At 37.9% G+C, this 72,089-nt stretch overlaps 1 protein-coding gene across 1 annotated transcript; it reads left to right on the plus strand.

The window, feature by feature from the left end:
* The first annotated feature begins 36,513 nt into the window (after positions 1-36,513).
* On the plus strand, positions 36,514-46,986 carry LOC149077039 (uncharacterized). Its single transcript, XM_089242323.1, has 2 exons — positions 36,514-36,675; positions 43,285-46,986. Exons 1-2 carry the CDS (start codon positions 36,514-36,516, stop codon positions 46,984-46,986), a joined length of 3,864 nt encoding a protein of 1,287 aa, XP_089098449.1.
* The last annotated feature ends 25,103 nt before the right edge of the window (positions 46,987-72,089 follow it).

Genomic DNA, 72,089 nt, shown 5'->3' on the forward strand with positions numbered 1-72,089 from the left:
TATACGTGCATAATACCCAAGTGTCGTTGGTAAATTTGGTAAATAATTGAAATTTATCGCCTTTATCTGTGGTTTTTGTGATTATGCATAATTCCGTGGTGGAATTGGTGAATTTGATAAATGTGAAAAAAAAATCGAAATGAGAGTCCGTGTGTGATGAATATAAATGATAACAAATTTTACCATCATTCCCCGTTATAATGGTAACAAATTTTTCGACCGTACCCCGATATAATGATACAATACACGCATGAATTATGTATTCGTTGGGCAATTTGCCTGCTGTAGCACTTGTATTTTAATTTGTATTTGTATAGTATATCATATAGTAGGATTTATCATGTTCACCAACGAGGCGACGCTTGAGTATTATGCATAATAGCTAGTAAAAGTGATAATTTTGTAATAGTTATTACATTTACCAGCGACGCTTGGGTACTATGCATGCATAATCGCCGGTTAAAGTGATAAATTTAGCAGGAATTTATCAAACTCCCCTAAATGCTCGCTGCTTACGCGTAGTAACCAGATCTATCACATTTTCCGTAACATACATATATAATTAAAAAGTAATTTATATATATTTATCCATGAAATTCAATTGGTTTCAACTGTATACAAAATTAAAATGTGAACTTAGGCTGAAAATATATAACTAGTTTTAATTCAAATATTTCCGAACGAACACAGGGAATATTCAGACATTGATATGTTACTGGAAATGCACTAATCAGCAAAGGAAATTAAACAAACATTTAATATGGTTTTGCGGTAAGTTGCTCTTGAGTTTCACAAATGCGCATTGCACATCCATTCATTTAGTCATTCGTATTCATTTGGCGCTGAATAGCTCAAAGAGCTCTTAAAGTAAACTAGGGGCATATATAAACAGGACTTTGTTTCATTCCTTGAGGTTCTATAGACTTTGCGTGAATAGGTATGCCACCACCACCAACACCGTCGCCACCAGCGTGAGTATTCAGTCGACTCAACACAAACAACATAACATAATCTCCCATACATTTCCGCATACGTGCTGTTGAATGACGAATGTACGCTAAATCCGTTCGATTCCGTTTTACAATTTAACGAGCCCTTTTCCAAAGACAAACATTTGAACATAAGGTTACGAATGCTAGCGTTGCATGTATGGGGGAAGCTCAATAATTTCTGTTTGTGCACATCAGAAGTTTAAAATTTTTCATCACACAATCGATACAAATTCAAGCGACGTAAACTTCTGAGATGATTTCTACCGGCTCTTTATCCTCCATTACATTTATGAACACATTGTTTCACGTTGTGATATGGCTATGAACATGTAGAACTATTGCCGTTCCAATCACTTGTAATGGCAACCATGAAGAAATTCTGTACCATTCATTGAAGCATTTTATACATACATTTTCGTAAGAACCTCGTTCAAATAAATTCAGATTTCTTTGTTATACGGATGTTGATAAATCATAGATTACAGAAACGCACAGAGTAATAATCCCATTCTTGCAGTGCATTAAATGCAAGTTGAGTTGTATGAGAGTAGTTGGTTAGTTTGGTCAGTAAGCATGAACTATTTTACTGTGCTGGGACATGATGGACCCCAAGTAAAGGTCGAGGTACAGTACACTGCATTTCATTTGTAATGAAATTTTTGCTTACAGGACAAATACAAAACACAAGTACAGAAAAATCGCAGCGCAAATCCCCTGGATGGCAAAACTTGTGTGTAAGCCACGATTTTAACCCTTAAACTGCTCCCATTGCTTTGAGATAATGGTTGTCTGCTCAATCATAATCTGATGAGTAGTTTTAGTGCTTTCTTGAGATGAAATTCGTAAGATGAAACGTATAGATAGCATATGGATATAGTTTTTTTCTTTTTAATTATGTGTTTCTCTATACGCTGATAGTTTGGTAACACTGTATTTGAACCCATTTTCCATTCTATTGAATCTATGTAACGTCTATCTTTAAAACAGAAAAATGAACAAAAAGTTTTTCATACTTTTACAGCATGAGAAGAACCACATCTCTGACTATTTGCGCAGTTGAAGGAAAAAATAAACATAAGGATTATGAAACCATTTAATATTTACACATCTCCGTCAGTAGAGTCGGGAATTTGTAGAACGGGTCTGACCACCCACAGAATTCATTCAGAAATCAAAATTTCCTACAAGATACACAAAACGAGCACCCTGATCTCCGGTCCACTCAAGCCTTCCGGGGTACACTTTCAGATCGCCCGAGTGGCTCGAGGCACATTTTCAGATGACTCAAGTGGTCCGCGACACGTTTACAAACTGATGAATTTTGCCCGCACTCTAAAAAATTTTGAGTGTCCTTGTTGTATAACATTTAATTCCATGTTATTTGTAACACGGGTACTACAAAATGGATGAGAGTGAAACATGAAAAAAATTGAGTTTTTCTAAATTTATCAATTTTATTTCCGTTGGGTTGTTGCCACTAAACATTATAATGAATTTGTGAATTGATTTATTTTTTTCGTATCTGTGCTTTCATTAACCATTGGTGATCCTATGTCGAGTCCACCTCGACGATACCTGAAGATACATAGAACTCGCATAGGGATGAACATTCAGGCGCTATAAAGTACGAACTGTACCAGCGAAGTGCCGAAAAAAAAACTCGTGAACCACGAAGATTCCACGAAGAACCATTCTACGGGGAACAGAACGTCTGAACCCGTTTAGGGGTAAAAAATACTGTTAAAGCTAGAAACAAACGGCTCAAACCATTTGAAAAGGCTTCAAATTTTTTTAAATATTTCCATCTATTCTACTTCCATTCTTTTTAACACCCATGTTACAAATTACATTGCAAGGAATGCTATATATGCTTGATATCCTCCGCGTCACTAAAGGTATGTACGCGTGTAGAAATTTTTGTAGAAATATACTATTACCTAAACCTACATGCACATCGTAGACATTCTTCTGAAGAAATTTGTAGTAATTATAAAAAAAAATAAACCTTTGAAATATTCTCTTGCAAATTCTTCGAGCTGTTTGTGTGTATCTTTAACACAATTTTTTTTTAAATACAAATACAAATACAACACCACAACAGGCAAAATGCTCAACTAGGTGACTAAGAATTATGGCGGCTATTTTGTTTTCAAAACAGGTAGACTTCTGGAGCACACTGTACATAAAAAAATCCTAATTTATCGAAATCCGTATATCCGTGGATGTCTGGTATAGTAAGCCGATGTCGTCGGCAATATTCGATAAAATCGAGTTTTCGAGTTTCGAACTTTACTTTCCCAAGCTTATGTAATTCTTGTTCTTTGCTATCTATAGAAAGACTATACTTGGCAGTCGAAAACAAAACTGAAGATAAAAAGTTGGGTTTTTTTTTCCCCTTCAAGTTTTAAGCGCGTCTGCCTGTCTGTCCACGAAGGGTATCGATATTATTAGCCTTTTCGTTAGAACACGCTGTCCTAAATTCGTTTCGGGCTATTGCCTTGTTATCCGGGGAATTTAAACTCCTGATTGAAAAGAAACCCCGTATATACGAACGATAACAAGCTTGGTAACATATATAAATAAAATAGAAAGGCTTTATATATATATCGTTTTGTAGATGTGAAGCCCGACCTAGTTTTATAGCCGTCCAGATGCTGCTGCTGCTGCTGCAGGGGATCAGTCAAGGGTAAAAGTTTAACAAGGGATTTTAGGAGAGTTTTCTACGTGCTCTTACCTGGACGTAATGTATATGCGCTACCAATGAATAGTCAGTCATTCAAAATTTTTCTTATCTCGGAAATGTTATTTCTTTCTGTTTATCAGTAAATCAACGAGAGGGAAACGGAAGAAAAATTATTGTGAAGATGAGAGAATTTTCCTTGAACAAAGATTTAAGTATATATAATGTGCCGAAAATGTTTCACACAAACTTTTCTGAAAAGATTCAAGAACGTAATGTATTATTTAAAAATATTTTTTTTGAATGCATTCAAGTTATTATCTCAATATTAGTATGCGTGTAGTAGACCATGATTCTTAGAGTTGAATAATGATCTTTTTCCGAAGGGAAATAAAGTGAAACCTCGTTACAACGATACTTCATACTGCACCAAATATTCCTCTACAACATAGTCTCCCAAACTTTTTGTTCCATCGCCCCCTTCATCAGAATTTTTTCCCTCTCATCGCCCCCCAACTCAAGTAAATCCCTTAGGATCATATGTTAAATCAGTAGGTTCTATCGCCCCCTTGGACCATTCAATCGCCCACCAGGGGGCGATATTGCCCACTTTGGGAAACACTGCTCTACAACGATATTTTTTCTTCGAATTGTATTTGTAATTGCCTATAGTCTAATGTTAAAGAAGACAGGAATTCGAACCCCCCAACCCTCCCCGTCGCCACAGTGGTGGTCGGCCGAAGGTGGTTTTCTGTGGTTCCCAAATTCTACGCGCGAATGGACGAGCTGATCTCCGCGTTCAAAAGTTTAGCCACATAGAGCAACAGACCTACAACGGTAAAATTATTCGATCATCACACTTCACTCATAGTTAGAAAAATTGATGGCAGATGGCAACACTATACATAACAAGCATTACACAGAAACAATCTTCACGTTACGTTCACAAATACAACAAATACAAATACAAATACAACGCCACAACAGGCAAATTGCCCAACGAGGTGGCTGACTTAAGAACATCATGGATCCCCGAGCCATTTTTTGGAGGCCCTACCTACTACTGCTACACCACACATGCACCCCGCCCCCCCCGTGGAACCCCCAACGAATCGGTACATGCGGGAATGTGCGTGTACGTGTAGTGAAACCTGACGTGAAGTTTTTTTTGTTTCTCTGTAATGCTTGTTATGTGTGGTGCTGCCATCTGTCACCAGTTTTTCTAACTATGAGTGAAGTGTTATGATTGAATGATTTATCGTTGTAGGACTGTTGCTCTCTGTGGCGAGACTTTTTAACGGGGAGATCGGCTCGCATTTGCGCCTTGAAGTTGGGAACCACAGAAAACCAACTTCAGCCGACCACCACTGTGGGGTTCGAACCCGGATACTCGCATCGCGAGTCCGTCATTATACGTACTCACGAAACGTACTCGCACATTCCGGCATGCACCAATCCGTTAGAATTCCCGCAGAGCAATTTGAACAAGGTGCATGTGTGATTTAGTAGTAGCAGTAGTCGTAGTGTAATGTTATGCTCCTCTCGATAGCAATACCCTTTTACTACGGTAAATCCTTCTATAACGATATTTTGTGAGAAGATGGTAAAACTGCTACAACGATAATTTTTATATTTCACTCAGAATCATCTTCAATATACTTTTAAATTCTTAACCAGTTTTTTTTCTTTCGAGGATGATTGACAACATGCGTATCTACCCTCCGTCAGTGTTAATGAAATTTCCATAATGCTACTTTTTGTGTAATACACAAAAGTGCTGAGCGGGAAACTACGTTACACCGTGAAACAACTAACTGAATTAATTTCATATGGTGGTACTAACAACGACAATCCAGAAGAGATGCCAACAACAACATAAATTTGGCGGTGCCAGATGATAATGCTGTTGTTGGCATCTCTTGATAGTGCTATATCGATAAAACAATATCTGCGGATAAAAAAAAAATATATTGAATATATTGTTGTAGAGGGCTTATACTGTTATGTGAAAAGAGGTAGCGTTATCATCTGTCAGATCAGACAGATCCCGGGTCGTGTCTGATCTGACAGATGATAATGCTACCTCTTTTCACATAGCAATATAACCGCTTTACAACAATATATTTTTTTATTCGCAGAGTATCATTTTATCGAGGCAGAGTATCGTTTTATCGAGGTTCCACAGCCATACTACTAAAGTGGGGATAAATAGAAATTTTTTGCTGGGTAAAATCTCAATTAAGAAGAATTCCTACAATATATACAGACAATAATCTTAATACATATGTATTATCATACTATATATTAATACATATGTATGTTGACTGTGCTGCAGAGGTACAATCAAAAGACGTGATACAACCTGTAAATCTTCGGGAATTTTCAAATTCGAACTAGAAATGAAATCTCATCCCGAAATTGTCAGCGATACTTTATTAGTTTGAATGAAACAAATAAAATTAACAACACACGTTTTGCAACTTTTATCAAAGCAGAAACATTTTGATTTTTTGGTACAACAATCGCGTAAAAATCTGAAACGAGGAAAATAGCAAAAATGTGGTTTGTCTAGTTCATCTTAACCTTTTTCTATTTCTGTGAGAGTAAATAACATTGTTATCAAGTACAAAAACCACTAGTTGTACGTTTGGTGTACGTTCTATGAATTTGGCAGGATTTGGAAGTGACGTAATCAATTTTTAAAGCGCTATAACTACTTAACCTTTGGGCGGTTTTTAAAATTTTCCGGATCCGCAATATAACTGTCACAGTAGAAATCCCTAAATCTTCTATAAATTGCCACCTATTTTTGAGACATTTCTTTCTATTGGGTGTGAGCTGATATAAATGCTTCTCCCCCCCCCCGCAACACTGAAAATAATAATAAAAATAAAACAAGAAAGAGGAAAAAACTATAGTTTCCTGTTATTTACGCTGTGCGCAAGAATACTTTACTACCTCGAAGGAAAAAGAAAAACACCGTCTCTCCCCCCCCCACCTTCTGTTATCAGACTTGAATAAAAGCTGACTCCACCCACTGGCAGTTGACTTACAGAACTGGGGGGGGGGGGGGTGAAAGGTAAACATGTTATTCTGGAAAGACTGTTATACAGCGCCAGCTGGGATCGTCAATGTCGAAATGAGAGTGTTTTTAGAACCCGAGTAATTTCAGGCTTGCTATCATAAAGCGGATCGAATTGGACGAGATATCTCGGGATTGACGCTATAAGGGTTAATTATTCGTCAAATAAAAAAAAAACTAAAAACGTTCTTCTATATTAATTTTTCACAAGAAATCACGCGTGTTATTATTGGGTGGTCGATAGTATCATCCCTGTATAGCTCGTAAAACTCGATTTGAAAAGTTTTAAATGCTCTTTTAATCCCCCCAAATAAGTAATATATTAATTTCAATCAACAATCTAGTTGATATCTATTTCCACATTGTTGTTTATCATTACGACTTTTTGAAAATAGAATTATGTTAAAATTTCTTAAATCACTGCATTGTCTCTAGTATTGGATATTCGTGTTTCGCATAATTTAATTGACACACGGTAGTATCTGTGTGATAGTGCACACACGAAAAATATAATTACTTTCCGACCATTATGTATCTAATCAACCCTCACGATATAGCATCCCCCAAACAAGTAATTCAGTCTTTTATCGAGGTCCATTACGAATCCTCGGAGAATAAGTAGTACCGAATGTAATTGTCTGTAGTTACGCAACGCGCAGCAGCTCGGCACAAAGGAAACGCAGCTGGGAACAGGAATGTCACTGCTATGTAGAATGACATGGATGTTGCTTAATCAGGGGCGGAGGTAGTAGCTATTCAGGATATGACGGAACTCGAGTGATCAATAAACACAATTGGTTTCAAGTGTTCCTCAACGGAGTTTATCATGCCTTAAAGCTAATCATCTTATTCGGAGAGGTTCGTTTTTGATACTGTATATTCGCTTGAAATGATGAATGATATATAACTGCAAATAAATGTCCACATTTCAATATGTTCTATATCTATAGTGAAACTTCGCCACGACAATACTCTGTATAGCGGTAGATTCCTCTACAACGACATTTTTGATCATTTTTTTCGCACCACGGTAATTTTTTGCACGCGAGGGCTAATTAGATCAGGATCTAAAATCTATTGCCGATTCCGAACGGTTTTTTTTTAAAACTCACTGAGAGGTTAGTGCGCTAACCCCTCGGTGTGGGAGTGTTTCTGCGGTTAAGTCACTGTTTCTGTTGTACCCCCCGAGTAAGGAAAGTTCCTGACAAGGACGAACCGCGACACCTCTAAATTGATACAATAGGCGAATATCTTATCGACCTGGTATCACGCCCACAACGATATTTTTTTCAAATCTTGTTTGGAACCTTTCAGATATTGCGGGCCAAATTAGAACTTCCCACAATGCCCGCGGGCAACCAAGTCATATCGTGGTGTATTCCCAGTTATTAAACAAGTTACCTCGAATTATTAAACACTTTTATTTATTCTGAAGTTATTTCTTTCATCAATTTTGAATTTTCATTTATTCTGAAATAAATTCTTTCACCAATTTATTTTATTAATTCTGAAATTAATTTGGCGTCAATTAAACAAAATATTTCTTTCACCGCTTCTTAATTTTTTTTTCATGGGTTAGTACTTTTAACAATTCTCAAATTAATTTTGGCAATTCTCCAAGGGCGCGGCCTGATAAGACACTCACCTAAAGTACCAAAGGATGTTTAGAGGTGTCGTGTGTTCGATACCCGGTTCGTCCTTGTCAGAAAACTTTCCTGACTCAAAGGTAAAACAGGGACGGTGACATGACCACAGAAAAAGATTGCTACTGCAGGGAATCCCACATCGAGCGATTAGCGCACCAATTTATCGATGAGTATAAAAAAAAGGTGCCGTTCGGAATCGGCAATATATTGTAGATCCCGATCTAATTAGCCCTCGTGTGCGGAAAATGACCGCTGTGCGACAATAAAGATCAAATCAGCAATTCTCCAATTAGATATTATCAGTAATTTTGTAATTATTTCTTTCGGTAATACTGCAATTATTTGTATATTATGTAAGGTTTTCCCCTCTTTCTTATTTTTCCATTCTATTCATAAGTATATGACAAGAAATGACAGACAAGTTCGGACAATGTGCTTAAATTTTAATTACTGAACTAGATTATGTATCAATGTAATTAGATTACAAGATTATGTATCAATGTAATTAGATTACAAGATTATGTATCAATGTTATTAGATTACAAGTTTATGTATCAATGTTATTAGATTACAAGATCATGCATCTAGATCACTATTATATATACTGTTGCATGAAGCTCTAGCGTTTGTGCAGATTTAGTTGTACGTTTACTTTTCGTTAGCGCCCTCTAGGGACGAAGATTACGATGCCCCTAGGTGCTACTTAGACACTGGTAAGTCAGTTTCGGGAAGAAGGGGATGCCCGTGTCGGGCAAGTCTGGCAAGTGGTCGGAGAAGCTATTTTCTTTCAAAAATAGTCCGCGCTGGCCACGGATTCTCCATAATTAAAGTTCCACTTTGAAATGACCATAAAAAAGGAAAACTACTGGACAAAATGTTATCATACTTGGCAATACAGTCGAATCCCGTTATAACGAACTCCAAGAGACCGGAGAAATCACTTCGTTATATCGAAATTTCATTATAAAGGAATTCCAAGTGTCTTCATTGTTCCTATGTAAACTTATCTAAGGGATTAGAAAAGTGTTCGTTAAAATGAGATTTTCGCTATAATGGTATTCGACTGTAGTTTACATGAGGGGGGTCATGGGATTCAATTTTCCGCAAAAAAAGTTCAAAAACTCACCCACCAGCGGGTAATGGCGCTGTATGCAATATTGTTAAATAAAATGAGATATTAAGACATCGTTCTCAAATGTTTTTAATCGTTTCTAAACGAAACTGTTTGTAGGGTTATGCAAAATCGAAATACCACCAATAAACCGACATGTCTTTAACATTCCTCCTGATATGCTAAGAGCTACTGTTGAGAGCGCAGTAATGCGATTCAACTTGCTTTCAGAAAATGGTGGACGCTACATTGAATATGCTTTGTAACACGTTTTAGAAACGATTGAAAACATTTCACACCGATGTATTCATATTTTATTTCGTTTAACAGTATTGCATACAGCGCCATTCCCCGCTGCTGGTGAGTTTTTGAACTTTATTTTTTTCTTGTGGAAAATTGAATCTCATGACCTGCAAACTATTATCAAGTTTAATAACATTTTGTCCAGTGGTTTTCCTTTTATGGTCATTTCAAAGTGAACTTTAATTATATGGACCCTGTATTTCTAAATTATTCACCAAATTTTGCTTTTCGAGGGTGTTTAATAACATTAGTATTTTACACTTTATACCGTCCGAAAATGTTTATGAAGGTGCCTTGAAGCTACTTTACGTGTAGTACACAATAGAGTTGCTTGATAAACCACTTTATAGACTAAAAAAAACTAACAATTCAAATCAACTAATCAGTTAGAATTTTGTGTTGTGAATAAAACTAACAAATGCATTATATGGTGGTACTAACACTAATCCAGGAGAGATGCCGAACACAAAGTAAATTTGGCGGTGACTGGTGATAACGCTGTCTCGATCTAACGATAACCCATCTACAACGATATTTTTTCCTTGTCCACACAGTATCATTATATTGAGGTTTCACTGAATGTAATTTTGATACCTCTAACTCATACGATGAATCTCTTTTCAATTTCAATCAATGAAAACAAAATTTTTGATATAGAATTTCAATTTTCTTATTGGCAATAGCAGAGATATGAAATTTATCTTGTATAATCGGGGGTGCTCTGTTTCGGAAACCGATATTTCTCGAATATAAAATACAAAGACTCGTTTCTATAATTTACGGATCCTAAAGGGGGATGGTTTTTTTCTACGATGTTGATCGAATTTTCCAGATTTTCTTATGTATATCTTTTTAAAATGATTAAGAAAATGTGAACTGATTCTCTCTAACGTATCTCATTATTTACAGGAATATTTGGAAGATTATGTCTGCTTGTTATTAGACATATTGTTCACTTGCACGTTCAGTCTCGGATAAAGTTTGCTTTACTCTATCTCCAATCTATCAATTTATTCCTCATTATTTTAGTTATAATTTAGAATTTTCTTAAAATACATTGTCCTGTGCCGGGTGATTAGCTAATTATCCTTGCCGAATTTCACTAGCGAACCGTTAATCTTGCAGGCATGCTCCCAATTAGAAAAGGTACCCAAATAACGTGTGAAACTCAGAGATCCGGTTTTCGAATTCAAAAATTTCAGCGAATATTGCAGTTAGAAATTTTTTGTCGGCCTCGAAAGAGACAGACTTTCCAAATGGGTTTCTCAAAACAGGATGTTCGTATAAAAATTCAGATTTTTTTTTAATGACACACTATATTTTAACCCTTAAAACTGGTGCAGGGTGATTTCTGAACACGTTTCGAAGACTTTTTGAACTGGAATCATATCTCTACGACGAATGGGTGATGAGATAAAAGCCCGCATTGGGACTTGCAGGACATCCTGTATACCCATTGTTACGCGAAAATTCTTTCGAAAAATACACATCTATTATTAATATTCTTACTTCTTTATTCGTGGAAGAGCAATCAAATGCAAAAGTCATTTCTTCACAATAACTTACATTTGATTGCGCCTAGGAATAAATGTAATTGCTACATTCTGTCATTATTTATTTTTTTCGATTTGTCCTTTTCAATTTCGCCCTATATTTTTTATTTGCGAATACTATTCGATTCAAATAATGAAGAGGGGAAAAATATTTAAAAAAGAAAATCCATTTGTGAGAGTTTTTTTCATTAGGCAACTATCAAATATCTTCATGACGATAGACTATTTTTTTAGGTATGATCGATATTATCTAGAATGAAATTCGTAAACGAAGACGAAATTCCAAATTATGAATAAAATTGGAATCTGGAAGAATCGGAGTGAAAAAAAAAATCCATTTTCAATCTGCAGGATTTTTTTTATTAATTATTTTAATAATAATAATATTTTCAGTATTCCGAAGATGTTTCTGGGGGTGAAAAAGAATTAACTGGAAACATGAATTATATACCGGAGAATTATCCAGTGAGACCCGCAAAAGTTTTATGTACAATTTAGAAATATAACGTTGTAAAATATATGTTACGGTGAATGTGTGGTAAATCGGTTATCATGAATACTTACCAGTCGTGTTGGACTAGATGCTCGTCTACCATCGTGAAGGTTGCTGTGTCGGGTTCGAATCCGAGGGAAGATATAGATATTTTCCCCTAACGAACTTGAGGTGACCACCAATAGACGGCGCCTTCATTTCCGACCCACCTCATTAATGGCAGTAAATTTCAATATAGCAATATGGCCAGAGTTGGTGTTCGGTGAAATAGTCGTCTTGGTAAGATTGATAAATTTATCATTTTTACCGGCGAATATGCATAATACCCACAAACTTCGTTGGTAAGTTTCATAAATAATTATAATATATTGCATTTATCTGTGATTATGCGTAACACCCTAGTGTAATTTGTATATTTGATAAAAATGAAAAAAAAAAATCCAAATGCGACTAGTATGTGTGATGAATATAGCCAGACTCCCGATGCAATAGTAACAAATTTTACGATCTTACCCCGATATAATGATACAATACGTGTATAAATTATCATGTTTATTATATTATATACGTAGTATATGATATAATATTACTTAATTATTTGATTTATCTTTGTTATCATTTATTTATTTGATTTATCTTATTTTACTAACGACGCTTGGGTACTATGCGTAATCACCAGTAAAAGTGATAAATTCATAGAGAGGAATTCATCAAACTTACCAAAATCCTTAATAACCTTCTTATGTATAATAACCCGATTCTCATCACATTAATCGCAACATATACCGTGCATCAGGGGGATTCCACAATTTTTCCAGAAGTTGTAACTTGTAAAATTATAAAGTAGAACGAACCGAAATAAAAAAGCATGAATTCTCATAAAAACTTTTAAAAGGTTTAAATGGGTACAGACGCAGTAATATGTAGTAGATCTCCATAGATTCAATTATTTTTGAAGTTAATATGGGGAAATATATATACAGGGTGAGTGTGGCATGTTCTGTCAAACAAAAAGGGGGTGATAGACGAGCCCGAGTGTAATATGAAACGGGGCAAATGCATCTATCATGAAGAATCCCTAATTTGTGAAGTTGCTGAGAGATATGAACAAAAACTAAGCGCATATTTGGAAAGAGTAGAAAAATTTCTATAAGCTAACACCGATTTCAGTGAAATATAAATTTTAAAATACCGAGGTGAAATCGCTGAAAGATTGGTGAAGTTCAAAATCTAATTGTCGCCAAAATTTTTAATCTTTTAATCTCTAATTCCGCAAACACCCTGTTTATCTAACTACGAGTGAAGTGTAATGATTGAATAATTGTACCGTTGTGTACGCCTGTTGCTCTCTGTGTCCATACTTCTCAACGGGAAGATCAGCTTGCATTCGTGCCAATTAAATGTAATTTTCATTTAATTTTTGATGCCTGATTTATTCGAGAAGGTTTATTAATATCCTTCCTTCACATCATTTTTCAATATACAAGCTGTACTAACATTGTAAAATAGAATTATTGAATTATTCCCCGCGACGTAAGAATGTATGACCGGAAACTCCAATCTGATCAGCTGGAGGATAAACGAAGAGGCAGAAATAACAGCCAATAACGGGTGAAAAAACTTTTTATTTAGCGATACTTTACACGAGGACAGTACGTGTACACGTCAAGTTTCACAATAAGTGGTCAAAGTTTTCCAGCTATGATAGGTCAACAAAACTTGTCCATTGAACCAGCTTTCGAAAGAGATTACAATACACCATATCGGTGATCCAGTTCGGGATAAATTTAGTATTTTGTTTGCAATATACATCACTGAAATCTGCGTTCGTCAAAGTAATATAAGTAAGTTTTGGTGACATTTTTCGATTTTTCACTCCACCAATCTCTCAGCGCTATTATCTCAAGATGAAATACAGATATCCTGCAGATAGAAGTAATGTAATCTTATGTGATTAGTTCACTTTAGAACTTATCAGAATTATCAGTTTCGTTTTAGAAACGTTTAATAATATTGCATACAGCGACATTCCCTGCTGGTGGTAAGTTTTTGAACTTATTTTGCGGAAAATTGAATCCCATGACTTCCAGTAAACTATTACCAAGTTTGATAACATTTTGTTCAGTAGTTTTCCTTTTATGGTCATTTCAAAGTGGAACTTCAATTATAAAGACCCTGTATATTATATTGTCCATTATAGACGCCGTTTACATTACTTACCAGACCCAGTTAATGATTGTACTTTTTGACAGTTTCGTGATATAACAGGCATCATTCATGAGTTTATGTATCAAGGGTATCGAATTCAAATGCCTTAAAGGGCCAGTCAACTTTTTGCATATCAGATACGTGTCGTATTCAGCAACGTTCTCTGTGCGCACAATTTTCTTATCAGCAACGTTGTCTATACGCGTGATTTTCATATCAAAAATATTCTCTGTGCGCACTAGTCGTACCAACAACGTTCTCTGAGCGTATGTTGGTCGTATCAATAATATGTTGTTCGTACGCGGGGTCGTAGGAGCAAAAAATATACTGAAAAAGAAAACTCTCTAACGGAGGCTCTTCTTTGCTAGAAATTTGAAATCATCTAAATTTTAGATGACTTTTATACTTTTTCTTTCCTTCCTTTTTCCTAACATGCAGTTAGGTCAGGACAAGGTTACCATATTTATCGCCGATCGTCAAACAGGGATCATCTGAATTTTTTAAAAATCGCTTGTAACCGAAGCGGTTAATGTCTAAAGGTGTGGGATTTATGTGTTCGAGGTGCTGCAATCTAACGATATAGAGCTGAATATGTTTATTTTTATGAATTTTTGTGATTGCAATAAATTTGCTAACGGTATGTCTTCTCTGACTTTTCCAAAGATCCAATTTATGATTGGGAGAAAAATTTTTGATTGGATCACCTACGAAAAACTAAAAAATCTGTATATTTCGTGTAACTATATTCATGCATTTAGTATAAAGGGTGAACGCGCCCAAATGGAGCATAAAATATGCTATCAACCCTGTCCTATCTCGAAACATTTTCGAGTTATTGTGGATAATCGTTTGTGGGGGGGGGGGGGATCGTCTACTATGAAGAAACCAAAATTTTTGAACTTTCCAAAAGATGTACACGAGAAATAAGGACATATTTGAGAAGAACGGAAAAAAGGTGAACCGATGTCATTGTATAAGGCCAAAGTTTTAAGTATAAGTTTAGTCACACGAATTGCTGTAGGCGAATCTTTTGTCGGGTGTAAACGTTTTGGACAGGATGTCATCATTAAGGATACGTAATTTTCGTATTCACGAAATACATGCGATAAATGCGAAACTTGGCATTTTTGATGAAACAAATGAGAGCATTTTATTTTTCTCGCTTTTCCGCGAAATCTTAATAGTTTATCCGTTTCTGAACAGTAAAAGATAGTAATTTTGCCGAGCACTTGTGAATTATATAAATTTCAACTAAGTACAGTACTTGGCTTCATAATTAAACAATAAAAAGTTATGTCTTTAGTATACCCACGGTTGTCTTACGAGTTGAATGGTGTCACGATCCCGGATGCAACTAGGGTCACCGACTTGGGAATTCTCATTGACGAGCGACTTAAGTTTTCTGAACATTGTTCAGCGGTGGTCAAAAAAGCGAATAGAATGCTTGGTCTCATTTTCAAAAAAGTCTCTCCGCGTTCTCCTAAAGTCATTCTTCCGCTTTTTCGAGGCTTAGTTCGTCCTGGACTGGAGTATGTTGTAAAGGTTTGGAGACCATACCTACAGAGGGACATATACTTGGTTGAAGGGGTGCAGAGAAGAGCTACGCGTGTCCTTATTGGCACACAGGGCTTGAGTTATGAAGAGAGACTTTATTTTTTCAATATGTTTACATTGGATGAACGCAGGTGTAGAGGAGATATGATCGAAGTGTTCAAAATTTTCAATGGGATGGATAGGATGGACCATGAACTTTTTGTACACCGCCAATCGACTGCTTTTACAAGGGGACACCAGTATCGATTGGTGAGGGACAATGCAAGATTATGGTGTCGCAGGGAATTTTTCTCTAATAGGGTTGTTAATAAATGGAATAGCTTACCTCCGGAGGTAGTAAATTGTAACACAATTGACACGTTTAAAAAGAAATACGATAAACATGTTGGGGTAAATCGAGAAGCTATCCATTCTTAGAATAAGCCAACCATAAGTATTCTTTATGGGCGTTGTATAATATTTTATCACGTGTATATATTGTTTATAATTTGTGTTAATTGCATTTTTAATTGGGTTGATGTATTTTTGAAACATATGACATCCATATTTTTATGGGCATCTTTTTATCAGCCACATCGTTGGGCATTTTGCCTGTTGTGGCGTTGTATTTGTATTAGCGTGGTTCGTTTTTACGAATGCGTGTAGAATTGTTGATTTGTATTTTTTTTGCTAATGAATAAAAGATTCTCAACTTGAAATTTTTTCTTTTTTTTTTACTTTTCATGAATAAATGCGAAATTTCGGATTAAAAAAATTTTTGCATATGACTGCATTTGCAGAAACATATTTGAAAAGTATTTGTACGGAAGATTGCAATTTTTTTTATTTCAAAAACATTTTGGCGATGACTGCAAAATTTTGATTTCAAAAATATTCCTTTTCGGATGAATGCAAAATTTCTGCTTTAAAAACTTTTTTTCGCGAAAATCGGACCTTTTATTTGCGAAATTTACGTATGTCTTGTCATCATACATAGATCGTGTCTGAAACTGGCATCTCTCTAGAAGAATTCATAGTAGGAGAACAACACTGTAGACGAATTCCGATATAATTCGGATATTATACGTTGACGGATACGAAATGCCTCACAGTACTATTGAGTGATGGTACTAAGATACGTTTTGAGGTTTTTTTATGCCTTTGGGTAGAAGATTATAGATAAATCCAAAGATTTCTTGACGGAATCCCACCGGGAAACAAAAAATGAAAACAATAATTTAATTCACTGTAGCATCCATACCTGAAATGTAAGTTAATTTTCAGATACTGAGCCACGTATCCGCATTTGAGCTCAACTAGATTGGAAAGAATGTTCTTAAAGGTTCTATATTCCGCAAAAAGACCCTGTGGGGGTCTTCTTTTAAACTGGAATAATATATATATTTCCACTTTCATTTCAGCACATACTCACATACCGCGCTTTCAATCGTCAAGACGTTGAAAGCATTGAATCCGTGGAATATTCCGTATTGGATTTTTGTTGGGGGGGGAAATGTGTTTTTACGGTGAGGTAGGTTTTATTGACGCACTCGGGTTTGAGAGAATTTCCGCTCTCGCGTTTAAGGATTTATTGGAACTTTTCCTTCGGAATTAAAATAAACAGAATAAAGGAACCAAAAATCTCGTGGAAACGGAATATAAGACACTACGCTTTTATAAACATATATGCACGGTATATGAATAGTCAGTCGGGGTAGAGGAAATGAAAACAAACCATAGATATCGGTGACTTCGTGGAGGAACGAATATTTTACTAAACGAAATAAATGACAGAAATCTTTTTGACAAGTGGGTAGGTATCTGTCGAGATCGATACGGCTATTTTGCATCGTATTAATATACATTCTTGAATTGAGCATACAATGTCGGAATTTTCATATGTTTCATCCGATTCAATAATAAATCTGTTCAGCATCAGATATGTTCCTTAGAGACTCAAGAAGAAGCAGTTACTATACCGTTTGTGATGTGAGACCAGGCACGATGTCGATCTACCTCTAATCTATCTACACAATACTCAGAAGTTAAGCAACAAAATAAAAAAATGTTTTTAAAAACTAATATTTTAATTCCATTTTTTTTGTTGGAATTCACACACAGATTATAGGATGAAGCGAAGAACTCTGGTGAACTTACAAAGAAAATAGTGAATCTAAAATCCAATAACTGGCGTAGAAAAGAACACATTCAAAAGATATTTTATACACAGGGTGTTTTGGAAGTGCTAATGTGGCCTTATCTTATCAACCGTCAGTCGTAGAGGCATTATTCGAATTTAAAAAATGCTCAAGAGGCGCTCAAAAATTACCCTGTACCAGCTTTGAAAGTGAAAATACAGTATGTTAAAAACAAAAACAAATCTAAAATTTTATCTGTGTTTTGGCATTGAAAAAAATCACGGGACTACGATTTTTCCCCGTTAAAGACGGGCTTCAGCTTAATACATGCTCCGTTGAGCAGGCACAGATTTCACTGTATTTATTTTTCCCCGTTTTGAATTAAAATGCATCAAACGCTACACTCGGAAACTTTCTGCGGCTGCAGAATGAGTTTGATACTCTAGTCGGATGATGGATGAAAATCTCAGTTCCCCATTTGAAATGTGTTAAGACAGGGAATATCGTTTTTCCAGCCGGGACCAAAAATGAACAAGATCAGCTTCACGACCCACGGGACTGGTTTTTTTTTAAATTAGTGATACCAGTGACGGAATAAGTGCATTTCTATAATAGGACTGTGACTGGATTTGTATGACTCGTATGGGAAACTCCTGCGAATCAAATCTGGATCGTGACCAATTGCTCAAGTATACCTAAGTTTGAGCGGAGCCACATCTCGGAAGCCCTTGCGAATCAACTTTTGGTCTTGACCAATAGTTCACGAATTCTTGGCTGTGAGTCGATCCGTGTGATCTTTTTCGGAAAACCCCCCTGCAAGTCGAGTTTGGGTCGTGACCCATATCAAAGCTCTGGAATCCCTGGCTGCAAGTGGATTTGTACGACCCATCCCAAAGACTTTGCAGCTGAAGTTTGGGTCACGATCCATAAGTTGAGAACCCTATTGTTAAGATTTCTCAGCCTTCAACACTGAATTTGGTATGTTTTCAGTGCACTAATAAGCCGCTTTGTGTTCGTGTGTGCATCGTGCTGGAATCCGGGACTCTATTGGATTAGTACGACCAATCTCGAAAGACATTGCGAAGTAAGTTTAGTGTGGAGACGCCATAGCTCAAGAATCCCTGGCTTTTTGTGAATTTACAGCCAGGTAACAGATTTACACCCATGGGTCGTTTTTTGTGATCCATCGAGGATAAATTTTGGATCATGACCTATAGACTACGAATATGTCGCTGTGGTAGTCAAGTGGTCATAGTGACGGACTCGCATCTCGATGTGCCGGGCTGGAACCCCACCGGTGCTACAGTGGTGGTCGGCTGAAGTTGGTTTTCTGTGGGTTCCCAACTTTGCAGCGCGAATGCGAGCCGACTTCCAATTTAGAAAGTCTCACACGCTACATATATTCAATCATTACATTACACTTCACTTCTGAAACATCGATGGTAGCACTGAAAAGTCACACGCAGACTGTTAGTTACACACACTTACACTTCTGGCACACATTTTTCATATTTCATACCGTGCACCGCCCACCCTCTATCGACCATTGTCAATTTTAGCCGTTGCCCCGGATGAGGGGTACGTCAGGGCGGTGAGGATCCTTTATTATGCATGTATAATGTGTGATGAATATAAAACACATTTAATACTAAAGAAGTAAATACAGATTTAAAAAGTTGCAATTAAAAAATTTCTATTATACAAAATTTATGTCTATGAGTTAGCTCTTATTATGTCTTTGTAGCTTTAGTGAGCCCTTTGTTGTTTTCTGTGGCCAGGCGCAAAGTTCACGTTTTCTCATTCAGGCTTGGTAGCTCTGGTGAGCCCTCTACCGTGGCCAGGCAGCACTTCCTAGATTGATTGATTGATGACCGCTCACTCCCAGAGCTGTAGCACCTCCTAGAGAGAGAAGGCCTCTGCACGGGTTACCATAAATGTCATTCAGACTACCTAGAAAGTTTGCCTCATTATGAAACACAACATCCTATTTCGTATCTTCTTATTTTGGCGTAGAATCTTTTTGATTGGATCACAAATACCGCATAGTGATTGGATGGGGACATAGAAATCGCCAATTCTGAGCTCCATAATTTCTTTCCCTCACAACGATGATACTGACACGAGCAGGGAATTTTTTTCCCTGAATATTCTGAGGGAAAATGGACTACTTACTGACGTCACAAGCAGACTGCGGAGGTCTTCTATCTCAGGTAGGCGCTGCGGAAAAACACATGTTGTGTTTTAGGCTTGGTGACTCATGTGAGCCCTCAACCATTTCTGGCACAACTCACTAGATAATAAATTGCATAGCCGCTGTGGTGGTCGAGTGGTCATAGTGATGGACTCGCGCCGCGAGGTCCCAGGTTCGAATCCACCGTCGTGTTCGGCTGAAGTTGGTTTTCTGTGGTTCCCAACTTCAAGGCGCGATTGCGACCCGATCTTCCCTTTAAAAAGTCTCGCAACAAACAGTAAAAATGTAATTCGATCATAACACATCACTCACTTCACAACTGAAATATAGATGGCAGCACTAAAAAATCAAACACAATACTATATACGCACTCAGACTATTAGGCACACACACTTCCGGCACAACTCACTAGGTAGTATAAGATATACGGAAGACTGGATGTTGTGAAGATATTTGAGATGTTAATTTTTTTTTAAGGAAGAAAAAACCTCATCTCTGCCTCTACCGGGAGTCGAACCCGGGTCCCTCGATTGCCGGACGAGTGCTCTGACCACTAAGCTACAGAGGAGATAGAGATTTCCCTTCGCTGGAGCGTATATATGTGCCAGAGCACTCGTCCGTCAATCGAGGGACCCGGGTTCGACTCCCGGTAGAGGCATAGATGAGTTTTTCCTTCCTTAAAAAAAAATTAACATCTCAAATAATAAATATCTTCACAACATCCAGTCTTCCTTATACCTTGTATTAACAAGTGAAGAGCGGTATTGATGTCACACTAGGTAGTAAATCGCACTAGATGGTGATAGACCTGAGTTGTGCTCGGTTTGAAAGAAAGAAAGTTCAAGAATCCTTGATGTAAGTCATGTGACACTATTCATAAAAGCCCGATCCGAATCAAGTTTTGTCGTGACACACAGCATAGCTCAAGATTCCCTAGCTGTTAGTGGATTTGTACGAATAGTCTCGAAGAGGCCATGCGAACCAAGTTTTGTTCAAGACTCCTAAGTTAAGAACCCCAGTGTTAAGATCTATTCTCAACCTGAATCAAACTCCGCATTTTGTACGTTTGTCAGTGCACTAATAAAAAATTCACAAATTTTCCCATATTTTAAAATAAAGCATTAGATTGACTTTCAAGAAATTTAGTGATAAAAATATTTTCTGAATTAACAAATTTACAATCCAATGTTTGAAAAAACATGAAAAAATAATTTCCGCAAATGGACTGCGGATTTAAGTTATGTACAATTTTCTGTTATACCGAATGCCATTTAACGAAGAAATTTCTACCCTAGTTATGGTAACATAAGCTGGTATTTCGTTCGTTCGTTCGTTCGTTCGGTCGTCGTCGTACCACCGAGCGTTTTATTATTCAAGTGCCGAAAGCGACAGAACAAGCGATTATGTGTGCATTAAGCCGTCAACGGAAGTGGTTGCCGCGGAGCACTTAAAGTGATGAAACTTTACGGTCTCTGGGTTTTCAAACGACCAAACGCAAAATAACGCTCGCGCAACGGCCGCAATATTGAGCAATTGCATTCCAGCATTTAAGGTAAATGGGCCCTCGTTCCTCATATCTCATCGTTAACTATTCTGCATGTGAATACCGGGGCGGCATACGCAGCTATTCGTGCGTCTTTTTTCTCTTTAGTTTAGAACGACTTGAATTTTACATAAGCGTTATACCTCTCTACTCTTCAGAACGTAGCGATTTCTTAATCGAAAAGCTAAACCATGATGTTTAAATTAATTAGTATTGTTTAAATTATTTATACACCCCATAAATAATCCGAATATCCCATTCAATGGAATACCCATAGCAAGGCTGAGGTAGTGGTAAAAGTAATCCCCTTCATTCGTATTTGTATTTCGTAGTTGTATTTGTATTGTTTTTGACTTACAAACATACTTTTCGAGTTCCGAACTAAAACACAGTAAAACCTCGGTAAGTCATCACCTTTTCTAGCTTCCATAGATGACAATGTCCATAAACCCTCGTTTACTCGTCGGTAATTTCGGTTTACTCGTTGATATGGAAAACTTTGAGAGAGAGTTATAGAGATGATTTCTATGGCTCTTATTGAAAAAAAGAACTTGATAACAATATTGCTATATGTTCAAAAATGACCATAAAAGCTTTATATACCGAAACGAAACAGCTCAATCAAAGAAAAATTTGCTGAAGACATTCACTTGTAAGCTAAAAAACAAAAATTCTTAAAGCGTTTGGGGCTTCTACATGGGGTTTCACTAAATGTTGGTTTCAAATTCAAACAAAAATACCGTTGTTGAAAAACCAGACATATTTTTTCCCAAATGGAGACCTTTCAATGTCCGCTTTCCCTGCCCAGGGTTAAGTCAACTACTAATAAAGAATTCAAAGCCCTAAAATTAAATGCCATGTATATGTAAAATTAATGTAGATCAATGCTAACTATATTTTAACAGTTGCTGTGATTAGTCTAAATAAAAAACAACAACAACAATTGCTTTAATCATTAGTGTAACCGTGCATTTTGTCATAAGAAGTTAAATACTAAAGCTCAAAGACGGTAAACAAATATCGGGTTTTTTTTTGCAATCTATGAATTTTGTTAATATTGTTCCGGATAATTTTCCACAAGACTGCGAGAATGCCAAACAAGAAGCGCTTCGACGGACAAACACAGATTTATTTACAGAACAGCAATTTACACGTATTTACAAGCTAATCATAGAGCTAACAACTTTCTCGAAAAGTTCAATCAAAACTTGACGTTTCCAGACCAGAGAAGAATCAAAGTTTTTACCCCATTCCCAGCTCCGTGAGGGCTGACTGTGGGACTACAAACGGGCCTATGAAGAAGGGAAGAAATGTCTGTTTTAATGTGAGTGTATGTATGTGTGAAAAAAGTGAGGAGAATTTATCAAATTCGGGAAGAATGGTCCTGGTCGGTCGTTGCTGAAGAAATTTTGCCCAGTTACAATCGAATTTCCCTACTATTTATATGTCCGGTGGAAGCTTCGAAAAAAAGAATATTTCACAAATTTCTATTTCATAGTACCAGGTTTGTGGCGCCACTGTCTGGATGAGCGTAACCTTCTGGAAGCTTCTGTCCAACCCTCCATGGGTTCGCCAACCATTGATGAATTTTAGATAAATCTTAGCGACATTTAGTGCCGGACTCGTGATGCGAGGATCCGGGTTCGAACCCCCCAGTGGTGGTCGGCTGAAGTTGGTTTTCTGCGGTTCCCAACTTCAAGGCGCAAATGCGAGCCGATCTCCCCGTTAAAAAGTCTCGCCACAGAGAGCAACAGTCCTACAACGGTAAATCATTCAACCATAACACTTCACTCATAGTTAGAAAAACTGGGGGCAGATGACAGCACTACGCATAACAAGCATTACACAGGAAACAAAAAAAAACTTTACGTCAGGTTGCACTACACGTACACGCACATTCCCGCGTGTACCGATTCGTTGGGGGGTTCCGTGGGGGGGGGGTGCACGTGTGGTGTAGCAGTAGTAGGTAGGGCCTCCAAAAAATGGCTCGGGGATCCATGATGTTCTTAAGTCAGCCACCTCGTTGGGCAATTTGCCTGTTGTGGCGTTGTATTTGTATTTGGTAAAAATGTTTTATCCAAACTCTTCCTTCTTTTCCATCCTGGTTCTTAATGTAGGTGTGCTTTCTCTCTTAAGTTTTATACTTCCTTTCAGATCGAGCGCACTTCCGGTCTATCGCCTTTGGGCAATTTACTACCGAATGAATTGTGCCGGAAGTATGCATGCACAACTAAAACTTTGTGTGCGTATCTAGTGCTTTGCTTGAATTTTTTTTAGCGCTGCCATCTATTTTTCAGACTATGACTGACTCACTCTTTCTGTCTCTCTCACTCTCCCTATCTCTCTCTCTCTCTCACTCTCTCTGTCTCTCTCACTCTCCCTATCTCTCTCTCTCTCTCACTCTCTCAGTCTCTCTCTCTCAGTCTCTCTCTCTCAGTCTCTCTCTCTCAGTCTCTCTCTGTCTGTCTCTCTCTCTCTCACTCTGTCTGTCTCTCTCTCTCTATCGCTATCTTTCTCTCTCTCTCTATCGCTCTCTTTCTCTCTCTCTCTATCGCTCTCTTTCTCTCTCTCTCTATCGCTCTATTTCTCTCTCTCACTCTGTCTGTCTCTCTCTCTCTATCGCTCTCTTTCTCTCTCTCACTCTGTCTGTCTCTCTCTCTCTATCGCTCTCTTTCTCTCTCTCACTCTGTCTGTCTCTCTCTCTCTATCGCTCTCTTTCTCTCTCTCTCTATCGCTCTCTTTCTCTCTCTCTCTATCGCTCTCTTTCTCTCTCTCTCTATCGCTCTCTTTCTCTCTCTCTCTATCGCTCTCTTTCTCTCTCTCTCTATCGCTCTCTTTCTCTCTCTCTCTATCGCTCTCTTTCTCTCTCTCACTCTCTCTGTCTCTCTCTCCCACTCTCTCTGTTCCTCTCTCTCTCTATCGCTCTGTTTCTCTCTCTCACTCTCTCTGTCTCTCTCTCCCACTCTCTCTGTTCCTCTCTCTCTCTATCGCTCTCTTTCTCTCACTCTTTCTCTCTCTCACTCTATCTCTCTCTCACTCTATCTCTCTCTCTCTCACTCACTCTATCTCTTTCCCTCCCTCTCGCTCTCTTTCGAAACACTGTATACTGCGCATCAATCAGCCCAAAAGTTTTTCATTGCTTCCACAAATATAATACTCATCTCTGTTGAACGAGTATGAATGGGGTATTCTTTTAAAATCTCGTACTGGAGGTTCATTTAAGCGAGCTGATCTTTTCACAGAAAGTGGAACGCTTCCAGCTCTTAATTACTGCGACTGTTTTCTCCGTCATTATCCTAATGCAAACTAACACGAAAACTGGGATCCACGGAATATACTTGCACATAAACACGTGCTCTCGAAACAAAGAACCCACCAGCGTAATTATGAGAGACGAACAATTACTAGACTCGGAATAAAAATCAGTGTAGTTGAAGAAGAACGCTTTTCATAATCGTTTTCGGAGAAGTGTGGGAAAGGGAACAAACACAAATATATGTCTCCGAAGTTTTATACCGAGACAGACAGAATTTTTCGAAATTAGGATGGCATTATCTGGCCATCAAGACACATTTAACCATTTGGCCGCGGGAATCGTAGAAAACATGCTTCTCTTACAGCGGGAGGACAAAAAAAAAAATCCTTGTGTGTTTTCAGTTTTCTTTTGTGGAAGATAGATGGCAATCAAATTCAGAGGTTGTAAATTCAATACAATCAATGAATAGGATGATGCGAACCCAAAATGTAGATTCGGCCCCCACTGTCACCTGCACGCTAGTGATTGGAGAGCCCCAGTCTACCACTACTCTATCGTATGTTTACTCAGGGCCACCCCCACCAGACGTGGGGGACTTTAACCCCGATTTTTTTTTCTGTGATAGAGGTGTCGAAAATTCAGAAAATAGGAATCATGAAAATTCAGAAAATGGGAATCATGAAAATTCAGAAAATGGGAATCATGAAAATTCAGAAAATGGGAATCATGAAAATTCAGAAAATGGGAATCATGAAAATTCAGAAAATGAAAATCATGAACATTCAGAAAATGAAAATCATGAAAATTCAGAAAATGAAAATCAGGAACACTCAGAAAATTAAAATCATGAACATTCAGAAAATGAAAATCATGAACATTCAGAATAAATATAAGAAGTATTTTCAGAATTGATGAAAAATTTACGAATCCAGAAATGATGAAATTTATGAAATAAATTATTGTTACAGTAAATGTGGGGCCTGGTACGACCGCACCTGCCGCACACCACCCTACGGGACGCTGTGCTCTCCCTTCCATGCAGAACAAGCAAACCTGTCAAGGAATAGTGAAATAACAATAAAAAGAATAGCGAAATAATAATAATAAAAGAATAGAAACAATATAATGAAAATAAAACAACTAGAACATGTATATGCGTGCGTCATTTAAAAAACCTTATCTTAAAAAAAACACAATTTCTAATCATTGCTCGATGATTGGAGCAAGTTACTACGCTCATCATCTCTGGATGACGGGAGCACTCTCTGGGTTAAGAAGTGTAAAGTCAAACTCGATTATAACGACATCGAAGATTCCACAAAACTTTGTCGTTACAACCGTGATTGACGCTTTCCCAAGACCTTTTTTGTCAGAAAATATAATCAGAGATTAAATCAAATACTGTTCCCGGATGGTGCAATCACGGATCATGTCAATCAGTAAGTCGGAGTGTTAAACATGCAATATATTTTTTTAACGTTACGTATAATGAGAACAACGAACAAACATCACCTCAACGGGATGAGCTCTTGAAAGTTTTGGAAAACTTTCGTTGGAAAAACGACATAAAAGCAAAAGCGTCGGCATATCCGTGGCTGTCGTGTTCTCATCGACGTGATAAGCAAGGCGCATTAGCAATATCATCTGTGGGACTCAGCCAGCTGCTTAGTGCTACGTTGAAGTAGTCTTTGCTGTTGCCTGTACCGCAAATTACTGACGTTAAAGCCGAGCTGTAGTTACAAGCGAGGGTCGTTATATGAAGATGTGTCACTCTTCGCTATTCATACCGAGGTTTTAATAGCTGGCTGACACGAAGATGAATTCAGGAAAGAACATTCAACTACGTCTGCGGTAGGACCGTGCATGGACAAGCCTAACTCACAAGGGAAGGGCCCAAGGTGACGTCTTGGAAAGGTTTTGAAAAAAATTACCACTGATTTAACTCATCTAAATATGCAGAAAAACATTAAAAAAAATATCCGACGGAATTATTTCAGGTCACTCAAAAAATGTAAATATTACTATTTTGAACGCCAGTGGAGGACAAGTGAGAATTTAAAAATTCCGCGACCCTCGAGTATTGAAGTGACATCATTCAAATAACACATGATCAAGTACAGCATAGACAAAAAGAGACGAAAAAAAAGTGGAAAAACTAGTTTCTTAACAGAGAAGCAGCAGGAAAAAAAGGAAAAGAAAGTGATAAGAATTTTTATAGATATCGCCAAGAAGCGTGAGAGGCGATGAGTAGCCAACCGTTATCATTTTCAATAATTTTTTGCGGCTCTAATAATTGCATCCTGTGCTATTTTTTGTGTGTTTCTAGGTGAGATAAATTTAATTAAATGTTTTCACACACACACACATAATTTTTTGATAACGACACCTTGGAACATTTTCCTTGTCAGCCAACAGCTCAAAATTACTAATACTGCCACCAGCTGGAGTCTTATCCGAAATAATAAGAGATGTCTTCTTGTGGCAACTGTCGTGTGTGTGAGCTGTTGGCTGAGTTGGCTCTGGCTGTCCATGTTCGGTCACGTTCGATGCATACGAACTGTTAGGAAAAAGGTCCATTACACACGTTTGGAGCGTAGTGGTCTAGTGCACTCATTCTTCACGTGAGAGGGCGTAGGATTCGATTCCTCGCTGAGGCAGTTGAATTTTCTTTCCTGAATTCATCGTCTCATCAGCCAGTGGTTAAAACTTTCGTAAGGTCATTATAATTAAGTGCGACCGTAATCTATCCTTTAATAAACTCTACTCATTTAATAAAATTCCGGATGCACCCATCTTTCGGGAACGTATCGATATCTCCTTGAGATGGGGAGTGGAGTGTGTCCGGTTCTCCAATGTTCAATGTACTCTATCCTTAAGTATAGTCATAGACGGATGAGTATAGTCGTTTGACGTTGAGAACAGTCAAACACAAATTCGATTAGACTACACTCTTCAACAATCGAGCTGATTTGCATAGACTGCCCTAATCCATATTCGATTGCGAAATCCATAATATCCACCCACACCCATTTACATATGAGATGTCTTCAGCCCAAAGGGGGTATAAGTGCAATGCTAAGTATATATGCTTCATAACCACTTGTGCTCCAATCACGCAATAAGTTTTCTAGGATTAAACTTATTTCAAACCGAGTGATTATGAATTTCCGATTCTATTGCAGTTGAGTTTTCCCTGGAAGTTCTCGTTAATTCGTTTTTAGCGGAACTTATTCTGACCGAATTAACAAGAACTTAAATTTTAGTACGTCAATGCCAGTGCATTCCAAAGAATCTCAACAGCACTATAAATTTGATTTTCACGCGTATCTGTTGCTTACATAAAATAAATGGTCTCTCCGTCTTCCCTGAGCAGTGGCCCAACATCCTGGACTCAAGGATACATTCCCTGTAATTGAAATTTCGTACACGTTCTCAGAACCTGAACTCCTTCAACGATATCTAATGATGAAAGTTTGTTTTAGAGTAAAAATAAAAGATAAAAATAGGAGATATACAAAAATCATGCCTTGAGATTTTACCCTTCCTTCGGGGCAAAAATTCGAGTTTCATTTCACGAGAATTCCATTCGGAAATTTCAATTAATTTGAATTCCAGCGTTATTCGAGACGGAACTTTTAGAATGAGAGAGAGAGAATCTCTTTGCTTAAGTCGAAAACCTATGTTTATTCTCCATTAAAAGTGATTTAATACTGGCGTATGGGTCTTTGGTATCGGGGATTAACATTTCATACGAGGACAACTTCTCTCAGGAATTATTCGTATTTCTCATCCATTTGATTACACTGGAATTGAAACGTTTTCAGTTCAAATTGATGTCATCCCTTCTTTGCTAATATGATACGGCACAACTAATTTTTTTTTTTTGCATTAATGTGTGATTGAAATCTCCAATTATGCATGATACTATCACTTAAAATTTTCTGGTCAGTTTTTTAAGAAGTTGAGGTATCCTTTAATTGAATATCGAATCATTTGAAGCCACGAATAAATGATTAAATATTAACCATATACCTTACTTATGCTTCTAGTAAGTACCAAAATGGAATTTTATTGAACCTCTACAAGTTTTAACGTGCTGAATTGTATTAGGTAAGCGAGAGATCCAGCAGTAGTGTTTTGAAGTTGATTGGTTTTGACTGCGATTTCCCAACTTCTATATTGAAATTTTCTCCACAGAGAGCAGACAGACATTCATTAAAATTGCATAACTCAAATATCGAAGAATATGCTGTTTTCAATTCAAAATACGGAAGACAAATGGCAGAACCAGAGCACGAAACACTCATGACTCTGGAGACACAAAACCATTAGGGCCACGTATGGATTCATAACACACGTTCCGGCATGTGCCAATACGTTGGAAGTTCACCAGAGGAATGTTCACGATATATATTTTGTACGATTAAGTTGTAGTAGTTAGACTATCCTACTACTTAACCGAGGGATATACACCTCGTAAACATTCTTCTAGAGAATTTATAACGAATTGGTACATAATTCAGTTTATATGTAGGATCTTGTGTGTGTCGTGTGATCATTTTCTCCTTAAAAATATTTAAACTTTAGCTATCGCGTAAACAGATTTTATTCTGCTACAATTAGAGGGGAAACAAAATTTTCCTCAATTTTACTGCATCACGATCACATCTTTATTTATTGCTTTTTCATTCACATGACTAGATAATACTGCGTTGCAACAATTCTGGTTTACCCTGGAAAGCAAAATAGATGCCAATTTCATAACATTCTTTCGTGATTCAATTAACCAATTAAAATAGTTTTTTGAAACGTAGATTTATTTGAGAACGGTTCACTCACTCTCGCTTTGCGGCCGTTCTCGTGTCAAGTCAGGAAATATATGATTGCAATTGTTTTGTAGTAAAATCCGAAAAAATGTGCCCCCCCCCCCGCGATCAAAAGAAGTACATTTAAGACGTACATCGATAAAAGAATACATTTTATTCAAATGTATACGCGATAGCTAAAGTTTGAATACTTTAACCAGTCATCTGGCCAATTAATTTCTCGTTGTGCGACCCGCGGTGCCACTTTTTATAAAGATGAACACGTCCCCCCCCCACCTTTTTTGGAAGTTTGAAGCTATTAAACTGTATTTTTTGTATTGCATTTCAAAAAAAAAAAACACACACACACATTAAAACTGATGTTCTTTGATATATATTTAAAATAATAATAATAAAAAATAATTAGTAAAACGAATTAGTTTTCTAAATAAGTAGATACGCCGAACTCTTTAATTAATTAAATGCAATGACAGCACAAGTGCTATTCAAGGTCAAGGAAAATATATCTCAGTTCCCCATGTTAAAAATGATATATTGCAATTTATAAAATTATATGGAAATCTTGTATTTATATATATATCTCTCTCTCACGCACGCACACACACACACACACTATTTATTAGTAACATTATTTTAATTTGATTGCTGGGTTGCTGTGTTTTAAAAATGATGCATGGCATCCATATTTGTTATGCGCATCTTTCCCTCAGCCACCTCTTTGGGCATTTTGCCTGTTGTGGCCTTGTATTTGTATTTGTGTGTTTGTGTATAATTATATATATATATGATTATACTAAAAAACTATATTATCTCGAAATATAATTTTTCAACGCCTTTAGTGGAGAGATAATAAAGTAGATAGATGCAGAGACTGTGCAGGTGGCAATAGATGTAGGATGAATTATTCCGTCATATCCCTGTGATAAAGACCGAGAATCCGCATGACGGCATCACCGTTACGTATGGCCGCGACGGTAAATGATGTCGTAATCAAATAACTGGTTTTAAAGGAGAGAATGGTAATCACGGCATGTTTGTATGAGTGCGGCCTTAACGTATTTATGTTGTCAGAGTTCATAGTTTACTATTTCCAGATGCGTGTGAAAATGGTGCTGCTATGTCAGAGGTCTCAGAACGTTGTACAACTTCCCTTATTTACAAGCATTTCCTTATATAGCAGTAGTATTAGCTTCTATAATCCATAAACGCTTGAAGCCACTTTTTCAATAGTGGAGGCCAATTAGATGCCAAGAAAAGCCTCTTGTTCCAATCCTTCGTGAGTTTCTTTCATTTCACCAGATTCAGAGTTAACCGGCCGGGAAACTGTTTTAGGGAATTTATCGAAAAATTACCGCCATTCGTAAAACATATCAAACAATGTCAAACTGGTCATCAATGGCTGAATATTAATAATTAAGTTGAATCAACAATACCCTGTTTTAGAACAATATGGAAAAAAAAAAGAAACAGTACGATTGAACATGTTTCGCCACCAATTACCGTATTTTAATGTGTATAAGGAATCCCTTTTTTGCGGAAAATTCTTTCCCAAGAAAAGGAGGGGTTTCATATACATGGATAGTATTTATAGATATCTTATACAACGTTTTCTAATTTTTAACCCAAAAAATCCGGGGGCTTCTTAGACCCGTTAAAATACTGTACATTGGAAGAGAACTGGATTGCCCCGTTCTAACAAATGAGATGTACGGTTATCGTATTCGTTTTTCCATTTCTTTCGGATATAAATATCAATCCGTTTTTGGTAACAGGAATCCCGAGTCCCGATATGATAACATTTAGCGGTGTGACTATAAGTTTCTATGCTTAAATAAAAAAGTTGTTCTTTTGACGGAAGAAAGCTTGGTTTTGGATTCCGTGAGGAAGATTTACGCGGGTATCTGTCTGGTATTTCAAGCGCCTGGTTTTGGAGCAGAGGCAAAAATGTAAACACACACACACACCTAATTATGCCTTGTTTAAAATTATCTCCCCAGGTATAAGTAGGGGCAGAAAGGGGCTTCTGCCCCACCGCAGCCGCCGCAGCCGCAGCCATTCCCCATTCCGCAGCCATCCCCCCCTTTTCCGCAGCCAGCACCTGAGTCATTTTCTTCTGTGATAAGGGGTCTGTCTTAAATTAAACTTTAGTGTCTGACATCAAGTCAACGCAGCTGTAATGACGTCAAAGATTTTTCAACGCTGCCCCCATTCCGCAGCCACCGCAACCTTCCATTCCGCAGCCAGCACCTGAGTCATTTTCTTCTGTGATCTTGAGGGGTCTTTTCTAAATTAAACTTTAGTGGCTGATCACTCCCAACCCATGACGTCAACGCTGCCCCCTTTCCGCAGCTGCAATGATAACTTGGTCAGTCGTTATTTTTTTTCTTGAGTCATAAGAGGGGGTCATTGCTGAATTACTTTTTTCCCAAGCACTATCGACGATTATTATTAAACTGATAAGGGGGCGTATTCTTAAACGTCTGATTCACGAAAGAGATCTTTTTTCCACTCTGTAAGGGGATTAATTACATCTTCCTAAGTAAGAGGGGTCATCCATAAATTACCGATTTTAAGGGGGTCATTCCCAAAAAAACAATGAGATACGCAAATGACGACAGAAACTTTGATTAATGAAATTTAAATTTATTCAGAACATAATTTTTCGAGTTGTTCTAATAGAACAGGTACATTGATTTCGCTGAAAAATTTTTCGGATATTAGATTTCCGCATTTTTTTACAAGCAAGTCGGCGACAATTTTGAAGTCGATTTTCGCGAACGCTTTTTCAAAATAAATGAAGACTAGCGATGAAATGTCCTCTGTCATGCAATCGTGATCTGTAACGCTGGGGCGGTTGCGAGCGCATCCTTCACAGTCCAAGTCCTCAGAGATTTTTTCCAGGACCAGATTCTTGAGAATTTCTTTGAGGGAGTTGACCGCTACACCATCGGGGTCTTCGGCGTCTTTCTGGATAGTAGGGATGCATTGCTGGAGATACGTCTTCAGCTGAAAATGTCTGATTTGAGACGAGATGCGGCTTTGCAAGGGATTGGCATCGTTCAAGGAAGACCGGAAGAGCTGCTCGCATTGGAAGCGCGAAATGGTGAGCTTTCTGGAAAACAGTTCGTGCATTCCGTCTTTCTTCTTCATCTGTTGGAAATGGATGCCGTCTTCGTCCCACCACACCAAAAGTTCTAGATTGGCTACGAAGCTACTTTTAGGCTTGATCAGAACAGCCGAAATTTGCTCGCGAAGCACTTCCCAGAGGAAAGGTGTGATAGAAATACCGTTTGTCGTAGGCACCATGAATCCACCTTTTCCATCTCTATAGATTCGCATGTTGACGCGAACTTCATCTTTGAAAGTCTGAACCGATACGAAGAAGTCATCGCACACGTGAAATACCTCGGGTGGAGTAGAGTCTTTCTTGAATAGTCGCGGTCTTTTAGTCGCGGAGGGAGCGTCATCTTCGGACTTTCGCTTCTGCACCATTCTGCGAAACGTCAGGCTGATGCGCGGTGCTTTCACGTTGGGATCTTTGGGAATAGCATGTTTCCACACTTTATTGGTAGGCGATTTCATCACGATGACCGAATTGTCCTGCAACTTATAAGTCACGGGTTCGTAACCATTACGAGTGAAGACCAGACTTCTTTCAGCACCGAGGGAGAGGCAAGCGATGGGGTGGTCTTTCGCTAGCTGTTTCTCGTCGTCAGAGTGAGCGCTGATGGACCGGGTACCGTCAGCATATCTGTTGATGAGGCAGTAGTTGAACGATGAAGACGTTAATTTTTCGATGATCTGCTTGATCTTCAGCACCGTGGGCGTCCAGGGCATGGCAGGAACCTCTAGGCCAGAGAACTTGTAGTTGAGATCAGGATCACCTTGACCAGCATGTTGACGGGGTATCGGGATCATCTTTCCACCAATGTTGATGATGCTTTTTTCGGCTGACATGTAGACTATTTCTTTTTCCAACTGCTCGTACATCGTTTTAGGATACTTCAACACGTCGGTATAATAATCGACATTGAGTTGGGATTCCATCTTTCTAAATGATAGAGTTACAACACATTTTTAGCCTCTCTCCGCAACTCTCACAATTTAATTTTTTTTTTACAAAATATATTTTTAAAATTATTCGTTGTTTCTAGTCAGGGAAAAAAACTTCCCATACAATTAAAATCATGTTGCAAAATATATTTTAACTATTATGAAAAAATTTTATTTACAGATTTAAAAAAAAATTATTCCTTTAACCATTCAGCGCATGCTAAAACCTTACTTCTCGCGCAATGTCCCTTTTGTAGAGGATGAAACTTGCAAGAAGTCAACGATTTAGGGAAGTTTAAGACTTCCACTGTTTCTAAGTTGAATTGCTGCTTCAGAAATTTTTTTTTTTGACTGCAGTTAACATAAATATGACTGTATCTATTATTAACGGTTGTTAGATGAATTTTCATCAAGATATAGTCAAAAAGTCCTTCATCCCATTTAAGATTATGGAGATTCTTAGCAACCCAAAGCATTTGCACGTAATCTTTGTCTGTCAGCTCATCGCTAGAGAATGGTGGTTTGTAGAGGGAGTGATATACTCTACCTGTATTTAAATCGAAGCAGGCCATTTCCTTAACTACATATATCCCACTTTTAAACAAAAACCCCTCAAAATCTAACACGCAAGAAGCCATAGTAATATTCTTACCAAGTTGATGTGAGAGAGTTGCGGAGAGAGTGCTTATATCCAATTGAACCGGAGAACTGAGTGAAGCAATTCTGTCTATCTCGCAGTTTATATACTGCAGTTGTCGACGATTAGCTTAGTATACGAATATACTATTAAACCCAAAGTTCAACTGATATAAGCGAACTAGTAAGCTGTTAAATAAATAAAAAAAAAAAAAACTGCTGCACACGAGTAGTGATAACACTAATCGAGTACGCTTCATCAGTAGATTCGTGTATGCGACATCACCACTGTCATGTGTTAATTAATCAGTGAGTGCACTTCACTCAGTTCTTATAATCGAGTACGAGTTTAATCACTGTCATGTGTTAATTGATCAGTCGTCAAAGTAGTAAGCGTTATCATCGCATGTACAGGGTAATGAGTATGCTTCATCACGTGTTGTTTAATACAGTCGCTTCGGGTGATGATTAAACACTATCAGTCGGGTGAGTGATGCATCACTCTTCTCACCAATACTTCACTTCTCTTTTTTAAGTATATTGCTTATCAAGGTGTTATATTCAGTAAGGACCGCTCTGTTATCGGAATGCGTCACTGCGACAGAGTGGACAACACGGCTAATAGCGTACATGATAAAAAAAAAAAAGTGTCTTGTTCTCACTCTTTGATTTGATTTTAACAAGTCGACAGCTCTTTAATTGTAGCAGTGGTCAGAATGTCTGAATTCGTGAGAGATAGCATTGCTACAAATGAGAGAAAACGTGCTGCAAGCGAGGATGTAGCTGGTCCAAGTGGATATGTAGCAAAGAAGAAGAAAAAAGATGTAAGTTTTTTTTAAATTACTGTGAATTTCTTTACGATTAAATTTTTATTTCACATTACGATTTAAATTCACTAGGACACAAGAATTCAAAAAAAAAAAATATTCAGTTGTGAATGATTGACTCATGTATTAATTTATACATTTGTTACAATTAACAGCTCTCGTTACATTACCTTTTTTATTTGTTTTTTCAGCAGACTCAGTATAGATGCTGCACATGTGAAAACCTTTTTCTCATAATTAGTGATCTTATACAGCATCAACGCTGTATGAGTCACACAGGGGCAGAGGTGATCAATAACGGATTTTCTCGAAAGATGTGTATTGTGTCACCAACAGTGCGGCAACCACCCACTGTTCAGCCAGAATATATATCTTTGAACAGGTTGGCTGCTATGCTAAGAGAAGAAGGATGGGTAGCGAGTTCTGACTCGTCTGTGGTAATTTATTATTATTTAATTAATGTAAGATTCAATTCATCACTTTTTTTTCCACTAATTACATGTTTGTTTGTTTTTTTTCCCTTCTTTATAGATTGGTGAAGTATCAAGCGATGTAGTTTGGCCAACTCCTAACACGTTAGGAAGTGAGCGTTGGGAAGCCAGCGATACTTCATCGGTTGTGGAGGTAATTTATTATTAAATTTTAGGAAACCGTCATTTTACTACATCGTCATTTTGCTAATTGCATGACTTCTTTCTTTATAGATTGGTAGAGCATACCCACCAAGTCAGAGCAGTGAGACGTTGGATTTGTTAGAGGTAAGTCATTAATATTACTCTTGCATTACAAAGAATTCAATTGCTTTTCGTTGACTCAAAAAAAAAAAATGTTTTTTTTTTTTCTCTACAGTATCCAACGCAGGAAATGTTACCTAATCATGGGGTTTTTGAGGAGGAGGAGGAGGACGAGATCGCATCCATCGATTTCGATGACTGGAGTGACATAGATTGAGCAGTTATGTCTCTGTGTGAATGGTATGAGTGAATGATTTTAATGAAAGGTTTGAATGAATGTATGAACTACGGGGAATAGGTCCGAGATAGTCTTGCAACCGTTAACTGCCACGGTTTGCGAGCTATACACCTTAGTTCGGTAATTTTGGAGTGGCGTCCAAAAGCAAAATTTCCCCATCATTTTTTTTTTTTTAAATCTATCAATTAAATAATTAAACTTTTTTTTTTCCAGACATTTAATTGCTTATCAGTGTGACGATAGGGATGACCACTTCTCATGTCTAATGCGTCACCACTCAGTGTGACGATAGGGATGTCCACTTCTGTTATCTAATGCGTCAACACTTTGGGTCATCGCGATGATTCATTGTTATCTCTCTCTGAGTCGTGATAAAAAGTGTACTGCTTCACAAATCTTCTCATTTCGTATTTGGTCACAGTAGTGTCAAGTCTTCAAGTTTAGTTGATTGAAAAATGAGTGCAAACGATATGAGCGATGGGGAAGAATTCATTAATGAGTGTCTGGATCCTGAATTTGTGTCAAAGGCAATGCTAAAAGATCTAGACAAGGATACGATGGAGTTTGTGAATCAATGTTTAAAAAGACCAATAGAAGCTGGACCGAGCGGAACGAAAAAGAAGATGAAGGGGGTAAGTCAATTATTATATTTTTTTCCCTATCCAGATTAAATTTAAATGTAAGTCGATTGATTTTTAGGGGTGACCCATTTAAATGTATGTTTTTCCGTTTAATTCAAATTGTTTGTTAGGGGTGACCAGAAAAAGACAAAATACAATTTTTAAAAATACAGAATTTTATTAATTTAAAATTTTTGCTGCTTTTCGTAGCAGCATGTACATCTGAGAAGTTGATAAATTTATCCCTTTAATAGTAGGAGAATGATTTGCGAAAACGCGGACATCGTATGTTGCATTACAACGAGTAAAATATACATTTCCACCTAGTGGCTCGGAATGCGTACAATTTTCGAATTTCATATGTGTTGGATACATGGAATAGGAACTGAGACATAGTAAAAATAATAATAAAATCAGCATAGAGGATATCAGTCCTTTTTGAATTCGATTTATCCGTTCTCCTCGCACTTCCAGTTCATAAGTCCAAGACGACGGTAAATCTATGTCGGGAACGCTCGTTTTCCAAATAACACCTCTTCTGTTATTTTTTTCATCGTAGGCAGTAGCTTCGATCTGCTCGTTCAGAACGTTAACCATCGTTTTCTCAAGTGTTTGTTTTTGATTAATGTCTCGGGTAGTTCTATAGACTGCAACGCTTGTAAGAATTCTTTCTGTCCACTCACGCCACGCTTCTTGTTCGCACTTGCCACGCTAGCGATGAGTTCGGTAATGTTAGTGTTTCTCATTGACCTCCCTTTATATATCAGCTCGCCACTCTCGTTCCAGTTGATTACTTTAGGAAAATTTTTGATATGTTTCAAAATTTCCTCTGCCGAAGACTTATACGATTTTGGAAATTTCATTTCATTCCATTGTTCCACTTTGATGGGGGGTTTGCTGAGGTCTCGCTCATTAGTTTCTTCTTGTTCGGTCAGAACTGGAGAATTATTTTCGAAAACCGAGTTTCTTTTGTGCAGAACACGTTGATACATTTTAAATTTAATGTCGTCGGGCAGAGTGCTATCAAGAATTTTTTTCATTTCCCGATCTATTTCCGACAACTGAGGTTCTTGAATAACGTGACGGTTATATCTTGCCTCTGGCACGAGGACCACTTTTTTTGCAAATTCCATTATTTCCCGATAATGCTAGACAATAAACTAAGCGCGGTCGGAAGTAATATTCCAAGGAAACCGCTTCCTTTTTGTAGCAAGACGCGCTTTTTCTTGAAGAGAGGTAATTTTTTTGCAGCCAGTTTTCTCAGAGCGGCTTTGTGTTTTTGAAGCTTAGCTTTCTGTGACTTTGTTACTGGAATGTTCCCGCGTAGCAGATTGAGCGCACATTCACACACGATTTTCAACTTCTCATTCGTTAGTTTCTTTAGCAGCTGTTTTCTTGGGCATTCGCAGAGTGATTTTAAGAGTTGTTGCCTCCGCAAAGACATCTCGTGAAATAGTCGATCGAAACAACAAGTTCAGTCTTTTAACCACTTTGCATAAGCTTGAGCTTTTGCTAGAGCACAATGCTTGCGCATTCCATAGTGATGAGAGCAATGTTGACTCGTTTCAGGCAGATCGGTCACGTTAGGACATAAAATGCAATCTAAATCGATGACTTCCAATCCGTATTGTTTTTCGAGCATTTGACACTTGCTGTAACCCTTGGCGTAAACAACATTAAACTTTTTAACAAAGTCTTTCAGCGTGGTTTCGAGGGTACGAAAAGGTAGATCACCTCTCTCCCACGCTAAATTATGCAAATTATGTGTGAGCCATTTCACTTGATGTCGGTCTCTTGCATTCAGTTGCGAGAACTCGTACGGTGCTCGATAAATTCCGTGAAAAGTCTCGCTGCAGTTCAAATTACAATAGGCCAACTCCTTTATCACAAATGTTCCGTCAGAGAGTCGGTATCCCTCAACGTCTATTACGGCTGTCATCGTGATAATGGGTCTCGACTCTTTATCGACGGGGTTGATATACGTATTGAGTTTGTGTTGGTAACACGTTAGTGCGCAGTCGCATTTTCTCTTCTGTCTCCTGACGCAAATCTATCAATAGATATGAATACGAATCTTTCGTGGCATCGTTATAAGCCTCTAAAAAGAATTTCAATTTCGAGGGATATAATTGGCGACCTAAATGACTCACTTGGTTCAGATCTCTCCTGTTCTTAAACAGAAATATATAGTGGGCGTTGAGTGTAATCTCGCGCAATCCCTTATGGAAAAAATTTTGCGTAATGAAAAATACCGATAGATTTCTGTGATGACTATACTTGGTGAATAACTTGGCCATCCTCTGTTCTCCCGAAAGTTCGCTTAAAAGGTCATCGAATATCAATAGAGCATCCGTTATGCCTTCGAAATCGGTGTCGTCCCTGAATTCCACGTTATCAATCTCGTCGTGAAGTTGTTGAGCTTCTCCGTAGAACCATATCACTCGCTTGGGCTGTGGTTCGATAAGTTTTTCCCTATGTTCTAAGAATTTTTTTAAAAAGTATGTTTTTCCACTTCCACTGGCACCAGCACAGACTGCCGTGAAAGGGTGATGTAACTTTAACAGAGACATGGTAAATAATGACACGATTTTTTTCATGTAAGTGGTTTTTATTGAACAAAATTTTTCGATACAAAATTATACACTCGCACGTCATTATGCTTACTGAATCGCGAAACAATTGCTTTCATGCTTTCGCCTTTACATTTACAAAAAATATAATATATAACGTAATGTCCACACACTTTGCTGTTGACCGACTGCAGCGCCACATCGTTGTAAGTGAGTCGTTTGTATTTGCTCAGAAATGAGTTGATTTTCCCATCCACGAATTGTGAGGGCGGTCTTCCAAAAGAGTCAAAAAATTCAGCTGTCACGTTGTCATGCAGGTATATTGCTAACCAGTGGCTTCCTTCCTCTGTATGAACGTCGGTGTTAACCACGAAAGCAGCTGGATACTTGTGAACGCCGTTTGGTAAAGTGTCGCTTGCGAATACATCTCTGAATATCTGCTTTGTGACTGGATTTGATGTCAATGCATTTTTTATCTGCTCGGAGTCCATTTAACTCGAGAAATCACACAAAACACTTCTAGCTTTGGTTATCTCGATCAAGTTTTGAAACTCGCCGTAGACTATCACAGAGATTGTTTTTTGAAGAGCTTTGGAAAATTTCAGTTCGACGCGCAAATTTCCTTGCCTGAGTAGATGTAAATGTCCGCATTCACTCTGGTCGGGAAGCAGAGAGAAACAAAACAGTGCGTATCCTCTTTTGAACTCTTCTCTCGTCAGATCAATGCCGCGATCTTCTCCAGATCTAAACAAGTTGTTGTACGCTCTTACTATGTTCCCCGTCGTGAAATTCGGCTCCAAAGCTTTGTGAGGGACCGGACGGCCATCGACGTACACAGATATGAAATTCAAGTCGTAATGTTTGAATTCAAAGGGGTTAGTATTATATGTACCGTTATATGCCTCGTTATCCACTAGCCCGATCACGACTCTGTTTGGCATCGGTCCCAGAAAAACGTTGTCTTGCACAAAGGACATGTTTCCTTTAGCAACGGAGTATACTTTACAGATCACTCTGTTGATCGGATACTTTGCCGTAGTTTTTTCCAGAGCTTTAGCATGTCCTATAGCCACAGCAGGACTTACTTTCACTTTTCGCACGAATAGGCTAGCGTGGTCTATCACTACGTTGTAATCCTCGGCCGCGGCCACTAAGCAGAACGAAGGTTTCGTGCGCACCAAACGCACCTTCATATCAACGAGATTGAGCAAAAGTCTCTGTTGAAAAAATAGCGAGCAGTGAAGTCTTCCCATCAGATCGTATGATCGACTCTTGGCGATGTATCCACCTCGTTTTTTCATTCCTTCATTGTTCTCGAGATTATTCATGTATCCAGCGGTGTCTTTGATATAACCCTCCATAGCGAGGGGTCCATTTTTAGCGTCCTGGCCATAATTCAGCAGAGTCTCAATGTAGGCGCGATAAGGGTAAGTGTGGGAAGAGTTTGTGATGTTCCGACCGTTCAGAGTGATGTCTATCTGAGAAAACAATGAATGTAGAAGCAAATTTACTGGTGCCACTAGCTCGTTTTCGGGCAGTGGCGTATCGTCTCCTTTCGTCACTCGCACTCGAACATGTAATTGGGTAGCAGACAGGTCCATGTAATTTTCAGCGCATCCAGTCACGTTGAATTCCAAAGGAGCACCAATATCCTTTATGCTAGATAGAGGTAGAAACTCGATCCATTCACCTCCTTCTATTGCGGTCTGTGTGGGTGGAAGCGAGAAGAGATCGACTTCGCTCTTCAGGCATTCGGACGAGTGTTCCATTATCATAGCCATGTTAATCGAAAATGTCAGGTGTTGACGCTTTCCTCACTCTCTTGCGAATGACTCTATTCTTCACTTTACGCTTTCTTTTATGACCGCCTAACATCTTCTTGAGCTTTCCAGAGGCCTTGTCTGTCAGCATTCTACCCGCTTCTTTCGCTCTCTCGGTTGCAGCCATTCTAGCGTCTCTTCCCTGAACCAAATCGTTGGCGAAATCTACACCAGAACGAAGCACTTGTTTGCCAAGCGCTCTCGCACCGCTCTTGAACAGGGGAATAGCTGACCTGAAAAGAGAGCCGAATATAGAACCGATACCATATCCGCGCTGCAGGTTTGAACCTTGATAATATGAGAGTCCATGACCGGCTTGATTGAGGTAGTGGTGCGTCACGCTATCGACGCAGCATCTATATTGCTTATATGGCATTTTCACAGATGTTTCAATCGGAAGTGAAGTTTCACTATCACCTTTCCACGCTCGAATGATACAAAACGTCCCGTGTGCGTCTTTATATAAATGTGAATCGTCTCGAAAGTTTTCCTCGCAAGCCCAACGTAGTGACCCCTTTCAAAAGAGGCGTTAACGATCTCTCCGTCTTGGCCCGTAACCTTGACAATTTTTAACAGTGGCGAGTAAATGTTTCCAACAACCTGGGGTTCAACAATATCACAATATACGTATAACAAGCGAAAGTCTAGTTTAACGTCCGACACTGAAACACCTTCGAGGAGAGGACCCTTTAATTCACCAGGTTCGAATCCCAGGATTTCAGCTATGCCGGAGTGAAGAATAAGTCTGGCACTTTTCTTGAGGTTCACTTTAACTTTTCGCGTGTTGCGGTTGAACGTTATAACTATCTTATCTTGAAAATTTTGAGAGATGGCTTTTATCAATTCTTGAGTAGTCTCGTAATAACCACACGGGATTCTTCCACTCTTAAGTAATCCTGTTCCAACATCGGATTCGAAAGAATTTGTTTGTTCCGTGATGTTGTGGAATGCGTGAGGAAAGATTAATTCGGATAAGGCAACCTCGTAATCCGAAGAAAAACTAATCGAGTTTGGCAACTTCACCACAAAATTCGAAAGCTTGTTTTCCGGGAAAAAATCAGGAGAGGCGTCGCTGGGGAGGGTGATGTAGAAGGAAGACATCTTTACCAAATAATGGGCTGCTTCCGCTTGCGTAACCGATATTTATAGCTCGACCCACGAATTAAATTTGTCGGGATAATTTTGCCACTTCACCAAGAATTCCGTCTTTCCTTTATTCTTTCTCTTTCTGATCACTTTCTCGATGGGAAAAGTCTTTTCGGGTTTCGCTTTGACCATTTCTTCTGCGTAAAACGTTCCCTTGATTCTCTCACCCATCAAATCCTTCAATCTATAGACCGGTATTTCTCTCGCCACGCACTCGTCAACCACAAAGATTTCGTGAGAGAAGTTTGATTCGTATCCTTTTTCAAACAGATGTTTCGAGCGAGCGATGCGGACGTGGTCACCCACTTGAAATTTTATCGTTGTTTTTTTCGGTGTTTTCGCGTACAGCGTTCTCCAAACTAGGTCCTCGTTATGTTTACCGGCCTGAACGGGTTCCATCTTGATGCTTCTGTGATAAGTTCTGTTGTAACTAAATAAAAAGTCCTCGATGACGTCCACATACTTGTATGTGTTCTTGGCAGTAAAGTATTTCCACATTCGTACTTTAAGCGATCTATTAAAACGTTCTATAACAGCGGCTTTGATATCGTCATTTTGAGAAGTGAAAAATCTCACTCCTTGCTTCTTCAAAAAGTCTTGAAACACTTTATTGAGAAATTCTTTTCCTTTGTCAGTCTGGAGCACGTCTGGTTTCCGCTCGGAGAAAATATTTGAGAAAGCCGTGGTAATGTTTTTTCCGGTTTTATCTCTGAGCGGGGCAGCCCAAGCATACTTTGAAAACACGTCTATGCATGTCAATAAATATTGATTACCGTCATTATAACGAGCGAGACTTCTCATGTCAACGAGATCGGCCTGAAACTGTTTATCGATACCGGCTACTATCGTTCTGTTGCGTGGGAACTTTTTCCTTCTGTTCTTGTGTAGAGTGTAGCCCTTCTCTCCTTCTAACCATTCCCGAATTTTTTTTCTAGATTTTTTCGTAACATGTTGTATAGAGTTGACACCCCCGAAGCTTGCGGGTTGCTTCGGCTCCCGATAAAACTTATCCATGAATGGTTGTCATTCATACTTGCAATATGCTTATATATTTATTTATTATTTTATTTTATTTTTCATTACAGGATAATCGCCACCTCTGCGAAACTTGCGGGAAATGCTTTGCGTTGAGGAAAAATCTCAACCAACACAAGAAGATCCACATGGGAGAAAAACCGTTCAAATGCGAGCGCTGCCCGGTTGCATTTACCAGGAGCAACGACTTGAAACGCCATATACTAAAGAAGCATCGGCAGAACGGAGGATCCAGCAGAGCTAGCGGATCACCACCACCCAACGGACCGCCACCACCTAACGGACCACCACCACCACCCAACGGACCACCACCACCGCCCAACGGACCACCACCACCCAACGGACCACCACCACCGCCCAACAGACCGCCCAACGGAGCCCTCAACGACGTCTTCGTGACTCACAACATCCCTCCCGATGAGGGTCAAGATAGGGACATGCATCTCTTCCTCATCAGCGTAAGGGATAGGCTTCTCTCCCTATTGAGAGAAGCTATTCATCGTCAACGTGCCATCAAGTGGGATGTTGTGGTCATAGCGGTGTTTTCGCGAAGAGGCGCGGATGGTGAAGAGGAGTTGACCAACGCATACTTACGCAGCAAGATGGCTACCGCTCTCGCGGCTGGAGTACTCGAGACTCAACTGGGTGTAGCCTTCGAAAAGGTGGAGAAATCTACAGAAGATTTCGAAGGCAGCGGCAGCGGTTGGGTTCTCGATCAGATCATCTGCCTCGAGCTCAACATCGCTCGCTACCAACCGCTGGCGCCAGCGAGCTACATTCCACTTCCACAGTGGATAGCTCGCAAAAAAGCTGTCCTCAACATCAAGAATCGAGATCAAAAGTGTTTTCTCTGGTCTGTGCTCGCTGCCCTACACCCAGTGGCTAGAAATGATAAAGCCGAGCGCGTTACCAAATACGCCAATTATGAGAATGAGTTGGATACTCGCGGTCTGATATACCCAGTGACTCTCGAACAAATATCCCGGTTTGAAAAACAGAACAACATCACAATCAACGTTTTCGGAGTGGAGGGGGAGGAGATATTCCCAGTGAGAATTACACATGAGAGAATGCCTCGGCATGTTAACTTGCTCCTCATCATGAATGAGGAAACATCTCATTACTGCCTCATTCGGAACACCAGCAGACTTTTTTCCCGCACCACTGCGCACAAAGAAACTTGTCACTATTGTGACTATTGTCTGCAGAGGTTTTCTTCTGTTGAGACCCATGCAAAACATCTCACCCAGTGTAGAGAGCATGGTGCACAAAAGGTTACATATCCCAGTGAAGACGAAAAATGGATGAGCTTCAAGAATGTTGCCTTTCAGTTACCGGTGCCCTACGTTATATATGCAGATTTTGAGGCCATCTTGCCAAAAGTGGAGTCATGCTCACCTGATCCTGCCACTTCCCATTCCATGGCGACATCGCTTCACCGTCCATGCGGTTTCGCATATGTGGTTGTTGGTCCCGATGGTGTGGCTCTCAGGAGACCCACTGTATACAGGGGAGAGGACAGTGTCCATGTATTTCTGGAAAGCATGCTGGAAGAAGAGAAGCTCATTTTGGAAAAAATCAACAACCCGGTGCCCTTGAAGATGACCATCGAGGAAGAGAGACGCTTCCAGAGCCAACAGATATGCACTAACTGTGGCAAACCTCTTGGTAGTGATCGGGTGAGAGATCATTGCCATGTTAGCGGTACATACAGATCAGCGTTACACTCCAAGTGTAACCTGCAGCTCAAGATGGCAAAGCACATCCCGGTGATTTTTCACAACCTGCAGAATTATGATGCTCACTTCATCATGGAAGGGCTTGGTCGGATCAAGGAGAAGCGGATAGAGGTCATTGGTAAAAACATGGAGAAATTTATCTCCTTCAGTTTGGGTCACCTCAGATTTCTGGATTCGTTCCAGTTTTTATCCGCTTCTCTTGATACCCTAGTGAAATCTATGAACCCCGGTGACTTTATAAATATGAAAAGAGCCTTCGGTGAGAAGACACCGCTTCTCCTTCGTAAGGGAGTTTATCCTTACGAATATATGACCTCCATGGATAAGTTTGACGAACCGGTGCTTCCCCCCATAGAGGCCTTTTACACCTCCTTGGGTAGGGAAAACATATCCACAGATGACTATCAGCATGCGCAACTGGTGTGGGACACCTTCCATATGCTGTCCTTAGGTGACTATCACGACTTGTATGTGGAGACAGACGTGTTGTTGCTTGCAGACGTCTTTCAGAATTTTAGAAAGTTGTGTCTGAAAAACTATAAAATTGATCCCGCCCACATGTATACATCCCCTGGTCTCGCCTGGAACGCCTGTCTGAAGATGACGGGCGAAAGGTTGGAACTTATAACAGATCCAGACATCCACCTGTTTCTCGAGAAAGGCATCAGAGGTGGGGTTTCATGCATCACTAGAAGACACAGTCGAGCCAACAACCCAATGGTTCCAGGATTCAACCCCGGTGAGAAGAAAAAATGGATCATATATTGGGACGTCAACAACTTGTATGGCAAATGTATGATGGAACCCCTCCCAGTGAGTGATTTCCGGTGGATGACGTCTAGTGAAGTGGAGTCAACAGACTTCAACATCATCCCCGATGATAGCGCCAAGGGGTACATTTTGGAGGTTGATCTTGAATACCCGGTGAACGTTCACGACCTCCATAACGATTTCCCTTTGGCGGCTGAAAACGTGAAAATATCCGGTGATATGTACTCCGAGTACATGAGGAAAACCGGTGGGCCATCGAATCCGTGTGTCAAACTAGCTCCAAATTTGAATGATAAGGTCGCGTACGTCATCCATTATAAAAATCTGAAACTCTATACAGCGCTGGGGATGCGAGTTACATCGATTCGTCGTGTCCTCGAGTTCTCTCAGCGACCATGGCTCCGCCCGTACATTGCATTCAACACCGAGAAAAGAAAGGGAGCCACCGGTGATTTTGAAAAAGACTTCTATAAGTTGATGAATAATGCAGTGTATGGGAAGTCGCTGGAGAATCTCAGGAAACATAACAACATCCACTTGGTACACAAGGAGAAGAGAGCAAAAAAATTAATCGCATCCCCAGCATTCGAAAGCTTCAAGATTATTAATAAAGACCTGGTCGTGCTAAAAATGAAGAAGACTGCCATCAGGTTGGATCGTCCGATATACACCGGTGTCACCATTTTAGATTTATCAAAGCACCTGATGGCGGACTTCCATTATAATCACGTCAAGGAAAAGTACGGCCAGGATGCGACCTTATTGTTCACCGACACGGATTCGTTGTGCTACGAAATTTATACCGATGACATTTACGAAGATATGCTGAGAGATTCCCACAAATTCGACACATCTAACTACCCCGGTGACCACAAATTGTACAGCGAGAGAAACAAGAAGGTCATCGGGGTGATGAAGGATGAGACGGCAGGGAAACCGGTGATCGAATTTGTGGGACTGCGTCCAAAGATGTATAGTTTTATTACCGGTGACTGTGAAAAAAAGACTGCGAAGGGTGTCGTGCGCTCGGTTGTCAGTAAAGAAATCAGACATGCAGATTATCTAAATTGTCTGCGCAATAATTCTTTCATGAGGCACGACATGCCTAAAATTCAATCCCGGTCGCATGTGCTGCAAACAATTCAACAGCGAAAAATCAGTTTGTCGGCACATGACAATAAAAGGTATATTTTAGACGATGGCATAAGCACTTTAGCTTATGGCCATTGTAGCATCCGGTGATTTTTTTATATAGTTTTATTTATACACGTTGTTATTTTTCATAGTTTTTATATCTTTATAATTTTTTTCTGCATATTCCGGTGATTTTATTATATAATCATCTCTCGAATGAAAAGATAACTCCCTTCCCATCGTGATGCTCATCAGTAAATATGGATGTGGTGGCTTCAATTGTGTGGTAATCTTCAATTAATATAGTTGTGGTGGCTTCAGTAGTGGTGATGTTTGATATTAGTGGTGGTCTGCAAAAGTGGTGATCTTCAATAAATATAGTTGTGTTAGTGAATGAACAGTGCTTCATGGACGCTGTATATATATTTTAATTGGTGTTGGGTTTATTTTTGTATATATATTATTTAATTGATTTTGGTGAAGGGTTTATATGTATTTTTTCTTTTGATTTTTATATTTTTGGTGTTGGGTTTTTGTGTATATATTTCATTTGCATTGATTGTGTTAGAAATAAATGGTTTTTTCTTTTCATTAATCAAAGTTTCTGTCGTCATTTGCGTATCTCATTGTTTTTTTGGGAATGACCCCCTTAAAATCGGTAATTTATGGATGACCCCTCTTACTTAGGAAGATGTAATTAATCCCCTTACAGAGTGGAAAAAAGATCTCTTTCGTGAATCAGACGTTTAAGAATACGCCCCCTTATCAGTTTAATAATAATCGTCGATAGTGCTTGGGAAAAAAGTAATTCAGCAATGACCCCCTCTTATGACTCAAGAAAAAAAATAACGACTGACCAAGTTATCATTGCAGCTGCGGAAAGGGGGCAGCGTTGACGTCATGGGTTGGGAGTGATCAGCCACTAAAGTTTAATTTAGAAAAGACCCCTCAAGATCACAGAAGAAAATGACTCAGGTGCTGGCTGCGGAATGGAAGGTTGCGGTGGCTGCGGAATGGGGGCAGCGTTGAAAAATCTTTGACGTCATTACAGCTGCGTTGACTTGATGTCAGACACTAAAGTTTAATTTAAGACAGACCCCTTATCACAGAAGAAAATGACTCAGGTGCTGGCTGCGGAAAAGGGGGGATGGCTGCGGAATGGGGAATGGCTGCGGCTGCGGCGGCTGCGGTGGGGCAGAAGCCCCTTTCTGCCCCTACTGGTATATATGTATATATATATATACAGGGTGATTATAAAAAAACTATCCCGACATATGGACCCCTAACTATCATACCATTCACAGAAACTGAATGAAATTTTGGCATAAGGTATTTTGATGTATGCGCTCAAGAATGATATGGAAAACAACAGTGTCACTCTAACAATTACGGTTACAGTGAGAAAATTTCGAAAATATCAAATGGCAACACCAAGTTTTTTGTATTGGAATGTGATCTCCATTGTGAAAAACCCTAAATAGCTTTCGATCGGTAACTGTAGCATGAAAATCACCGGCGGTAGATAGGCTAAAAGTGAGGACAACCAATAAGGACAGAGAAGCAGCATAAAATAAAGCATTTTATTGTGTTTCACAAATTTTCCACATGACCTTGTGGAGGACTAATCAGGCTGGCATCTCAGCCGAAGAAACGGTGTGACGAATGAAACGAACATTAATGCTCTGGTGCACGGCAAAGTCCTTTTTACTTTTCCTTGCCTAGCTCCGGGGATTTTCGTGCTACAGGTGCCATTCCAACGCTATTTAGTGTTTTTCAGTATGGAGATCGCATTCCAATGCAAAAAACTTGGTGTTGCCATTTGATATTTTCGAAAATTTCTCACTGTAACCGTAACTGTTAGAGTGACACTGTTATTTTCCATATCATTCTTGAGCGCATACCTCAAAATACCTTATGCCAAAATTTCATTCAGTTTCTGTGAATGGTATGATAGTTAGGGGTCCGTATGTCGGGATAGTTTTTTTATAATCACCCCGTATATAATGATAATATGAAACGTATATTCTATATTTGAAAATAGTATCAAAATACAGTCTGAACCTTTTTGCCCTTGACTTTGCATCAACCCAGAGATGATCTGATTAATTTCAGATAATTAAGAAACAATCATTAACTGATGTTAGCTTTTTATGATTTTTCATAGAATCGACTAAAAAAAAAACCCTGAATTTTTCCTCATTCACCTCAATTATCACCATCGATTGTACTTTTATAGTAATAATAACTGGAAAATAATTAACTATATTTATCAGCAGTTTCACTCATTACAACGCATATTGCTTATAATAGTTGTATGAGAATCCAATTTCATTCCCGCGATGTGAACTGATGATTTTTTTCATGAAAGCATATATTAAATAATATCTTGATAATATAAAACCTGAAAAATTCTGGTTGATTCAGTCATTTATTTAGAAACTAAATTTTTTCGTGATCACTTGTATCGTTATGGATACTCATTCGTTCCTCGATGAAACGTATTCAAAAGAGGTAATATCACAAATCAATTACGCAGTTACCATAAAAATAACTACACATCACGCACAAAAACGCATTCGCTAATATTGAACCGGAAAAGCGGGATAGGAGGAATTAAGCATATACCCATGTAAATACAGCTCATGAATTATTAAAGCTCTCGTAGTATTACAAATTTTAATAACACGCTTTCACGAACGCAATATATCGGTAAATATTGACACAATGGTGAGCGATCCGGAATTTCCCGAAATAACGGAATCGCCTTCCATTCACTTCTTCCCCCCCCCTCCCCGGTATGGACTAATATCGTCGAAACTGCTCTCAGTTATGGAATCCAGTTAAGCGTAATCTCTGTTAATCCTCTGTGAGAGAGAGATTCGTTCTTCCTCTCCTTCTCAGAATAATTCAATTGTTAATAAGCACTGGTGCGAATTTATGCCGTTGAAGTTGGTGCAAGTGAGTGCTGTACCGTGATCGTTAAAAACGAAAAACTTAAGCATAAAATCCGCTTCTACAAGTGGCGAAAATCGTCAACGTATGTATATGGCCGCGGGAATGGGAATCTATCGCGTTGTATGCAAGGGGAAAAAAAAGATTAACGTTATGGAGATGTATGTGTTAAAGAAGGATTAATAATTAGAAAGTGCAAATACTTTTAGCTGTGAGATATGCTGTGAATTATAACGGATTAATACTCTTCGGGTGGAAACAGAAATATTTGATATTTTTGAAGATACCGGTGAAAGAATGATTATACTGATTGAAAGAAGAAATGTTTAAAGTTCTTTGATTGTCAAGAAACTATTTAATACATATTATTTATTTTCACTAAAAGCATTGTACACGGCATGGTGATCGTGAATGAACTCTTTCAACTAAAAAAAAAGTTTTATTATGATGTTGGAGGGCAGAAGATGAATATAATGCAGGGGTGCCAACCATAAACGCGAGGCCCGATGGCCACATTTGGCCCGAGGACAAGACATTTATTACCTGAGGGCCAAATGTGGCTCTCTGGTAATAATACTGGTTACCGTACTATGTTTCTATGCAGACATTTTTGACACATGAAAAAAAAAATGCTCTGGGAATCGTACTGCCACCTATCAAATAAAAACAAACTAATTGTTATAATTCTTCAAGTGAAATTGATTGTTGGTTTCGATCCCGCGTGGCGCTTCTGGTATGATATCATACATTTAAATTTTCATGTAACTCAATGGTGGCCGTTATCCTGGTTACTATGTTTACCAGAAAATAATTTTTAAGGCAAACATGAAAATATATAAAACCGTGATTATAATGGTGGATAAGATTTAACATTGGTATGCAAACAGAAAATTTAACAGTATAAGTTATCATACTATATACTGTTTAATTTCCAGCTGTACACATCACCAACCTTGAATTTTCCTCCGAGAATTTGAAACAAATAGTTTTGTTCTTATTTGATAGGTGGCAACACGGATCCCAGCGGGATGTTTCTCTATTTTAAGCAACATTTATGCGAATTTATCTTTTGCTGGGAATAGTATTGTCTTACCATATGAGAGAATTAAATGTGTAACATTAGATAAACCAATTCAGCTTTTTTTGTGGTTAAATTCATGTTCAGCTAACTAAATTATATGAGAAATGAATTTGACTTTGTCAAAACAAATTTGTTGTCGTATAACTTTGAGGATCGGCAAAAAAAGGTAAATGTGGAAAATAGTTTGCGGACCGGCAAATGATAAATCAACTGTAGGGATAATTGGTAGCCCGTCTGGTTAACACAGAAATGATAAATTTAAATAGATGTATTTTATTTTTTAAATCTGGAATTCTGTAGCTACAACACAGATTAGGCGAAACTTTTCGAGGACCGGCACACACACACTAGTCCATGGACCACCGGGGTTTGAGGAATACGTCCTTAATGTAACAGTATTTTTCTGCTCCAACATGGTGATAAAAATAACAAAGCTAAATACCTCGGCTAATATTCCGTTTAGAAACACGGAATGTTTTTTGCTTTTCTCATTTTCAGCAAATCATAATTTTTTTTGTCGAATATTTTAAGATCGGGAAGCGTCTAAAAATTTCACATCTTAATATACAACCTGTACAAAATAAGTGACATACTTGAATGTTTTTTCTTACTAGAAGATGTGTCTTTAAAATCATTAGTTGAAAAGGTTAGGGCTGTGCTCCCTATATACGAGTAACCTATTGTTTAACTGCGTTTGGCGCGTTCTGAATGTTATTAAAATTTAACAGAGCTTTACAATTTTCATCGTACCATGAGAAGGAAATAGTGTGTTTTGCAAAATAACATTTATATCTGTTTAAAAAGCATTCGGGAGATTCTTTGAAAGTGTTGTATAATGAATGTAAAAATTGCTCTGTGTATGGGGGAATGATATCATCAAATCTGCATTAATATCAATTTATTTTAGTTGTTTTCATTTATCTGTTTCCAAATTCACTTTTCTGGTGAATTGGGGAAAAATTTCTCTCTGAAAAATTTGCATGTTATTGTGTGTGGAGCACAGAGATGAGAATTTTGTTTACACAATTTCATATTTCTTTTGAATATAACAATTTATTTCGTAAGCGATTGAAATAATTTCGAGATAAACAAGGGAAAGCAAAATCCATTAGTACTTAGCATCTAAGTCATTTCATTTTCAGACATTCAATATTATTTTATAAATATCTGAAGCAACATCTCTGATATTATTTCGAAAAATCCATGTAAATTAAATTCATAATTCTTTATTTATTTTTTTAAATATTTTTTTCCTACTTTCGGATTCTGAATAAATTCGATAAAACACGTTTTTTCCAAACAAATTGTTTTTTTCTTTTATTATTTTAAATAGATTTGAAAACAAAAAAAATTTCTGGAATTCAGTTTTTTTTTGAATTAGACATTGGGTATGAATTAGATGTATGTCAATAAATTAAGTTGTTCTCACGTGAAGAATGAGTGAAAATTCTAAAGAATATAATAATGATATCTTTTTCTACATATACATATTTTACTGAGAAAATTCAGAAGGGAATTTAAACGATACCAATACCAACAATACCAATAGTTTAAAAAACGACCGTGTATTCCAATGTGATAAACACGGGGATCTAGCCAATAATCGAAAACTGTCGCGTATTGACACTCGCATCGAGAGGACCCGGATTCGAACCTCACAGACGCGTTTTCCGTGGTTCCCAACGTCGGAGCGCCAATGCGAGCCGATCTCCCCGTTAAAAAGTCTCGTCACAGAGAGCAGCAGACCTACAACGGTACAAATGTTCAATCATTACACTTCATTCCCAATTAGAAATACAGATGGCAGCACGCTTTGTTTCAGACTATGAAACGAAACGAGGCTGGGGAAATTATCTCGCCAACAGAATTAATCCCGCAGCAAGTTTTGGATTTTGCCTTCATTCATTGACTATTGGAAGAGTAGCAAAAGTTTGTGATTGCATGGTGCATGTCTCGTGGAGACATGTTTCCACTAAATTTCATAGTGAATTGTTTATGATGTCGGTGCTGTCATATATAGGGTGTGAAGTCCTTAGAATCCCTTCATCTTTAGAACCATTGGTTATAGAAGCATACCTTCAATTAGAAAAAGTATCTAAATAAAACATATACTCATCTCAGATATGTCATTAATTTCACTAGGTGTCGTATATGTATCGAGGTACAAAATTTGATTTTTTATACCGTTCCCCTCTATCCTCTCACTTCAATTGGAAAGATTTCCCTGTCTCTACTGATCTAAAAAAAACAGAAAAAAAATACAGGTTTCTAAGTACAATATTCACTGAGATAATCAAATTCGAAAAACAGAAAAAGTTGGAAAACCCTGATCTAAATGAGAGGAAACCCCGTTTTACCCGCGTTTATAGCAGTTTTTCCCCAATTTTCCTCCGTTTTTTGAATTTGAATATTTCAGTGAATATTGCACTTAGAAACATGGATTTTTTTTGTTGGGATCGTGAGTCAGGCAACATCTTTCTAGTTGGAAGTTGGAGGACGGGGGACCGTATAAAAATTAAATTTTGTATATCCGAACATATACCACCCATAGTGAAATAAATGATATATTTGAGACGGGGGGACACACATGCCATTTGGATACTTTTTTTAATTGAAAGTATGCTTCTGTAACTAGCGCTTCAAAAGATATAGGATGTCTAAGGAGTTAACTAAACCCCCTGTATATTTAGAGTTTGCAGTCCGAGGAGAAATATTTTCTTGTATTTCAATTTATCTTCTTGTCCCGACGCATTTCAGTTCAATTTCTGAAACCTACCGTAGCAGTAATCTAACCAGCATATCATATGATAAGGGATAGTATGAATTTGTTCCTGCAAGATATACAAAAAACTGGATGTTGTGTGAAGGTGCTTATTTTTTTTGGAAAGATTTTGGTTTTTTTTTAGGAAAGAAAACTCATCTCTACATCTACCGGGAACGGAACTCGGGTCCCTCGTTTGCCGGACGAATATTCTTGCCACTTAAAAAAAACGTATTTCCAAAAAGAAGAATAATACTGTCGAATCCCGTTACAACGAACTCCAAGCGACCGAAGAAATCACTTCGCTATAACGAAAAATTTCGTTATAGCGAAAAATATAATGTATGCATTGTTCTCATGTAAACTTATCTGGGGGGGGGGGATAAGAAAATTTTTGCTATAACGGTATTCGTTAAAACGGGATTTGACTGTAATAATAAGAATCTTCGCACAACATCAAGTTTTCTGCATATCTTGCATCAACAAGTCTAGAGGGACATCATGCCACGTGTTAATTTATTTTTTGTTGAAATAAATAAAATATATCGGAATTTATTTTTTTTTATGCACGAAAAGATGAAAATTAATAAGCAAAGATACGTTCAGATAATTTCACTCTACTAATTAGTTTCATCGTAACCTGGTAAGTATTTTGATCCATCAGCGCTTGGAGGACAAACAAAAAAAACACATTTCTGCACAACAGCGATCAACGGAGCTTAGATTTTTGGTAGAAAACAATTAATTTTTTGTTTCTTCGTAGATATTTTAAATTTCAAACATTTCTTCATGGAAATGTCATGTGTGAATTTTCTTCTCTAAATATTATTTTTCTGATTTATTGGAACGTAATTAAATAGTTTATTTGAAAAAATACATTTTGAAACGCACTCATTTTAATTGGTGTTAGCAATTCCACGTGGCAATAAACCCACGGAACAAATTTTATTTTCCAATTTGGATTGATTTCCCTTGAGTTTGGAAGTTCCATAACAACATAATTGCGGGCTGTAAATGGATAAATAATGCAAAGCAAAGGAAATTAGTTAAATTTTAAATTAGTTAGTTTTAAATTAACATTGTAAATCGAATGGTAAATCGGAATTACGTGACAAATAATGAATATCTATTTTGCATTTAAATGGACGTTATGCGGTTGTCAGGCTTTCATGTCGAAAATGTCTGAGGTCTATTTCATGTCGCTTAAATAATGTCTTACAGGGTGTTCTCTCTCTCTCTCTCTCTCTCCTACAGATTGTTATTACTATATTGATACTGTTGTTATATTCTTGATAAAGTTATTACTACATTGATACTGTTATTACTACATTGATACTGTTATTACTACATTGATACTGTTATTACTACATTGATACTGTTATTACTACATTGATACTGTTATTACTACATTGATACTGTTATTACTACATTGATACTGTTATTACTACATTGATACTGTTATTACTACATTGATACTGTTATTATATTCTTGATAATGCTATTATTCTTGATTAATGGCAGATGGCAGCACTGCACACAACAAGCATTACACAGAAACGTACTTCAGTCCAGGTTCCCTGCACGTACATTGCACATTCCAACGTGTACCAGTTCGTTAGAATTTCCGCATAGGAATATGGACAAGGTGCATGTGTGGTTTAGTAGTAGAATGTTATTATTCTGGAGTGACGTAATAAATGTTGAATTAATATAAACAATTTATCAATGCTTTTAATTTGATTTTGAATTTGTTTCGGTTTGAATTTTATTTATTAATTTTTTTCATCTTGCTGCCTTCCTTTTGCTAAGAGCGGAAAAGGTGGCGCGATTGGCATTTTCCATTTCGCTTTAAATTCTTCAGTCATTGTTTGTATTTAAGTATGGCGAAAAAACAGTACTTTTTCTGCCGTTATGGCTCGAAGAAGTTCATGTTCTTCCAATATTACGAAGAAAAGTCAGAAATATAGACATCCTCGATTTATAGCGACTAACAAAAAAAGTATACAGGTTGTCCCAAGTTGTTTGCACAACGGAATCTTTGCATCCGTTGACATTTGAAACATACTTTCAGATAAAAAAAAATTATCAAATGACGTGCGAAAATTCAAAAACGAAATTCGAAACGTTGTTCGAAATGTCTTAATTTCCCAAGGGATCGTATACATAAAAATGATGGATAAAACCAACTTTTTAAGTAGATACTGTATGCTAAGACATCCAGTTAGTGCAATGCGAATGCGATTCTGAGAAGTTATGTACAAAAAATTGCATATGTATAAATGCAATATTAAAACGAACATATTTGACTTTGAAGTTTTCAGCATTTATCGCCAATGATTGAAGGCGTGGTTCACAATTTGCGAAAAGTAAATTAAATTTAAAGCTGCTAATTGTCAAAATAGTCGTAAAAAAATGTAATTGCTATTAATTATGAATAAAAGAAATGATTCTGTTCATTCTATTTATGTTCAGTCCATACAGATGTCTTCCACAAAAATGAAAACCTTCAAACTAATGAAAAAACTTGCCAACACACACATTAGTGTTGATATAGTGATTTTGTTTTTCAATACAATACTTTATTAGTCAGAAATGAGGAATACAGAAAAAAGGGAGAAAACAAAATTACCAAGGAGGCAAATGGCCCTTAATGGCAATCACAATTTACAATTTGATATGAAACTTATAAACATAAAAATAAATAAATAAAAAATAATTGACAGAACATGAGTGAACAGAAAGTAAAAAAAACCCCAAAAACTAAACACCATATAACATGATAGGTCATGGTGGCCGCAGGCATGTGGTGATAATATTTCGATTGTAAAGAAAACAAACATTTATATAATCAATATCTCAATAAATAACGCATTTAAAAATATAAAATTTTTTTGGAAATGACTTTTTAGAGTGAGATCAGCATTTCATTAATTGGAACTTTCAGCACACGAGGTTTGTCTAAAAGGTAAATTTTTTTGTTTTTTACCTATACGACCCCTCAAACAAATTTTAAGACATTAAGTAACTCAATTATTAAGTAACTGCTCGTCATTTAAGAACTTTTTGTAATTGAAAATAAGTAATGTTTCTGAAGTGAACGTTCATATAGAGATATTCGCTGTGCGAAAATTTAGGACAGTCTGTATATGCTCCATTATGAATATACGTTCTAACACGACTATTTTACTTGAATGATAGCATATGCGCTTCAAATAGTCATAGTCAGATGACGATTACAGGTGAAACCGGGAAAATCTAACAAGGCAATGATATTTCCGAAAAATAATTCCACCTCGATAAACTTTAAGTATTAAAGGGATACCGATATTTCTATGCTTTTCAGAAGAGTCATGATAAGTATATTGTGATAAATATGAAATAAGATTTTTCTAAAATTTATACCATATTATTATGCGTGCATATTGTTATAATCTTTACATTAATATACTCGTAGTTTTGTTATCTGAACGCAAATTTTAGTAAAAAGTGCTACGTAGGGTACCGGAATTCCTGGAATCTGAGGGTACATTTTTGTATTATACATTTTTGAAATATAAAATCCGTCTTTAAACAAGACTCGGGGGCTGTATGAGTTTCCAAAAACAGAGAGAAATGTGTCGAAAAAGGGAGAAAACTTGCTGATTTGACAGTTCGCAAGTAAACCACCAGATATCGAAATTTTCTTTCCAAAATACGTGCTTGGGATTCCGATGAACCCAAAAAACAACGTTGCCGAAAACGTAAAGGATGAGAAAAGAAAACCTCGTAAAAGGCTATCGTTTACTTCTTGTCCGTAGCCAATCAAATCTGATGTCCCAGGACAAAACAGAAATCTATCCACTCCACACAGAGAGGAAAAAAAAACAGCAACAGCAATATTCCCGTATTTCTCTCCGGACTTGTTCCGATGAACTGAAAGTTTGGAAATCGGTTCCCTACGGATTCCAATCATCAGCGATCGAGTTTATTCAGAGCGTAATCATATGTACACACTTTTTTCCCTTTGGTTTTCGAGGTGAATAGGAACAAATACAAAAATATATATATGTATGTGTTGTTTACGTTTGTGCATTTTCAGTGCCAACGAAAAATATTGACTCTTTTATTTGATTTTCTGAATGGTTGCGTACATTATATGATTCAAAGAAAGGTTCTCGGAGCACAAAGGGATGTCTCTCTCTCTATCTCTCTCGTTGGTATGAATTTCATTTTCACTCGACAGAAATCAGAGTGACAACTATTGGGATTGCTTGAAGGCTTTCCGTCCAACATCATCCGTCTGAATCATAAGTTCCAGGACTGGATAAATCTTTAAAAATCCACATGCTCGGTCGGGAATGCAACTTAAAACAACAGATCCCCGAATGAATATTTTGTATTCTCGAAGAATACCATTACTGGATTTACTCACTCGAAAAAAATCAAAAACAAATTGACTTATTTTCCTAAAATGTATCGAAAACAAAAAATCGAAATATTGTTAGAAATTCAAAAATTCAAAAAGAAAAATATGGTCACCAAAATTAAAAATCTAAAATATGTCAAACTGCTAATTACAATTGTCTGCACTGTTGGCGTCCGAAAAGAAGTCACGAAGACTGCGCTCATAGAGAAGTGAAGAGGTATGAGTTCTAAGAATTGAGACTAGGAAGAAAAAAATGCATGGGGGAGAGGAAGACTTGTATCCGCACATAGTAAAGGATGATGAGGATAGAGAAAATGACCGGAGAGGGTTCTGAAACTTACCGTTGTGATGATGGTGATTCCTCCGCAAAAGAGGGCAAAGAAAAAAAAAGAAAGAACGAACCAATCAGCAGATATCGAAAATCAACAGATCGAGGTGAAAACAAACATGTTTGTTCAACTCCCGCAACTCATTGAGTGTCCTCTTCCTCTCTGTAGTATGTGCGGTGTAGAACAGAACAATACAATTGTTTTCGTCACTAGTCTGCTCTCTGCGGAGAGGGCAAAAATACTGCCCGGTCGAAAATTTTTTTTTACATGCTCCGGACACGTCGGATGATTGATTTCTTCATCATCTACGTTTTCAGATCCCTCCACCAATTTTTGAATGTTCCTGTAAGATCCTGTATTTCAGCGATTCTCAACCTTTTATGACTCGCGGAGGCCTTTCTGGTCTATCATTTCTATAGGGGAGCAGCGTAGGAATATTTTATAATCATTCATCAAAGTTACTGATTTATTTTATTATTTAAAAAATATTTATAGTTATTATTTTCAAATTTACTCTTTTTTCATTTTCCTGGAGCAGCCGTGGATCCCCTGGAGGAGTGCACATGGAACACCAAGGGGCTCTGAGGAGAACCGGTTGAGAACCGCTACTATATTGTATCCATAAGTAATTGGGTAAATCATTGGGCTGTTTGCTTTTGAAATCAGTAAAACCAGTGACACAATATGTTCATTTATAACAGGACTGTTTGTGAATGTGTATGTCTGATCTCAGATGTTCCTGCCAATCATCTTTGGGTGGGGATCCATAGCTCGAGAATCCCAGGCTGTAAGTGGATTTGTATGACTCAATTAGGAAGGGCCCCGCAAAAAACAGTTTGGGTCGTGACGCAGAGCTCAAGAATCCCTGCTTGTATTTGGATTTGAACAACCCATCTCGCAAAAGCTCTTGCGAATCAAGTTCTCAAGTCGTGACCTATAGCTCAAAACTCTTTCGCTGTAAACAGATTTGCACGACCGATTTCGGAGGCACCAAGTGGGAATCAAGTTTGTGTCGAGATCCACATCTCAAGAGCACCTGATTGTTGGTGAATTTGAACGGCACATCTCGGATGGCCTTGCGACGCTACCCATAGGTCAATATAGTCTAGCAGATTGATAACGATAAATTATAGGGGGAAGCAATAATTCTGGTTCTAGCTTAGCTCCAAAATATGCAAAAAAATCTTTCGACGAAAATCGAAGTCCTGATAATAATAAACGATTTTTAGATAAAATATTAGTCCGATCCGTACTTTGCAAAAGCGATAAAAATACCCAAATGATAACATTATCCGTGATTTTATTAAGCGACGTTTACTGTATAACATGTAGTATACAATAACAATCTTTCAGCGACAATCGAGCTGCTCTTCCATTTTAGCTTCGGCGGTGGAGACATTTTGGGTAAATTCCAATGAAACCATGAGCGAGAGTCTAATCACCTCATGAAATGAATTCGCAACTAGGGTGTTTTCATTATTAGCATTTTTGAATATGGAATCAGGGCAAAGTTTCTTTACTCCATTGGATAATATTTTCCTATGCTTCTAAGTCTTTACCGCATCAAAATTGTTGACTGACTTTATAATAATCATGGGGGCGTCGTGTATACCACCCTATTACCATACTCTTAGGATGAGATATAATATATTAAAGCATCATCATCATTATTATTTTTTTCTAGTTTTTGATCGGAATTTTTGGAGGCTCGGCAGATTGTGGTGACACGATAATCGCCGAAGGCAATCGATCAACAGCAACGCTTCCGATTTGCATAATGGTAACAAAAGTAGGTTTACCGGCCTGTTTTCAAGGATATGTGGTCCAAGGAGCAGTGAAAACAATGACTCATTAGATGTTGTTATAGGCGCTGATTACGTGAACGGAAACATGAAATTACTAAAAATTATAAGTGATTCTAAGATTATTATTTGGAAATTCAGGTGTAAATATCCTAGAAAATGGTGGATAAGTCTTAAACTGTTGGGAACTGAACGCGAAGATTTCTGATTAATCCCGTGGTAACAGAAACTTTTGTCTCCTTTCAAAGATGATGATGACCGATTCTCATAATAATGATGGATTTCTTACTCATTCGAATTAATGACGTCTTGTCAAGTCCAACTTCCTAATAAAGATTCTCAATATTCACCTATTCATTGTTTACGATGACGCCATCGACAAACCATTTAGTAATTTGATGAGGGATAAAAGTTTGTTTCTCCAAAACATGCATCTCAATAACTTTTCTCGGTCCCTTTACAAATTAGGAAATCCCTAGACATAACGATGATTTCCTGAATTTTTTTTTTTCATCTTCCATCTTTCTTAACTAAACCCTTTAACTTCTCCACAGCTATTTTTCTAACTGTTGTTTTTCGTTAACAATGAAAAATGCTTCCCAAATACAGACATTTAGCAAAATGAGGAATATGGTTCTGGAGAAAACACGGGAAATAGAGATTATTCTAGGTTGGATTTTTCTTTATGCTCGCAAGTAGAGGATTACTTGCTCAAACGAGTTTTGGCGATTAAAACAATAAAACAATAGACAATAAGATATATAGAGATTGAAGGACGTCAATGAGTGAATATTTATCTCTTCAAGAATTCGAATGAATATAACGGTCTATGGCAAATTTTATGTGTGAAATCGATTTTTTTGATTGAATAATGCCATATAGCTTTCTATACTATATGTTCCATATAGCTTTCTATACTATATGTTCCATATAGCTTTCTATACTATATGTTCCATATAGCTTTCTATACTATATGTTCCATATAGCTTTCTATACTATATGTTCCATATAGCTTTAGTTACAGGTTCCTTAAGTTGGTTCCTGAAGAAACCCACATATTTCATTGCCATGCCATTTTAAACAGCTGCAATCGTGAGTTCTATAATTGGATCAACAGTCTGTTGTGTGTGTGTTATTGCGTCTCCATTACCTTCCTAGATGGAAAAACGGTCTATGCTACTCTCAGGCAAAAAAAAAAAAATCCATTTTCAGCGATAACTTTAATCGATTCTCCTTAATTAATCGTGTCTCCGTAACTTAGTTAACTAAGCAGTTTATTAAAACTTAGTAACTAAGTTTGAATAAACGACGTAGACCGCAATTTGTCCGAACCCTTCATTTAGGGCCTCCTCATATGGGGATACTAAAGTTTGGCAACTAATAGGAGTTACTGTATCCAGCAGATCGACAAGTACATTTCAACAGAACTCCTCACACGAGGATATTGAAGTATTGGCGACGAAATTTCCTACGCAACGGAGTCACTTGGCGACTCACTTGCATGTTAGTCGAACGCAAACATTTTTTGCGCAACCGTAAGGTTGTCGAAATTGTACGAAAGGTGCCAACGCTGACTTTTGTAACAAACAGTTATATTATATGAACTATTTTCTATAGAAATTTTCTCTGATGCAACCCTAACCGCAAATCCCTCTCGAAGGGAATGTGTGTAATATAAATAATATAAATATAGGTCACACACACATACACATGCACGCACGCACACACACACACCACAGCAAACAAGTATGCAGATAAACACAGCTACATTTTTGGTAGCAGGTTAGTAAGCTTTGAAAGGAAATAAAAAAGGTTCTTCATGTTTTGGAACTACAATTCCCTCCAAATATTGGATATTTATAACGTGAATTTCACTTACCTTAATTAAGGATTATTAGCAATCATTCATCAGGGCTGACAGGTAATCAGCGGATTTATTAATTTCAGGTAAGTCTATTTTCTAATTCTGTATAATGTAAGGAATCCGATTCTCGTTTGTCGTGGCGAATAGTGTACAATGAATGTTATTTTCAATATATGGATAATTTTCGTCTTCATTTATTCTTTTTTTGCAGAAATAATAGTGTATGATGATAATTATTTATAATTATAATAAATTATCACATCACTGCTAGGATCGCAAAAATTTGATTTTTTCCTCTTACCCTGGTTCATAGGGAGATGACCTAAACACAGCGTTGTTCTTGTCACTTCTTACGGCCTTTCAGATTTGTTTTTAGTAGCACCGTGTGAGGGAGAACGAGCAACTCGACTTGTTCAAGCAAACTCAACTCTCAAGTTGGGCCACTAGAATTCAAATTCAGTATCCCCGTGTTAGATGAGGCCCTTGGTCGCGCTGGTCGTCCGAGGGACATGTATTTGTCATCATTTGCTTCTCGTCTTTTTTACGAGAGCTTTAAAAGTTCAGGCGCGCGCGCACACACACAATTACACACACACACACACGCACATATAACTGCTTATATACCTACATAAGTAAAACTGTTGCGTCTGAGAGCCATGAGTTCTTCAGCACCCAATATTTTTCGGCATGAGTTCGAGCATAGATATTATTCAAAAATCAGAATGGGTAATCAGAATGGAATTTCATACGCGCCTCCGAATTGAATTCCTTCCACTTAAACTAGGTTTCAGATCCTAGCTAGCATCATGCATAATTCAGAGACGCCGAATGAAACATGTATCACATAAAAAAATCAGAAATTAATTCTCATCGCGTCGGAAAGAATATAACGGGCAAATAATTATATAATGTCAAATGAACTACTAGTAAACTATATAATTCCGAATTATCATTAATTGTTAATTGTCTTGAATTATAAGTAAACTTGCATCCGGAATGTCGAGCCCACTCAATATTTGCTACCATCTCGATAATACTTATAGAAACATTGGCTTTGAGCTCTTCCTATACATTCAATGAATTCATTACTTCTAATTTGGTAATGCACTAGTCAGAGAGTTTCAAATCCCCCCCCCCCACTCATGCAAAGACGAGTCTAGTGGTCTAGGACGTTCACCCGGAAAGTGAAAGGACGTGGGTTCGATTCCCCGGAGGGGCAGTTGAATTTTCTCTCTTTCCAAAATATATCTTCGCAACAGCCAGTTGTTAAAAACCTTCGTATGGTAGCGGAGAGTGACGTCATCCTTGCAAACCTAATAAATCTATTTATTTTATCGTTCATTCAACTTTTAGACATTCATGATAGCCAACGAACTGGGAGAAATCTCCATCGTGAAGTGTACTTTGATTTCAAAAACTCTACATGGACATTGGATAAGAATTTTTGATTCCGCGTGTCCACAAAGGGCTTTGGTATGCAAAGAACTTCATATTACAAGACGACAAAGCGTCCTGCCATCGCGGCAAAAACACCACGAGTCCTCTGATATTTTCATCAAAGATGTACTTTGGAAAAAATGAACTGTACGTCCTGGAGCACTGACAATCCTGGAACTTTGAGGAACTCCGCCTTCCAATAATCTGGAAATTATCAGCTTTATATATCATTAGAAAGATATGTTATAGGAGTCATCTCTTAGCGCTTCAGAAAACGTTGGTGATGCAATATTTTTTTTTTATCCATTGTCTGGTTACCCTGCTCCTGCGTAAACATTATTTCATTCACATATTTCGAGCCGGTATATTATTTCTAAACAGTGATCGGCGTGAATACTTATTGCCACATGAAAGTTCTGATCGAACATTTTCTCCCGGGTGTTGCCAGTTCATGAACGAATTTTCAAGGTTAAACCACAATAAACTTACGACTTTTTCATCTATTCCGTACTTAGAATAATTGATTTTTACCGAAAATTTTCACTCGAAAGAAAAACGAGAAATATCATTATTATTATTACTATTATTGTTTTGTGCTTTAAAGGTATCATTGCTAGTGTTTTCGTAGATGAACGAATACTTTCTGCCATAAGTAATAGAGCCTTATTAAGAAAATTACCCTGGTATTCAAACTGAAAGTTTCTTCGGGAAAAAATATTTTATGAGAATAATTGATATTTTATCATTATTATTTAATGTGTGTGTATGTAAATTATTTAAAATTCTATTAATTTTCATTATTTAAAATTCTATTAATTTTTATTATTTAAAATTCTATTAATTTTCATTATTTAAAATTCTATTAATTTTCATTATTTAAAATTCTATTAATTTTCATTATTTAAAATTCTACCAATTTTTATCATTAATATGTTATTAGTATTTTCAAGGTGATATCTACAATATCAAATCTCATTCGAAAGCGAGACAATAAGCTATCGTAACGATGAGAACTGAAATAAAAAATTTATATTACCGGCTTACTCACAAATGATGTATTAGACGATTATTTTCATCAAATCGATAGTTATGGGTTCGTCAGCTGAGAAAAATAGAGAATGAAAACATTGGAGACAGATTAAACCAATTAGAGGACACAAGTTTAGTTTCTAGTTTCGTTTTCTTGGCGAATATCAGTGTACGAGAGCTAAAACTAATTATTTGTATTATCAGTATTATTATACCATTAATTGTACTGCGAAAGTCTGCAGCTGTCAGTAGATAATTTATCTACTCATATATATTTTTTCTCATCATAATAACTTCACTTTTCTGGTTGTGTTTTATTATGTTCTTTTTTTTTGTTCCTTATTACATTTGGTCTTTGGTAGTATTTTTGGTTCGAAGTATTAAAATTGGTTCGTATTTTCATTCGGAATTCCATTTCGAATATTTCATGAACTTCAATGCTTATATTTTCAATTTTATCTACAAATTTACCATACATAATCATATTTTCACCAAAAATTTATCATATATAATCATATTTTTACCAAAATTTATCATATATAATCATATTTTTACCAAACATTTTGTCATACATAATCATATTTTTACCAAAAATTTACCATCTTCTATACTGCCATGATTTTTAACTCTCACCCTCCAAAAAAAAAAGGAATATCCACAGCAGTTGATTTATTAACACCTCAAATGTTACTAAACGCTTGGCGAGAGAACGAGTACCATTTGGACACCTGCAGAGCCACTAACAGAAGCTACAGTGTGGGACGCGTCTGACAAAAATTTCTGTCAAATGCCAAAAATTTTTGGCAATTTCATGCTTAGGATGAGACTTGAAAAAATATTTTATTGTTTATCAGTGCCAGATACAGATCCCCCTTCCGTCAAAAGTCTCGCCACAGAGAGCAACAGGCTTATAACGGTGCAACTAGTCAATCATTGCAGTTCACTGATAGTTATAAAAATCCATGGCAGATGGCAGCACCACATATATAATAAGCATTACACCGAAACAAACTTCACGTTATGTTCACAACATGAGCACGTTCGTTAGAAATTACGTAGAGGAATGCGTAGATGTAGGGTTATGTAGTAGTACAGCGAGTGTTGACATCACGGATATTGTATCTCTAATGCGATCACCTAGCATCAAAAGAACTTTCAGAACTACAGGTTTGGTAACATAATTTTCTTTTCCCCAAGTATAACAAAGAATATAATTACGCATTTCATCTATACAAATACTTTCCTGCTCCCACTATTGTTACTTTCGTTTAGGGGCCGTTCAAGTATTACGTCATTATTGATGGGGGGAGGGGGGGGGGTTTGTATAATGCTTACGTCATCAACCACCCTTTAAGAAAATATGAAATAGTTTAATGAATGGCAACTTACTCGGTGTGCCAAAAACGAGAAAACTCTTTCGCTGTTTGTGGGCACCTGAACTAACATTCCCCCTAAGACAAATCCATTACAGAGCCTCTTCAGCGATCTCTAAATGTTTCACGGATCCTTCAAGTGCTCAGGAAATGTGTCCGGGCTGCTTAAGTGCTCTGGAACTGTGCCACGCATCACTCAAATGATCCGCAATTATATGCCGCGGATCACTGAAATAATCTGAGAATGTGCCGCAGGTAACTTGAGTGATGTAGAACCGCACTGTGGGCCACTCAAGTGCTCTAAAATTTCGTCACATGTCACTCAAGGGATCTCTAAATGTGTCACGGATTGCTTAAGTGTTCTGGAACTGTGTCCCGGGTCATTTAAGTGATCTGAAAATGTGCCACGGACGGCTTAAATGTCCTGGAATTGTACCACGGGACACTTAAGCGATCTATAAATGTGCCGCTTACTTCATTTTTACAAAATTAGGTTTTAGGCAGGCCGCATCAGATCACCCCCAGGGCCACATTTGGTCCTCGGGATAAGAGCCTTTATGCGATTTATCATTATATGGCTTAGAAGGTGGGTCGCAATGAATTTATTAAATATAAATTTTGAGTTCATAGCTTTCAAATAGCATTGAAATGAACAGAAATTGATTACGACATATATAAAGGTATTGTCTTCCGCAATTTCGATTAAAAAAAACATTGCACCCCCCCCCCCCCCGTGTGCGTCTCTGATCCCACCAATATGCGATAGGATTCAGAGGGGCAGAGCTGATGACGGAATTTTGCTGACAAAGGGGGGGGGGGAGCGGAAGGGAGTCAGAGTTTTGCTGGCAGGGGTGGGAGGGTCAAAAATGGCTAAAAATTTGCTTACGTAATACTTGAACGGCCCCTTATATATACTAATAATCATATTTGTGGTACTATTTTACTCTATTTTGATATTTCCATAGCTGCTACATATAAATTGGAATATAAAATATAAAAATAATGACACGTATATATGATTATTTCAATATAAATCATAATTATTTTCAAAAAAATACTATGTAATTATATTATTTTTTCATCTTTGCAATATTACCCTGTTTCAAGGTATAAAGACTTTGCATTTCTAAAAATCCATATTTTATTATTACAGTAAGAAAGAAATGTAATTTGAATTTATATGATGCTTCATATTTTGTATACAAATAATAAAAATGAATTTAATGAAATTTTACGTAAAAATTGACTGACAAAAATGTATATGTCTTCCCCCTACTTAAGGAATTCCAGTAAATTCACGACGGACCTGTACTGTTTCACGTATAGCTGATTTTCTCCCACAAGTATCCCCCCCCCCCCCCGCACTCCATTGGCAGCAAGTGGCATACACAACCACGAATTCGGTTTAAAAGGCAGGTTGCTTCGTAGACAGAAATTTCGAGAGTTGGCAGTGGGATTCACACAGTGGAACCTCCTATAACAGACACTTCCCGTTAGTAGACAACTACTGTTGTTAATAGGCACTTTTTCGAATTACGTCGACGTGCCTCAATGTATTTTACCCTCAATTAACAGACATTCGTCGGAAGTGAACAAAATCTTCGGTCCTGAAGGTATCCGTTATCGAAAAGTTCTACTGTAAATGAAATTAATGAGACTAGACTGGCTTGGCTGTGTCCTGGTATAGGATATAGACCCGATATCTCGTAAGGTTGAAAAATTGTTCCTCTCTAGGGAAAGTGTTTTCAGCTTCAGTATATTAATTTCAATTAATTTTGCATTATGCACTTCAGTATAAAGGAATGTGGTAAAAGACATTAGAAATCTTCAGAACCCCCTGGAACGAATTAATCCTGGGCCCCCGAATGATATTGATTTTCTATGGGGGAAAAATCATTTCGGTTTGCGAACAATTCGGTTTATGAACGGACTTCCGGAGCGAATTAAGTTCGTACACCGAGGGTTGACTGAATTAATTTTTTTTTCGCTAAATACTTGAAATGGCTTCACAAAGCAGAAATTTTCCCGCGGACCACGAATTGAGAACCACGGAGGTAGATAATTTACCGAGTGGTTTGAAAATATTATTCATTTATGCATATACAGTATATTCGTATGATCATCAACGATAAACATCAAAATCAAGAAATCACGATCTAGTTTTATTTTACTCTGCAAATCAACTTCGGTACTATTCGGTATACTTGGTAATACAATTATGGCGGAGCGGGCGTACGTTATTACCACTAGATTAGTCTAACGGAAATCAATTTTTGGTTGATGTCTGTCCGATCGAAATAGATGTAGGCAGGAGATCCAATCACATGGCCGGTACGGCGGGATTTCTACTTCTTCTTGGCGGCCGTCTTCTTCTTCTTGCTGCTGGCTTTCTTCTTGGCCTGGGTCTTCTTCTTGGACGACTTCTTAGCGGTGGCCTTCTTTTTCTTGGCGGCAGAAGCTTTGGCCTTGGCCTTCTGGACTTTCGCAGCAGCAGGTTTAGCGGCTGGTTTCATGATCTTCTTCGGGCCAGGAGTGACAGCGACGTTCCCCTGCGGTTGTTGCTGCTGCTGGGCATCTCCGGCCGTCGAGGGCTTTTTGATGGTCTTCGGATCCATGATATTATGTACCACAGCTTGGCGATCGATTCCTGATGGCGGATGACTGATTGAGAGAGTTTTCTTCTCAAGTTTCCGATGAAGAGCTTTGAGACTGTTGAATGAATGAGATGGTGTTAGAATGTCTGTTCATCTAGAATAGTTTTCTTCTCGAGATCACGTTTTCACGTTAGTACGTAGATTAAAGCTTTCAGCCTTTTCAATGGATATTTTCATAAAATTTTAAAGAGAAATTCGAGAATGATTCCCGTTAGTGGGTGCGTCTTAGCTCCCAAGTGGCGTGGTGGTAAAATGCTCAAGGGTGCTGTCACACGGTTAGGTTCAAACTCAGGGGAGAATATAGATAAGAATATATTTTTCCCCTAACGAGCTTGAGGTGACCATCGATAGATGGCGTCTTCATTTCAAACTCGAACTCGGTAATGGCTGTAAATTGCAATATTAAGCGATATTGTCAGAGTTGGTGTTTGGTGAAGTAGTGTTAGGGGGAAGGGGGAGTGCACAATCTCAGGCTCGGCAAAAGGTTCCATCCACAGAGTGAAATGTGCTCGCGTAGAAAAGTATCAATACCCACATAACACGATAGTTTTTGTTCGAGCGACCGCGCGGAGCCCCTGGAGAGTGCACAAGGAGCCTCAAGGGCTCCGCGGAGCACTGGTTGAGAACCGCTGGTTTAGACCATAGTTTCCCAACCTTTTTGTCCCATTTCGCGCTCCTTCTCCAGAAATTGTTTTCCCCTATCGCCCCCAAACGCAATCTAATCCACAGGACCCTATGTTACACCCGTAGTTTCTACTGCCCCTCTGGAACTTCCCATCGCCCCAAAGGGGCGTTAACGCCCACGTTGGGAATCACTGGTCGAGACCATAGTTTCCCAACCTTTTTTGTTCCATCGCCTCCTTCTTCAGGAATTTTTTTCTCCCAACGCAATCTAACCCATAGAATCCTATGTTATACCTGTAGCTTCCACCGCCCTCCTGGAACATTCCATCGCCCACGTTGGGAATCACTGGTCTAGAGTCTAGTCTGGAACATAATTTCCCAAACTTTTGGTTCCATCACTCCCTTTTTCAGAAATTTTTTTACCCTCCAATTCAAGCCAAAAATCTCATAGGATCCCATACTAAATTCAAAGCCTCTAACGCTTCCTGGACCCTTCCAGACAGAGGGACTTCTTTCCTTTGGACAGAGGGACTTCTTTTCTTTGGACAGAGGGGGCATTCAGCTTGAGCGCGTTGACGTGCCATCTATCGGTAGACTCCTCAGATCCGATAGGATCGAACCCACGGACTACATGACGGTAGCAGCCGAGCATCTTACCACTCGCGCCCCTTGTTTAGTCTACTAAATTATTCCTTTGAGAGGGGTCTTATATAACGTAATTTTCTTATATTGATTGCTAAGTATAATTATTATAATACGGTTTCTCAACTTCAGGACGCGAGCCGGTCTTCTATTTGAGAAAGTATCTATCTCCACAGAAAGCTGACGTACCTACAACGTGATACTTAAACTGAAGCATTTACCATCTCCAATACCAAATATGGAGGCCAGACGGCAGCACCAGCATAAACACGAATCAAGCTAAACTCTAACGACATAAGTATCTTATAGGGGTTACACATACACTCAGATATATACACATTCCTGCATCTATCGATTCGTTAGAAATTCCGCAGAGGAATGTGTACGAGGAGCATGTATGGTTAACTGAATATACTATTTCACCATACATGCACCTCGTGAACATTACTCTAAGATACTTCTAATGAATTGGTACATGCCGTATGTGTATGTGTATATGTCACTGCCAAGCTCGAAGTTGGCCACTTCGCGAACTAGCCGGCCCAGTTGATACAGCCAATGTCCGAATTTCGGGCTTTCAGTGGTCTTTGGTCGGCTCCTATATATATATATTCACTAAGATACAGATATTCAGATCCCTTTGATTGTTAGGGTTGCCATAGTTAATCGTAACTAGTATGGTTAGCGCTAGGGCAAATTATATAAATAACCATAATCATCACAAAAAATACGCCAATGTGGTGATGACCCCGAATCATATGGACCGATACATACGGATACATAGGGATCGATATACAGGGGCTGGCCAAACCCGGCGAAAGCTTCCGTCCTCATTTTCCGGGTTACGGAATTTTTTCGACTTTTTGTTTCCAGAGAAAAAATTGCATTGTGCGAAACAAAAATATGCTAAACAGTGTGAGTCCATTTGGTTTTTCTTCCCACACACACATATTCACCTTTTTTTTTGTAGAAACCAAGGGTTCTTACTTAACGTCGATTAAAAAATACCCCCCCCCCCCAACCTGAAAAAAATACAGTATACATGAAGAAATGCGTCTCTATTTTCGTTGGAATACAATTGTTGCTTTTTGTTGGTATAGATGCGCCACCGTTTGGAAAATAAGTATGTGGCGCTGGTGAGAATGTGCGTGCATATGTCCTCATGTGTCTAGTGTCATAATCTGGTGATCTCAGATAAAAGGCAGAAAAAGAATACCCTTGGCAGTTCTGTTCTTATTGGAAAACTATTAATGTTTCTGGTTAAAAAAAATAAAAAAACACGAGTAATAATTATGTGACCCTAATAATCCGTATGAGTGACCAAGTGACCAAATTGTCTTGATGGCATTAACTTTCTCTCTGAACATTTTGCCCCTGATATTTCACAACGGATGGAGCCAAGTGAGTGAGTTACAGTATGGTTGTACGACCGCATGAGTAGCCAAGTCGGTGGATGAGAGATTGTATGAATGGACAAGTGAGTATAAAATTGAGTGACCAAGGGAATGGGTAAGTTACCAACTGAATGAGCGATTGCATGAAAGACTCACTCACAGACTCACGTACCACTCACGTGGTCACTCAACCAACTACTTTGCGTAGTCCGGGGTAAAAGTATCAGGTGCCGAATGTTCGGTGATAAATATTAAAGGCGCAACGTCAGGGCTGAGACGTGGAAAGGAGACGTCAGGAAGACGGCAGAATACGATTTTTTTTTCAATTCAACTCAATTTTATTCATCACATCATAAAACTTACATTAGAAATTGAAGAAAATCCATCCAAGGGAACGTTGTCCATCCATACTGGTGGACACGATTATTATTGAGTTAATTTTCAAACAGAGGAAAAATTATTGAGTTAATTTCATATCCATTAATTCTTTATTTCTCTCAAGAACTCTGTATTTACCTCAAAAAAAATCATCATTCTAAAATATCAAATAATCTGCATTTCTACTACTCCTCTCTTATGACTGACGAGTGAAATGAGCGAGATTTCAAATAACAGAATTTACCAGGTCTTATTTGAGCATTTTGTCTTGGTTTTGGATAAATCAATCAATAAAAGTTATTTTTATTCTGATGAAAAACTAGTCTTTTCTTCATTGATATTGTTTCCTCTGGTATTTCGAGCTTTGTATTATTATAGTGTATTTATTATACTTGCACTTATTCGATTTTTCCTCCCGTAATAATTGAAAATTTGACGATATAAAATGGCGTTTTTCTTTGAGATAAATTGAGAAAATTCCCGTTT

This window comes from Pholcus phalangioides, unplaced genomic scaffold, assembly GCF_987345545.1.
Source record: "Pholcus phalangioides strain wild (caught in Gottingen) unplaced genomic scaffold, Ppha-v1.0 ptg000015l_1, whole genome shotgun sequence".
In the NCBI taxonomy this organism is placed as follows: Eukaryota; Metazoa; Arthropoda; class Arachnida; order Araneae; family Pholcidae; genus Pholcus; species Pholcus phalangioides.

Bases quoted from the DNA above. Each gene is read 5' to 3' on its own strand.
- LOC149077039 (XM_089242323.1), top strand. From the start codon at position 36,514: ATGAGCGATGGGGAAGAATTCATTAATGAGTGTCTGGATCCTGAATTT. The intron at 36,676-43,284 runs GTAAGTCAATTA...TTTTCATTACAG, and splicing joins CGAAAAAGAAGATGAAGGGG to GATAATCGCCACCTCTGCGA.